The following is a 62159-nucleotide window of genomic DNA, read 5'->3' on the forward strand; positions in this document are numbered from 1 at the left end:
ATCGTTTATTTGGTATTAAGAATAAACTAAAACTGGTTGTTTACAACTAAATTCTAATATCTCATGCTCTCATGAGTTATGAAGACTTAAATCCAATACAGTTTTCCAATCAGGGATCATTTCTCTTTTCTTTTTTTTTTTCGTTTAATATTAATTAAGTTTAATCAGGTCTATCATAATCAATGTTGATAGGTGATCCATCAACCACTTTTTATCATAGTAAATAATAGCATATATTTGTCAAAATAATAATAATAATAACATGTAGAGAATCAGTTAACAAATTAAAATATCATCATTGATACTATCTTATCAAACAAGAAAATCCACACCAACCCCTACTGAGACGGATCCATATTTTAAAACTGAAATTATATCACGTATAGGTCTATCTAGATATTCAATAATTCAATCATAATAACCAACGATAGATTCAGATATTCATGTCACATCGGTCATGTCGACTGACTAATATCAGTTAAAAAAAAAAAAAATCACAAATATTTATACTTAATTTTTTTCAATTCAACAATATTGATTACGTAACTGATTTTTTTTGGAGGGGGAGAATACAATTGTGTAAAAACCAAAAGTATCAGTATTTTAAAAAGGAAAATAATTCATTCAAAATATGATTGATTTCGTATCAAGTATGATATTAATTGACACCAATAATGATTATATTATTATCAGTATCATTATTAGTAAGACTATGGATGCAATCGGGTACCTTTTTTATTTATTTTTTATATAATATGAATATTATCTAGGATCGATTCGTATCAAATATTATATTGATATTAACACCAATAATGATAATAATAGTACTAGTATCAATATTCGTAAGATAACTATGGATGGAAGATGGTGCTTTTTAGTAAGATATCAAAACTAAGACAATGGATGGAAGAGGATACTTTTTTTTTTTTTCAATCTGAATATTATTTGGGATCGATTAGTATCAAAGATGAAATTGACATTGATACCAATAATAGTAATAGTATCAGTACCAATATTAGTAATATAACAATACTAAAACTACAGATGGAAAAGGGATTTTTTTTTTAATCCAAATGTTTTCTAGGATCCATTCGTACTGATATTGACACAAATAATGATAATAATAGTATCAATGCCAATATTAGTAAGATCAATATTAAGACTATGGATCGAAGAGGGTATTTTTTTTTAATCCGAATATTATATAGTATCAATTCGTATCAAATATGATATTGATATTAACAATAATAATGATAATATTAGTAGCAGTACCAATATTAGTAACATATCTAAGACTACGGATGAAAAAGGGTACTTTTTTTTAAACCAAATATTATCTGAACCACTTTATCACTCTTAAAAACCATAAAAAAATAATAATAATAATAATACCTATAAAAGAAAGATTACATTCTAATGACTGATAAATCAGTTCTTTCTTCTTGATTGATGCAACTAAGATCACAAATCGAACTTATTATAGAGTCGCATGCAAAAGTAGCTAACCACTCCGCTGCTTGATTACTTTTCCGAAACAAAAACCAGACATGGGCTCCCAGAGAATCGCAGAGGTTGATTACTTCCTGAAACTATTACCAGCAGCTCAGGAAATTATAGGATCTTTGGGTAACTAGCTTCACAATCAAGGAGGAGTCCAAATTAATATAAAAATAAGAGAGCCCCAATTCTCAGCACAAGCTCAAGCCATCTGTAAAGGCTCTCAACTTAGCCATTGAATTTGAAAACATTCCATAAAAGTTCGAGAATGCAACCAAAACATTCCCATTGTTGTTTCTAATAATGTCTCCCCACCATTAATACTCGGATTTCCCTCTTTCACCACAAGTATACTGGTGGAAGAGGGTACTCTAGCAAGCATGGTTTAGTGTACGATTATTGGTCACCTCGAAAACCATTGACTTTTCAACCAAATTTTTATTTTATTTTATTTTTTTCATTTCTAACCGAAAATATACTCTCATGTGCTTGCACACACTATACTTAATCAGATTAAATGAAAGAACATGATTTTTATGAGCCATATTAATATACACTTACCTTAAATTCCATATCATTGGTTTCCTCCAATGTCTTAGTCTTGACATTTGAAGTCCATTGTCATAATTATTTTCTAAGCAACCAACACCTCGTTTGAGATAGGAAATTAGAAAAACAATGTAAAATGACCACCTTAAGGAAATGAATTCTTATAGATAAATATTATGCAACAATGTGTAATAATATTGTGTATACATTACTCACATTAATTGCATGCATTTCACTAACCGTTTGATATCATTCAGTGAGATTTTTATGTTTTCTGTTAGAAATCATGAAAAAAATAATAATAATGCCTTGTCAGCAAGGAAAGATCCCAAGTCGAAAAGGATTGATTTTTATGTCCAATTGGTGTAAGTGGTCCCAATGATGGTTTCATGGATCAAGAAAGTGGGGTTTAACTAGGCCCATGGGCTTATTTCGTGGGCCTATTTTTCACTTTTTTTTTTTTAATATTTTACTGGGGATTCCAAATTTGGATCCATACAAAATTAGTATTAAAAACTTTCCAAATTTATTGACTTTTTGTGAAATAATTTTTGTTTTTATTTATTCCCATATAATTTCATTTTGCTTTTAAGACTTCTCCTAGGAGATATTTTCCCTTGAAACAAATGAAGCCTCAGGGGCTTCTATGCTGTCCTTGAGCCCTTGACTCCTTTCAAGGCTTCCATGATCTTCAAAACATCTCTCGGCCATGACTGTAGTTTTTCATGTCTCCCTAAGCTTCGCTCAGGTCCAATCCAATTTTAGGTCGGGCTAAGATATTTCAATGTAGGCCGTTCCTACCGGGCTCAATAGCATTCAATTTTGAAATCTCTACCATCTCTTCCTCTTATTTAGAGATCCGTATATTGCTTTCTTTCAAGCTTAAATTTGTAAGGGAATGAGAAGAAGTGCATTCTCCTATTCATTTCTCCTCCCTCATAGCAAAAAAGGAGTTTATCTATTTGTCTCACATTAAATACTTAGGAGACACCCCCTAACATAGTCAAGGCAACGATGATCTACAATTAATTAGCTAATAGTTACTTGGTTGCATAGGCGCTAATGCATGATAGTTTAATTGTTTGGCACACTAGTGTACTCCGGGTTTCTTCACATACTCCCCTTGCATACAATGATGTGTTGGCAAGCCTCTCATTCTAATGAATAGAGAATGTGATGCTTATGAATAGAGTGATTCATCTTAACAATTGTGTTAAGGTTGTGGTCCGTTAAGCCCACTCACTAGGAGGTCTTAAGTATGAGTCTCCTGACTGTTATCTTTTCCCTCCTTACTTCTATCTATAGTTTACTTTTCTAAAAAAAACAAAAGCTACACATCCTAACCCACTTAAAGCTTTTTTGAGTCTTTTATATGTATAATAATTTGTTCAGATAGGGCTGGGTTCAACCTGGGGCCTAAGTGAGGCCCGGACCTAACTCCGGCTTAGAACTCTCAGCCCTGGCCAGCCTTGCGGGTTTAAAAGTCTAGGCCAGGCCCTGCCAGGCTCAGGATGGGCTCAGATTGTCAAGCCAGACTTGCACCCTCATATTAAATCATGCCTTGAATGATAATGGACCTTCGAACATGCAACCAGTTATTTGCGACCAAGGTTTTAGTTCTTGGCATTGGTATCGATTGCCATTGATACCAATATGATCGACTACACTGGCCTGCATCGGATTGATTTCAATACAGAAAATAAAAAAATAAAACCTTTTGATGAAGAAAAAAACTCATGTTTTGAATGTATTGTGCAGTATTGGTATTGGTTACCAATGTAATTTATACATACCAGTCAATGCGATACCAATACCTAAATCCATGGTTTTATCCACAATGGACCGTATCATAGAAATGACCAAATTTTAAACCTAAACAATGCATTTAATTAAGTCAACTTCTCATTAAGTGGTTTGGGTTTGTCTAGTTGGCATGCCACGTATTGGAATCTAGAGGCCACTTCAGTACGAATTGGATCAACATTCTTTTTGTTTGAATAAGTTGATAAAATCATAAAATTAGGGGTGTTCTCTGAGTGTGAGAACACATATGGGGTAATGTTGTTTCTTCATATTAATTAATTAATTTTTTTTCACTTGGAATGATTCTTGTCTCGATAAAATAAAATGGAATAATCGACCAATTTTGACTGTTCCAATTCAATTCGGATCGCAATTGGCTGGGACTGATTCGAACCCGATTCTAATTACTAGAATCTCTGATTCCATGATTTCCATCTGTGCTATGTTGGCAACGGTTACTTTCATATGAAAACCTTCTCTTTACCCCAATAAATAAGTAAATAAAACAAGACAATAACCGTTTAAAGCCCAAACAAACCAACCCAAAAAAATTGAAATTGGCAGACCGAATTTCTATTGGTCTAGTTTTGGTATTGGTTTTATGAAAAATTTTAATATATTATCTGAATTCAATTTTACCTAATTGGAGCAAGAAGAAAAATCAAAATCAGCAACAGAGAAAAAATGAAAAACTTGATAAAAATCGATGAGAGGCAGATATCGTCTGAACCAATAGTGAAATCGGTTATGGTTCGGTTTTAAGAACCGATTAAATTATCAGTCTATTTTGTTTTGGACCAATATTTTATGAGCCTCTAAGGGGCTAGGTCTGCCCTTGAGGGGAACGGTACATGTTTTAAACAGATAAAAACAATGAACGGTACGGTAAAAAAAAAGGGCAAAAAAAAAAGAAAATGGCAAACGGATGAAAACGAATGATATGAGTATTAAACGTGTAGTTTTCAAAAAAACGAAACCAAAAAAAGGGCAATATACTTGATGAGGCAAAAAATGTCCACTTCCTCAGCACGACTGAAGCGTGTATGCAAACCTGAATAGGACTGACCCACTACCTCGGCTCTCCATCAGGCTGTGCTACCACCTCGGCCCTCCATCAGGCCGTGCTGCCGCCTCGGCCCTCCATTAGGTCATGCTACCACCTCGGCCCTCCATCAGTCCGTGTTGCCACCTTGGCCCTCCAACAGGTCATGCTGCCACCTCGGCCCTCCATCAGGCCGTGCTGCCACCTTGGCATCTCATTAGGCCGTGATGTCACCTCAACATCTCATCAGGCCGTGCTGCCACCTCGGCATCTCATCAGGCCGTGATGCCACCTCAGCATCTCATCAGGCCGTGCTGCAACTTCAGCCCTCCATCAGACCGTTCTGCCACCTCGGCCCTCCATCAGGCCGTGCTGCCACCTCGACCCTCCATCAGGCCGTGCTGCCACCTCGGTCCTCCATCAGGCCTTGCTACCGGTCACCTTGGCTCGACCAACCTATCACCTTGGCTAGGCATAGTCAAGTAATGCACCAAAAAACGCGCACACATCCACTCCTACATTCAAGGGACTTGATCCCTGATCATGGGGGCCGGACTCTATCCACTACACATCATCAGAGGCGTCCACCCCTCTCACGACTTGCACCTTCGAGATTAATGGAGAACATTCCCAGAATATGCCCTGGAACCCGAAATATTCTTAGAATCACAATGCCACTCCCCTCAAGGACTCTACGCTTAAACTGGACTCTCCACAAACGTCCCTCCTTCTCTCTCTATCAGCAGCCTATAAATACCAAGGTAAGCTTCCATCATAGGGGGATCGATCAATTATTTCTTTTACTGGAAAAACTCTCTTGAGCATCTGCTATGGAAATATTTGACTTAGGCATCGGAGAGTCCCCTGTCGGGTCAACCCAGCTCTCCCCTGTCATCTCTTCTGTGCAGGTCGGCCAAAGCACCGTGAACTGCAGGAAAGATCATCTGGTCAATTTTTGCCGCATCAAATTGGCGCCGTCTGTGGGAATCAGTTACAAAAAGTCATCTTGGACCAATGCAATTAAGGAGTGAGAATGTCGTTTCTTCTACAACAACACGAGTAAGATCCACCCGCGAGTTACCATTTGGACGTCTCCCTTCACCACCAATGACAGAGCAGGAGAATGTCCCAGCAGAGACCCCTCCACAAGGACCCCAGCAAACCAGGCTTGATGTGCAAGTTGCCCAGGGAGAGGGGGATCAGCGCGAGCAGAACCCTCAGCTATCTCGCCATATCCCATCATCCCGGGTAACTCACCCAAACATGAAAGAGCAGATGCAGAGCCTGCAGCTACAGGTGTTAGCGACAAATGCATTGGTGCAAGACTTCATACGTTAGTTCGGCTCGACACTTCCAGTGCCATAGACTAGCTCAGCTCAGCCGCCTAGGCCAGTTCCGGGCAGACAACTCAACGATGAATCTCCTGACAATAGTGTCACCCCTCAATCAACAGCAAGGAGGGAGTCGGCCAGGATGTCACGTACTGTTCACTCGGTACAACCCCGCTCTCCTACCAAGGGACGTAGGCAAGGTCCCATTCCAGCCCAGAATGGGAGAACCCGTCGTTCCACATGTCACTGGTGCCCAGAGACATATGATGTCCATAGATCCCCACCCCGGGTAGGAAGACGCCAGCTGTCACCTCAAAGACTCACTAGAGGTGTGCGTCCGCACAGAGAAGAACGGCAAGATCAACCCCATGGGGGTCAAACCTCGCCCATCAGGCTGACCAGTGGCACACCACGGCAAGGCCAGAATCGGCCTGGTGGTCACCAAGGTAGAGGAAGAAGCCCTAGAGGAGGTGAAAGGGCACGATGAACCCCGGATCACGGAGCCGAGGTGAGAAGGGACGACCTGAAGAGCCGCATCCAACGCCTCACTGAGCAAGTAGAAGGAATGCAGAGGTAAAGACACCCGACCGACATAACTGTAACTTCGGCCCATAATGCACTATCCGACGAACTGATAGACACCGAGCTGCCTCTAAATTTTGTGATACCCATCTTCAATGGATATGATGACACCACAGATCCCTATGATCATCTACTGTACTACAGCTCGGCTATGACGGTTCATGGTAGGTCAGACGCCATTCTCTGTCGAGCCTTCGCAGCCTCATTAAAAGGAGCTGCACTGGTATGGATGTTGAACTTGCTACCACGGTCCATCCACAGCTATGAAGAGCTGACAAGAGCGTTCTTCACACGTTTCCAAGCAAGTATGAAGCAGAAACAAACTACACAAAACGTGATGAACATGAGACAGGGAGCGAGAGAGACTATAAGAGAGTTCCTTGCCCGATTCACCAAGGCAACACTGGAGGTAAAAAACCTACCGGAAGGAGTGGCGTATAGCATGTTGTGCAATGGGGTAATGCACTCTGATCTGGTCCATTCTCTGGCCCTTGACTTGCCAGAAACAATGCCCGAGCTATTAAGACGATGCAATCAATACACCAACATAGAGGAAATCATGGCCACCAGAGGGATAGGTGATTAGTCGAAGGAGAAGAAAAGGACTCTGAGACTTAGGGACGATTCTAGCGAGCCGAAGAAGAATAGAACATATCGGCCACTTGACACAACTGAACCTGAGGGATATGAACTTGATCGTTCCCAAACAAACCTGCTCTTAGAGATCCAAGATCAGAAGTATTTTCGCTGGCCCAGGCCAATGATAGCTAAACCAGAGGAGAGGAACCTCAACCTTTATTGCCAATACCACCGAGGCCATGGACATAACACTGAAGACTGCAAGTCTCTGAAAAGGGAAATTGATGAGCTCATCAAGGCTGGATACCTCAACAAGTATTTAAAGCAGAAATATGGTGAGAACTGGCCTGAGTTGAGGAGAGATGATGCCAAGCCGAGCCGTCCAAGGAACCAACCATGGACCGAGCTGACGCTTACGATAACTAGCCCTTGGGTCTAGCTATTCTAACAATCATAGGCGAACCCACGACGGAATCAGTTAGAAAAGCCAAAGCCCAAGCGCGGTTCGTATGCATCATGGAACAACCTGTCAAAGCCCTCAGAACGGATCCACTCATTACGTTCTCTGATAGAGATCTGGAAGAGTTGAACTGGCCTCACAACGACGCTGTCGTAGTTCAATTAGTGGTGGCAAACCACCCCTTTCACAGGGTCCTAGTGGACACAAGAGCCTCCGTTGACCTCATGTCCTACGAAGCCTTCACAAAACTAGGGCTTGGCACTGGGACCCTAAAGCCAGCTCCAGGACCCTTGTACGGATTTTCAGGCACACCAGCAGAGCTGGAAGGAGTTGTAGACTTGCCCGTAACCATCGGACAGGGAGCTCAGACAACCACTACCATGGTTTCTTTTATGGTTGCCATGATCACCTCACCCTACAACGCAATCCTTGGCCGACCTGGTCTCAATGGCCTTGGGGCGATTGTGTCCACTAAGCACATGAAAGTCAAATTCCCCGCCAGCAATGGAGTTGGAGAATGCAAGTCCAGTCATAAGGAATCCCAGGAATGCTATGCAAACTTCATAAAATCTGTCAATAAACCATAATCGGGCCTAGCATGTACGGTAAAAATTGTTGATTGCCGAGATGAAAGCCTCTTGACCCGAGCCGAGCTAGTAGAACAGCTGCTTACTGTCTCAATCACTGAGGTCAGTAGACAGTTTTATCAGTAGATTGCATTGAAATCCCATCGATTTGGTGTTAGTCTTATAGATTTTATATTGTCAGCACCTTAGCTTCCATATCTCAGTTATTCGATTTTATTCACCGAGCGGATTATATTCTATTTCGAAGCAATGTATTTGTCCCAAGGGTATACCACACATCAATATACTATGAAGCTTCTCCCAAATATCTGGCTCTTCTAAGGAAATAAAGACCTTAACAATTAAGGCATAAAGACAGGCTACAACTCGGCAACATCTAAGACCGAACTATAGCTTGGCATCATCAAAGACCGAGCTATAGCTCGGCATCATCTAAGACCGAGGTACAAGCTCGACAGCATCTAAGACCGTGCTCAAGCTCAGCACTATTAAGATCAAACCCTAGTTTGGCAATCAAGCCCTTACGCATTAAGGTATGCAAGCCCGAGCCCCAGCTCAGCACCTCAAGCCCTTACTTATTAAGGCATGTAAGCTCGAGCCCTAGCTCGGCACCTCAAGCCCTTATTAAGGCACGCAAGCCCGAGCCCTGGCTTGGCACATCAAGCCCTTACTCATTAAGGCATTCAAGCTTGAGCCCCGGCTCGGCACCTCAAGCCCTTACACACTAAGGCTTGCAAGTTTGAGCCTCGACTCGGCACCTCAAGCCCTTACGCACTAAGGCATGCAAGCACGAGCCCCAGCTCGGCACCTTAAGCCCTTACGCACTAAGGCATGCAAGCCCGAGCCCCGACTCAGCACCTCAAGCCCTTACTAAGGCATGCAAGCCAGAGCCCCAGCTTGACAGTTTAAGTCCTTACACACTAGGGCATGCAAGCCCGAGTCCCAGCTCGGCATCTTAAGCCCTTACGCACTAAGGCATGCAAGTCCGAGCCTCGGTTCGGCACCTCAAGCCATTACACACTAAGGCATGCAAGCCCAAGCCTAGCTCAACACCTCAAGCCCTTACGCACTAAGGCATGCAAGCCCGAGCCGCAGCTCGGCACCTCAAGTCTTTACGCACTAAGGCATGCAAGCTCAAGCCTTGGCTCATCACCTTAAGCCCTTACGCACTAAGGCATGTAAGCCCGAGCCCCAGCTCGACACCTTAAGCCCTTACGCACTAAGGCACGCAAGCTCGAGCCCCAGCTCGGCACCTCAAGCCCTTACGCACTAAGGCATGCAAGCCCGAGCCCATCTCGGCATGCACTAAGGTATGCAGACCAAGCATAGCTCGACACCTCAAGCCCTTACGCACTAAGGCATGCAAGCCCAAGCACGGTTCGACACCTTAAGCCCTTACGCATTAAGGCATGCAAGCCAGAGCACGACTCAACACTTCAAGACCTTACGTATTAATTCATGTAAGCCCAAGCCCCGGCATGGCACTTCAAAACCTTATGCATTAAGGCATGTAAGCCGGAGCATGGCTCAGCACCTCAAGATCTTACGCAATAAAGCATGCAAGCCACAGCCCCGACTCGGCACCACAAAAGACCTTAACGCAAGGCACATTAAAAGATTGAGCCCCAGCTCGGCACCCCTATGGCTAGTCCCGGGCTTGGCACCTCAATAGCTCATAAGCTAGATATGGAAGATCAATTCCGAGCTCAGATAGGGAACGGAGTCACACTCATCCGAGCTCAGATAGGGAACGGAGTCACACTCAGACAGCTATACTGGTCCTTATTCTTCTAAAAGTTACTCATTTCGAGCCAGCTCAAAGTACAAGAAAATAAAGAAAGAAGTACAAGAATGCTGAGAGATGACATCAAAACAATTTTTTCGTTCATCAAAAAAGGGAGAAAAATCCCTCAAAGTACATCACTCCCGAAGGAGACATCTACATAATATATATATACAAGGCTAATCTCAGGGGGCTAATCCATGGGCCTAGCTCTTCACTTGGCTATCCTTCGAGTCGGATCACCTCTTCACCAACGTCGATCGAGCTGCAAAGCTGCACCAAAGTAGCAGGGATGGGAACGCGCTACTCATAGTCTGTCAGGTCGTAGCCTGGCATCTTACTCGGGATGAACCGGATGGCATCGTTCGAGCCAACCTGAAACAAAGCAATATTAATGTCAACCAACTTCTGACAAGCTCGGCCTAGTGTTGCCTTCCCAGTCGCCAACCCTAGCTGCGAGCTTCGCCTCCTTACGAGTGCCCTGAGTCTTGGATAACTCATCCTAGAGAGCATCATTCTCCTTCATCAAGTTGTTGTTAGCATTGAGTTGCTTAGCAACCTCCTATTCCAGCTCTCCAGTTATCAACCCGACATCATTGGCACGAACCTCCTTAGATTGGACCATTTTCTTCTCAACCTCCAACTGACCTGTGATCTTGTGTAGCTCTCCATAAAGGCGCTTTGCCTCCTTCGCCTTTAAACAAACGACAACCACGTCCTCGAACCGTTGAGCAGCCTCGGCTGAGAAAGTGAAGCAGTGCATTTCGCATCGAATTAAATGCTCTAGCAGATCGATTCGAACTGCTAGAACGGGGGGCTAGTGATGAGGCAAAATATGTCTACTTCCTTAGCACGGCTGAAGCGTATATGCAAACCTGAACAGGACTGACCCACTACCTTGGCCCTCAATCAGTCGTGTTGCCACCTCTGCCCTCCATCAGGCCGTGCTACCGCCTTGGCCCTCCATTAGTCCATGCTGCCATCTCGGCCCTCCAAAAGGCCGTGCTACCACCTCGGCCCTCCATCAGTTCGTGCTGCCATCTCGGCATCTCATCAGGTCGTGCTGCCACCTCGGCATCTCATCAGGCCGTGATGCCACCTCGACATCTTGTCAGGTCGTGCTGCCACCTGACCATCCATCAGGCAGTGCTACCAGTCACCTCGGCACGACTAACCTGTCACCCCGGCTCGACACAATCAAGTAATGCACCCAAAAACGTGCACACATCCACTCCTACATTCAAGGGACGTGATCCCTGATCATGGGGGCAAGACTCTATCCACTACACGTCATCAGAGGCGTCTACCCCTCTCATGACTTGTACGTCCAAGATCAATAGAGAATATTTTTAGAATATACCCTGGAACCCTGAATATTCCCAGAATCACAGTGCCACTCTCCTCAAGGACTCTACGCCTAAACTGGACTCTCCACAAACGCCCCTCCTTCTTTTTTTATCAGCAACCTATAAATACCAAGGTAAGCCTCCAACATAGGGGGATCGATCAATCACTTCTTTTACTGAAAAAGTTCTCTTAAGCATCTGCTGTGGAAAGATCTGACTTAGGCATCAGAGAGTCCCCCGTCGGGTCAGCTCGACTCTCCCCTATCATCTCTTCTGTGCAGGTCGGTCAAAGCACCAGAAACTGCAGAGAAGATCATCCGATCAATTTTTGCTGCATCAATATTCATACAATTTGAGAGATTATTACCTCTATACATGCATCTAATATTCCAAAAGTTTTGGAAGTCCCGAGATAAAATAGCCCAATGGACTACAAGAAGATGAGATGTTGCTAGCTTTAGCTTCTCCTTACTCAATGAGCTATAAGAAGATGAGATTTTTTTCCTATAGGTAGTATGGAAGTTAAAACCAAAATCCAAGTACCATATTGTCTTCACTCTTCACTTTAATTAATAGGTTTTTTTTTTTTTAATTAATTATTTGTTTTAATAAAGTTCATATTTTCCCCCTAAAAAACCGATATGCTTTAAAACGGCCATTTAAAATTAGTTTAAAACAGATTCTTTTGTCGTTTCCCTTTTTTTGTTTTCGTATTGTATAATAGCATATGGGAAAATGCGTTTTAAACGGGAAAAAACGGCAACCTCATTTTAAACGTATTTAAAACGCATTTTAACTAACAGTGGGTCTGCCTGACCCAATCAACACTGGTTGGGATTTTGAACTTGCCCCACTGCTGAACTAGCTAGTTTGAGTTCCGAGCATGGATGAAGGAATTGGTATTGGATCAGCATAATCGGCTAGATTGTATCGATATTGGCAGTGGCAGATACTGATTCTTTGCTGATACCATATCTATGAATCAGAGGTAAAAAAAAAAACATTTAAATGAAAGCAAAGACAGATTGGTTTTATAAGCGCTGATGTAAATTAGTATCTGCCGAGATCGATAGTCTATTGAATATCAATTATCAAATCCCAAGTCCCGAGTCTCCAGTTCTGATCCCAAATCCTACCTCCCTTGATAAATAAGGAAGATGATCACATTACCCGCATGCATGGTTCTAAGTATCAGTACCAAATTGGCCATATTGATGGTATCATATCAGTATTTGATCGATCCAAATTGATTATCTGTATCATTTCAGGGATAAAATTGTAAAAAAAATTGTACATTTTTGAAAAGTAAAGACGAAAGTGATGATACATCGATTCATTTCCATTCAGATCCATATTGCTAATACGGATACCGTTCCGATGAGAAAACATTCTCTACAGGGAAGTTGAGATTAGCGGTGAAAATGCAGGGAAGCACCTCCTTGCAACAAGTGTCTGAAAATGATCCTATGGCTATAAAGCCTCACCGGAACGTGTTCCTATGCCCGACCCATTGAACTGGGACGCTTGAAAAACCCACCCACGAAAAGAAGGCGGACGGGAAGGTGTAGTACTCTCTCTCTGTCTGTCTGGATGAGAAGAAACGGAGAAGATTGATTCTTGAAGATTAAAAAAGTCAGGAATTGACGAAAAAAAGTGAGATTAATTTCCTTGAAACATTTCTTTTTTCCTTTAGATACACAAGAAGAAAGCTGTAAGACAAAAAAAGGGCGAAGGGAAATTCTCTCTTTATCCCTTTTTAACTTTGGTATGAGATTTCATTCTACACTTCCAGTTTTTTTTTTTTTTTTTAAATCTTTTTAGGATTTCACGTAAGACTCTAATTGGTTCCTATACACATAACTAGAATAGAATACGATATCAAATAAAAACATGAATGTTTGTATCGAAACATAAATGAATGATTTATATCTTTCACTTAGTATGCTGAAGACGATCGACATTGGTCATTCCTAATGTCCCTCTTTGACTATGAACCTTCTACAGCCCCTTAGAAATATTAGTAAGATATCAATACTTTTTTTTTTTTTTTTTTGTAACAATAAGAAATCAATAATAAGACTATGGATGGAAGAGGGTGCTCTTTTTTTTTTTAATCCAAATATTATCTAGGACCTATTTGTATTAAATATAATATTAACACCAATAATGATAATAATAGTATCAATACCAATATTAGTAAGATATCAATACTAAGAGTGGATGGAAGACACTAGTTATTTATTTTTAATTCGAAAACTAACTTGGACCAATTTGTATCAAATATGATACTGATAGTGATAGGGGAATTATTAACATAACAAAGGTCTGTTATTTATCTAAACATAACAATACATCAACTATCCTCTTAAAAATATAGATGAGACTCAATTGGGAATAGTTTTATAAGGATAATTGAGTAAAATCACATTATTGGTTGGAAATTAAAAAAAAAAAAAGTTTAGTTGTACTTGGCAAAGGGTTTTTATCGTAATTAAACACACCCATTATCCCCAAAACCCTCTCCAGTCTCTCATCCCTCCACACCATATGACGGTCAGAGCTGTTGGACTTTGCAACTGCGTAGCACCATGCAATCGATGCAACCCACCCACTTCCCGCATGATTCACTCTCACAAGGAATCCCCTTCTCTCATTTCAAAAACCCCTGCCAAACTTAGCAATCGTAGTAAGAAAGAGAGAGAATCATGCCTGTGTATATTTCAACCAGTGGATATTCAGTTGTTTCTTCTCAACTAATCAATTCTGTTGCCGTGAATCTTTATGAAAATACCAGCTTAGACCTTTTGATAGTTCTTCGACCCACGGACACAAATTTCTTTGATCAGAATACACTGGAAGCATGAAAGATGTGAACATATTGAGACAAAATAAAGAATTATTCACAATTTCTAATTACAGATATATATATATATATATACAAGGAGGGGAAAATGAAATTTTAACAGAATTCTTATGAACTATATAAAGAGGAAGGAATTGATCAACCCCACATTTCCACCAATAAGGTTCAAATTTTCCCATAATTTTAAGCACTATGCACTTAGTTTCTTCCATCGTGTCTGTCTGCAGCAGGATCAGGAAGGAGGTGACGAATGAATGTTGGTGTCAGGTAGCATTGCTACTGTAACTATGAAATACAACACGCAATTGCGAGGCCATATGGGTTTGACAGGGATACCGCTACTTGATCTACCCCAAGCTCGCCGAACAGGTGGTATCCTTGTAGTTCTCCATTCTACGTGCACGATCTGGCTAATAATGTAACTTGGTTTCTTTAGGAGGTACTTTGTAAACAAGGCAACAGATTCCGTAGACAGATACTCAGATGGTACTTAGAGCAGGTTCGCCCAGCAGAGTTGATGACAAAGGCAGCACATGCAATCTCATGGAATTCAAAACGTCATCAGTGAAGAAAAACTCAACTTGAAGCATCATTTGTTTTTTTGTAAATCCTTAACTTGAACCTCGATTACAAAAGATTGAGGAAGGTAGGTTTAAGAAATAAGATGAAATGACTAAAATGCCTTTACAATTCCAATTGTGGATATATTTTGTGATTTTAATTTATAAAAAGTTAAATGTCTAGTTTAACCCGACTTAATTCATTCTTTACTAAAATTTCTCATAGTAATTTAGTCTTTTTACCCTTTTCTTATTTTACCAAACATAATCAACCCTTGTTATGCTAATAATTTCCCATATTGATACCAATAATGATAAAAATAGTATTTTTTTTTTTTTTTATAAACAATGATAATAATAGTATAAGTAATGATAATAATAGTACAATTAACGATATTAGTAAGATATCAATACTAAGACCATGGATGGAAGAGGCTACTTTTTTTTTTTTTTTTTTTTTTTAATCCAAATATTATCGTGGACCATCAAGTTTCTGATATCCTCACAAAGGGGTTTTTCTAGCTTCCAGTTTCATGGTTTGAAAGACAAGCTCACCGCTAATTCACCCCCTTGATCTTTCTGGGCCTGATAAAGATAAACCACCATAGATTGCCTTTATACACTAAGCCTCTCTTATGTAATAATCAATCATGTACCTAACTGTAAACATCAAGTGGCAGCATATTCCTTTCTTGTTATTTTTTTTAATTTTTTTTTAACAGTACCTATAAAAAAAAATTTTAATTTTTTCATAGAACTTTGGATTCCGTTTTTTGAAGTCTTGGAATCTATATAAGTGTATCATATTATTTATTTATTTATTTTTGATAGGAATTGTATCTTACTGGATATTAGTTGGGAGTGTAGGACCTCGATTCATTGTCCCCACGTTTCATTTTTAAGCTCAGAAGGTAAAAGTTAAGAAGCAATTTAATACCCTCATCTCTTCCCCTTGATCGCATCCCTTCTGAAGATTTTTCCTCTTTCACTTACTTGCAGAGATGGATTTGTTATCTGCAACAGTGAGTGTTGCAATGGCTTTTTTCTACTTTCTTCTCATATGCTTCTGTGCTCTGCTACTGAGAATCTTCACGGGTAAATCACTGAGGCACCCTAAGTACCCTCCTGTAATGGGCACCATCTTCCACCAGCTAATCCATTACAATCGTCTCTACGATTTCCACACCGATGTCGCCCGCAAGTACCGAACCTTCCGTCTCCTTGCTCCCTTCCAAAGCGAGGTCTACACTGCAGACCCTCGAAACGTTGAGCACATACTCAAAACCAACTTTGACAAATACGTTAAGGGACACTACCTGAATGAAATCTCAGGAGACCTCTTTGGTGATGGTATCTTTAATGCTGATGGAGATAAATGGCGTCAACAGAGGAAGATTGCGAGCTTCGAGTTCTCTACCAGGGTCCTTAGGGTTTTCAGTTGCGCTGTCTTCAGAACAAAAGCCGCCAAATTGACTCGGACTATTTTAGGGTTTGCAGCCATGAATAAGTCCTTTGATATCCATGTAAGTATCCCAAATCCCAATTCCCAATAAACCATTGATTCTAATTGATTGAATAGAAGAAATATTGTTGAAAAAATATGGGGTTTTTGTGTAGGATTTGTTAATGAGATGCTCTCTGGATTCCATATTCAAAGTGGGTTTTGGAGTGGACTTGAATTGCTTAGAGGGTTCAAGCGTAGAGGGGAGAAAATTCAGCAAGGCTTTCGATGAGGCAAATCGACTTACATACTTTCGCTATGCCGATCCCTTCTGGAAGCTGAAGAGGATTCTTAATTTGGGATCCGAAGGAGCTCTTAAGAAGAATGTAAAGATCATGGATGATTTTGTGTTGGGCGTTATCAGAAACAAGAGGAAACAGATGTTTGAGCAGCAAAACGATGTGAGTAGATACCAATTTCTGTAGATTCTGATTATATCTTCACACTGGGACTGGGTTTGACTTTCAATCTTACTATTGAATGGTTGAACATTGATTGTTGAATTCAAGAACGACAAGGAGGACATACTTTCAAGGTTTCTGGTGGAGAGCAAGAAAGATCTACAGAGGATGACCGATCAGTATCTCAGAGACATAATTCTGAATTTCATGATTGCTGGCAAAGATACTAGTGCAGGCACACTCGCCTGGTTCATCTACCTCCTGTGCAAGCACCCTCTGATACAAGAAAAAGTTGCAGAAGAGATAAGAGAAGTTATCAATTCTAATGAGAACGAAACTGACATAGATGCTTTCGTGAAGTGTTTAACTGATGAAGCAATAGATAAGATGCATTATCTCCATGCAGGCCTAACAGAGACTTTGAGGCTATACCCTGCTGTCCCCACGGTGACTTGCTTATCTCTTTGGAGTTCTTCATAGGCATTCTTTGTAGTTTCTATATTTACAGTGTTAATGAATTGGTAGTTGATTTTATTGTCTACTAATTGGGCAAATGACAGGATGGGAGGTGTGCAGAAACAGATGATGTTCTCCCTGATGGTTACAGAGTGAAGAAAGGAGATGATGTGTATTACATGGCTTATGCCATGGGCAGGATGACTTACATATGGGGAGAGGATGCAGAGGATTTCCGACCAGAGAGATTTCTCAACAATGGAGTTTTCCGGCCTGATTCATCATTTAAATTTGTGTCATTTCATGTTAGTAACATATGCTCAAACTATCAGTCTATCAAGATACTTGAATTCAAAATCCCCTCCCAAATTCTACTAGGCATTTATCACACTGCACAAAACCAGTAATTCTTATCACACTTCATTTCCCCAAACTTTGCCAAGTTCCTTCTTTGAGACTTTGTTGCTTCATTCCTATTTTGTTATTAATGTGGCTGCAAATCTGAATGGACAATTGTTATACTCTGTTTCTCCTATTTTATATCCATGCTGGCTTGGTGTGCAACATGGGTCAAATTCGAGCTCAACTTCAAATCAAAATTAAGCCATGCGAGGAAGGTTTGGGCTTAGGTTGGTTCAAAATTGATCAATTCCCAACCTAGGCATCCCTAATGTCAGCCATAATCATCATTTTCAAGCAGATCCCATCACCCCTATACTCTCATAGTGTCACAGCATCCTTCTCCCAACCCCACCAGCACAAACATATGGAGGGGGTTTGTCTCCCATAACCAGGATAGGTCTAAGCAGCCAATTAGGCATTGAAGATGGCTTCTTTTCTTCCCATAGTCCCTCGCATCACTTGTCCCTGCCTAACATTGCCTAACATTGCAATATGTTTATAAATTCTACGCAAGAATTTAACATGTCCATTTGTTTCTTTGATTTACAGGCCGGCCCACGAGTCTGTTTGGGGAAGGAATTTGCTTATCGGCAGATGAAGATAGTTGCCATGGTCCTTCTTCACTTCTTTCGGTTCAGATTAGCAGATGAAAAGAAGCAAGTAACATACAAAACCATGTTCACACTTCACATTGATGGTGGCCTCCATATCAATGCAATTCCTAGAGTTGTGTTTGACAAATTCTGATATGTGAAGAATTATTGTGGATAACGAATAAGTTATACAAACAAATCTGCCTATGTCACATGTAAATAGGCAAGGATAAAACCCAAGGTCAATTTCACTTGAAGGAGCTATGGTTATAACCTCGAGCTTGGTTTTCAAGAGAGACCAATTACCATTTGTAGGCATAAACTAGTAAGAAACTTGCAATCATGGTTGACCCAAGCCCAATTCTACTTGTATCACTCTATAAAGTATTGGCCATCTAGTTTTCTCATCTCCCTTCTCCAAATCAATTTGGAAAGGTATCCTTAGAAAGTATTGGTCTTTTTCTAGAGCTATCATTCCTTTTGACAGAGAATGGAGGTGGGTCTTGAAGATTTTCAATGACAAATCCTCTTGTGATATTCTTAGTAAGTTGGCTTTCAGTGTCGTGATCCATCATAAATGGTTGAAAATAAACAAAAGAAGATGGTCTTCCACTTTGCGTACGAATGAGCAAGTCTGGGATACTATCACTTATGAGATTAGAAATAAAATTCTTCACAATTGTTTGGTATGCCTCGACTCAAGCAAAAACCTCTTCTTGGGATCTCCCTCTTATTGCTCTCTCCCCTTAGTTTTCATTTATCATCTTTTTATGTTGTTTCTTTTCTCTCCCTTTGTCTTCATGTACCTCCTTTGATGTTTGTTTTGTTCCTCCCTTGTTTTTGTATGCATCCCCTTTAGATGATTTTTGTTTTAAATTCTTATGTTTTAATATATTTTTAATTCAAAAAAAATGAAAAAATGAAAAAAAAAAAAAATGAAGGTATGAATTGAATATGAATAATTGTTATGGGGTGATATTTCTGGTAATGAAACCATTACTTGGAGTGATGGTTTCCTCCATTGGCTCTATACGAATTCATTCTTAGAGTCTCTCTCCTCCATTTTCATTTCCTTCTGTTTTACTAAGGGCCTATCAGGTAAAGATTCTGTCCTGAGAATGTTGTTCTTCGACAAAATCATCTATTTATGTTACTTCATTAAAAGATGATCTATTGACTCTATTTGGGTGTTTGGTAAAACTTATTTTGGAACCTTTATGGTGAAAGTTCTTGGAGCGAAATTGCGTTTGATAAAAACTTTTCTAGACACATTTATTTTTCATTATTTCAATATTTACACAAGCGCCGTTAATGACCATAATATAGTGAAATTGACATCAACATACATAGTTTCATGATAAAAACAAAAACTAGAAAATATACTATTAAAATATCACCAAAGTTAGAAATGTGTATGAATTCCAAAAAGGTTTTAAGTCCATTATAAACAAACTATGAAGTAACATGGGTGGAGGTGTTACTTGGAACCCACTATTGGGATGAGATTTTGAATCGATTCATTCTTCTGGGCATAAAACAATATGTATTTGAGTAAACATTTTTTTCACCATTTCTGTTCCCAAATGGAATAAAGAATAAGAAAGATCATCTTGAGAGAATTACCAAATGAGCCTTAACTGTGCTCCTGATGCCAAGAAGGGGGAAAAGTGAAAATTGGTTATTTCATTAAAGTGGGACCCATAACCATTAGGTTTTTCATTACATTTTCTTTTCTTCCGTCCCCCCATTATAATGAAGGGAACTAAACACCCAGTGCAAGTGGCCTCAAGGAGGTAAGAGGAGTTGAACTCAGAACCACACGCTTGAGCGAAAGTCCCTGGCTAACTCAACTATCCCCTTAGGGTAAAACGAAATGTATAAAATAAATTATACAACTAATACAAATGCATTAAGCATCACAGAGACACTCAAAACTGACCAAGTAGAAAATTGATCATTATTTTTTTTTGAGTTTAGTTTCCATCATATAAAAGAAAGACCTAATAGAATTGTGTGAAACATTCGGCATCCTTGGGGTCACATGTGTGGTGGTAGATCGTGAACACTTTCTGAGTAAAGCAGGATGCCTGAAACAATATTTCCTCAGAAATGCTGATACATATGGTTGCAAGACAAAGACTCATGATTCCATGAGACTTAACAAAATAACCTTCACTCATTCGAGCAAGACCGATCAAGCGAAGATTCTCCTAGGTGGGAAGAGTATGACATTAACCATATGGTCTCCTCAAGGGTAATCTATAAACATTGTTGGTAACGACTACATACCTTGAAAAAACTAGTCCGCTAAACGGAAGCAGTATTACTCAAGCCAAGAATCCCAATCACAAGATTGCAGACTAAGCCCATGAATTCAGACTTGGGGATACAAAATATGATGGGCTACTTCTGCACTTGATAGGAAACAATCCAAACTTAAACCCATATAAGCAATCCACTATAAAAATCCATACAAATATATCATCACACATATAATAATCATAGACAAAAGTGCTCTCCAAAAATATTTATACGTGTATTATGACATTATCTTATCATATTAATGTTCAATTTTGTCAATTCCAAAAATTTTAGCTTTCCATTAGCACAGTTCATGACTTAAATCAAGATTTGAAGTTGGGTCGATTGTCATTCTAAACTTTATATATAAGGACTATGATTAATTGTTAAAAACATACGAATTTCTATGAACCCCCAAAACAAAACGATAAAACAAATCAAAGTAACCTTTATAAATCAGACTAATAAGAACCGTTATAGATCAGATATTCAAGAATCTGACCAATTAGATAGTTTTCCCATAGGATTCTCCAACGTGGTTGAATGGCTTGCTTGAAACCCCATCTTGCTTAAAAAATGGCAGTTTATTTGGTCACAACTTCTTGATTCTTTTCCATTTCTCTTTAAATAGTTTATTTTTTTCACACCTAGGTATTGAGAATTATATTAGTTTTCAATTTTCAATCTATATTTTTTATAGGTAAAATTACACATTACGTTTGGAGTATTATGTTTCGGTAGTCTTTTCCATATTTTAACTTTGCCAATGCCACCTCCTCTAGAAACTCCTCCCCACAACCACTCATCCTCCAATGGAATCGATGTGGTCTCTCAACGACTACTGCCACTTTTGCTTACAAGGTGTGAAGCATTGCCGCGCCACCCTACTGTATTCCCCAGTGCCAGACTGCCTCCCCTGCATCCCCCTCTCATCCATATGCTCTCTCTCTCTCACACCCAAACCCAAAGAAGGGAGAGGAATAAGTATAAACCTTTTTTTTTTTTTTTTTGACATGCTTGCATGTGCAATCAGATGCCATGGTGATTGATGCAAATGATGTAGCTAGGACCCTTCTAGTTGGAAAATATTTCCCAGCTAATTGTTATTAGGAAGAAAGAAATTTGTCTGGCTAGTATTCCTACAATCACATGACCCTTATTTTCAAGGGGATATAAAAAGACTTCCATGCTCCCTTGAAAACAGAGGTGCGTGTGTGTGTGTGTGTGGGCATGAGAATGCTAGATAGATAAAGTTGCTTCTTGAATATTATTATTTCGAAAACGTTTTTTCAATTAAATATCTATATTATTTTATATTTCTAAGCCACATTATTGAGCCAAGTTAATCGATACATTTTAAGAATAATAGCTAATTTAAAAAAGGGTTGTTAATGTAATGAAAGCATTTTCTTATATTAGGATCAAGTGCCTGATGCATATTTATACTTGAACAGAATTAACAATCGGACTTCTAACACATTGGCATTGCCATGTGACTATAGTAAGTTGGTTACATTATTGTTATATGGGTCTTGATAACATGTGTATGCACCTATGAAAATATCCTACGGTGGTCTATCCCTAACAGTTAATAGGGAGTCAGGTTTATATCATTGAAAATATATTTAGCTTGTTCTAAACATTTTCTCTCTCTACCACCTTACAAATGCTCACATGTACATTTGCGCAGGTGGAAGTTTACTCGTCTAAATACACGCACACGATCAGTGGAGTGTAATTACCAAATTCGAAACCTTTACCTCTATTTTTTTAGAATTCAATGGAGTGATAGTATTGCCCCTAAATTGAAAACACAATTAGCTCATTATAGACATTTTCTCTCTCTACCATCTTACAAATGCTCACATGTGCATCTATGTAGGTGAAAGTTTACTAATGCAAACACACGCTCGTGGGCCATGATGTTTCCTATTTACACTATTGGATAATAATTGATTTCTTTTTTTCTCAAATATTATATTTTATCTTCTCATTTTCAAAATTCAGTGGAGTGTGATATATGTGTAAAGATCTCGCCTATCAGAATATGACATCTGACAAAGAACTAAAGAAAAATACCATCATCTCCTTTGTATAAGTTTGTTTGCCTAATAGTACCAAACAACGTATGAAGGGACTCTCACGAAAACGTACAAGGGAAGAATGTCGTATTGAGGCTGTTAAGACATTATTCTTTATGTAGCAACTAAAGAAAACCTTCTGAAGTATGGAATGCATACTACCGCTCTCTCGATCAATAGAAATAAGGAAACTGACCAAGGTATTGGACAACTCTAACAATTCTTCTCTCTTGGTCTTAGAACTTACATATATTGCTCCACACTGATTTAGGCACCAAAGAGTCCCCCATGAGCATAGCTTCTATAATACCTTGAAATCTGATTAGGGGTATTTTTGTCTTTTGATCATTATAGGGTCAGAGTGACTTAAAATAGGGATACTAGACCATTAAGGATGCATCAATCCTTGGTGAGTTCTAAAACTCATCAATTAGATGTAACTACACTATAAAATAACTGTAGGGTTTTTACCTTAGAAATTATCGTTTTGCCCTTGAACCTTAATTTACTATTTTACCACTAGACCATAATTTTAATTTTTTTTAATTATATGATTTTAATCTCAACCCTAATATTGACCTACTTACTTAAGAATAATATATATATTTGCATATTAACTTATTATCCACATGGATACTTAGATAACAGGTGGATAAGGCCTAATTAAATAACAACACTAACTAACTAATTATTGTTAATTAATAATTAATAAATGAAAGCTTTCCTAATAAATTTAGGATTTCCCTTTTGAATTTTGAACAGACTTGAGCATAAAGTAAGTAAGAGAAAGTAGGATAAATGAGAAAAAGAGTTAGAGATCAATTGGGATTAGAATAGAGAAAGAGAGAGAGTTGGAGATGAAATAGGAGTGATAGAAATAGAGTTGGAGATGATTTGGGAAGGGAAAATAGAAGCCAAAAACATGACCCTAGTGCCTCTCACTTTCTATTTATGAAAAAAAATCAAAAGGAAAAAAAAAAAGCCATTGTGGAGAAGAAAGAGGAGAAGGAAGAAGAAGAAAAAAAAGAAAGAAAAAAGAAATCAAGATTTCCAACTATTTTCAAGGTAAGAGTTCTTAACATAATTTAATTGCTTTATTATATTCTACTTGGAGGATTAATCATGATTTAAAGGTTTGGGATTTTGGATTATGGGTTTAAGGAGAAAGAAAATAAGATTGTGATATATTAATAGTAATTTTTGAGTCGGACAGAACAGTAGTCCGAGATTGTTCATATTATTAAAAATAGTTAATTATTATTTTATAATATAAAATAATTACTGAAAGTATATGAATATGTTTACGGAATCTCATAAAAATTTCATTAAATTTGGAGTTGATCTGACATACCGAATAATTCATATATTCAAATAGGTCACTGTCAGGGGAGTTTTCTATATCCGAGAATGACGGTAGTGATGGAGATATATAAACCTTGAGTTCTTATCTGATATTTTTATCGTAGAAATTTTTATGAGTCTTCTAAATGTTTAAAAGTTTTGGAAGTGATTTGAGTTCAAAAAAATGAGTTAATGAATCTTTCAAATTTGTTGGTCAGAATCTGTTACAGTCTGAAGATCTTTTTGAAGGAGATTGATACCTAACCTAAGGAGAGTTATTTTATGTGATCTTCATATGAGACTTGTATATATGAGTTAGGTTTCAATAAGACCAATTTCAAAATATTTGGAGTTTTAAAGATATTTATTTCCTATTTTTCTATGTCAGTAGGCAGAATAGGTTGAGGCAGAATTTGGGAACGACATCAAAGTGAGTGAAATCTCTACCCTAACTTGCTTATTTTTATAGTATTATCCAAAAGAGAATTTTAAGAATAATAGATCTATTCTAAAATTAGATTTCATGATGTTTTATCATTTAAAAATATGATTTTACAAACCTAATATTATGTACATGAGAGAATAAGGAAACAAATTGGATTTTGTTTCATAATTTGTATTTTATGTACATAACACAATTTTCTAAATAGAACATTGATTACATAATGTTAGTTTTTAATATTATGTGTTAAATTGTGATCATGATTGCATTGAGTAATGTACCATGTGCATTACATAATTCTTATGCCACATGAGTTTTTGTTTGTACATATGTTTTTAAAAACACTAGTTTTCATAGATTTACTATTTTGATATATGAGATGCATTGTTTGTTGTGGTAATGATGTTTTACATTACTGATCATGATTGAGGAGGGATGTGAGACTTCCTTGATCATTGATTCATTATTTGTAATTGTTATTTTTGATGATTTTTACAAAAAAAAAAAAAAAAAAACTGAAATTGATTTCATATTTATATAGGGATTGATGGGGTGCAAGGCATAATCATGATTCATGACAGCAAGGCAATAAATAAGTTCTTCATGCCAATCATTAAAGTTTGATCCATTCAAAAGTGACACGCTATTTGAAATATGGATAGGTATTGAACCTATGAACAAGAGTAAATAATACATGCTTATCAAACATCATACTTTGAGTTTCAATAATAGAATATTAAAATTTCAAAAAAGTAACCTATTATATCATTATAATCTATCATGTGGGATCGAGATGATAACATGCGAGTGGTTCACTTTACATTAGATGAAAGACATCATTAGGATAAAATATTTAAGTCATCAAAATGATTAAATAAGATGTATACTTGTGGATATTCTCATCATATTTAACCGTTAAACTATCACATATAGATTAACGCAGTCAATCAAGAATGTATACCTATGAATATTTTCATTCTATCTTGGCCGTTACATAACGATTATCATAAGACCTTAAAGTTTAAAATTAAAATTGAATGTATGATATAATTATGTTTAGGGTCAACAATAATATTATTGTGATCAAGAAAAATATATACCTATGGATATTTTCATTCAACTCAATCACATAATCATTGATGCCTCAAATTCATTTAAATTTAAAAATTATATACTTTCAATTTAAATTTAACATAAATTATCATCTAGGCATCATAGGTATTCTAAAATAATGCATAAAGACATATAGAACACCTATATCTATCTATTTCTACCATAAATAGTATTCTAAAATTCATAGAAATTCAGTTGATAATAGAAAACATAAGTAAAAATAGATGTAAAATCCATAAAATATGTACACACTTAAGTAGAAAGTACAAAAAAATCATCTCTATTATGAATAGAATCAGAAATAAGGCATAAAGAAAAATATATTTAAAATAGAAATAAATAACCAAGAATAAAAACAATGACAAAAGTGTTTTTGGTTTCTTATTTTTCTTTCTATTTATACATTAACCCCTTAATGGGCTTAAACAAAGAAAATAGATGGATTTTCATAATGGGTTTATAATTTCAATAAATCAAAAGCCCTATAATGAGTTTAAACAAGAAAAGAGATGGGTAAACATAATGGGTTCTTTTTTTTCTTTTCCATGTACAATTATCATAATGGGCTAAACTCAAAGCCCATAACTAAATTTCATTATTAAACCCAGCACAAAATAAGAGAAAACTAAAGAATAGCCCAAACTCTTTTACAATAATAACAAAACCCACGCCCATTACATTATTCATGATGATCTTTAGAAAATGGATCCACTTATACCAACATCTTCACATGGGCATGACCCCACATGAAACAAATAATGAAGAAAAAACAAAAAAAAAAACAAAAAATCAGTATAAAGAAAGAAATTTTCTTCAATTCTTTGTTCATGATTTCTTTCTTCTAATATTATATTATTTTATTATAATAAAATAATATAACATAAAAAATAGATCAAGAGAGTTGGTGAAAAGTGAAAGAAAGACCCACCGCCCCACATTCTTCTCTTTTAATATGATAATATCAATTGATAATGGTGGCTCTAATCGATAATAGCAGTAATAATCAATGATGATCGGACACGCCATTACTAGTAACTGTCAGTCCGATAATTGGTGTAAGTGATTAAAAATGGGAACTCAGTTTTACCAAACTTGATCCCAAACTCCTTAATGCCAATAACCGATCATCATTAAATCGGATAAAGAAAAATATATTGATTGCGACTTAGATCGACGGGTCTAGCATCCCAACTAAAATTGAATCCTTTAATGCTTTTCCATTGAGGGACTCAAAAAACACTGATTGTTCATGTTATACCTAAAATGAAAACATGTAACGACTAGGTATTAAATATCATTATAAAATTTAACAAATTTGATTCAAGAACAAAGGCACAACTTAGACCGTTTTGATACCACTTGAAAGGCGTAATTCCTCCCACATACAATTATATGATCTTACCATTTATTTATAGAATCACAAATTAAACAATAATGAATTAATGATGCATATCGTTCACCATCGACTGTGAAGAATTAACTACCATTATATCCTTCACGTATCTTTATTCCTACAATTCTAAGCACGAACAAAATGGATCCTTTAGGTTTCTTTCACTAACTCCCCTTAATGCTCTCTTGGTGATGGAGTCAATAATGAAATTGCTGTTAAGGTAAAATGAGGACCTAAAATCCTATTTTATAGAGTTTGTGCACCCTCCCATCAAGGTGTGCCAAATAGGGTATGACTCTTTTCCCTAATTAGAAGAGGAGTGAGTTTCCTATTTGAAATCCAATACTAGAGATTGGTATTTGCCAATGTCCTAATTGGTATATGGGATAATAATAAAGAATATTCTTACAAACCAATGTAATAGTCTTCTCTGTCTCTCCTTTGTTCATATCTTTTCTGATCATTTCTGCTATCAGTTACTCACAGAAATGGATTTATTGTCTGCAACACTGAGTACTGCAATGGTTTCATTCTGACTTCTTCTCATATGCTTTTGTGTTATACTACTGAAAATCTTTATGGGTGAAGCACCCTCAGTACCCTCCTATAATGGACACTATCTTCCATCAGCTACTCTATTTCAATCACCTGTACGATTACTACACCGATATGGCTTGCAAGCATCGACCTTTCAATCTCCTCACCTCTGGCCACAGCGACCCCTACACGATAAACCCTCGAAATGTTGAACACATGTTCTAAACCAACTTTGACAAATACATCAAAGGATCTTACCACCATGAAATCTTAGAAGACCTCTTTGGTAATGGTATCTTTAATGCTGATGGTGATGAATGGCGTCAATAGAGGAAGATTGCAAGTATTGAGTTCTCTAACAGTCCTTAGGGATTTCAGCTATGCTGTGTTCAGAACAAAAGCTTCCAAATTGGCTGAGACCATTTTGGGGTTTGCAAATATGAATCAGACATTTGATATCCAAGTGAGTATCCAAAAATGAAAAATCCATTGTTGCCAATTCATTGCATGAAAAAGATGATTTTTTTATATTTGGGTGTAGGACTTGTTAATGAGAAGCTCTCTGGATTCCATATTCAAAGTTGGGTTTGGAGTAGACTTGAATTGTTTGGGTAATTCAAACGAAGAGGGAAGAACATTCATCAAGGCTTTCGATGATTCAAATCCACTTATATTCTGTCGTTATCTTAATCCCTTTTGGAAGCTGAAGAGGATTCTTAATTTGGGGTCTGAAGGTGCTCTTAAGAAGAACTTAAAGTTCATGGATGATTTTGTGTTTGAAGTCATCAGGAAAAAAGAGGAAATTGATGTTTGAGCAACAAAACTATGTGAGTGGATATCAATTACTGTAAATTTTGATTAGTATTCTTCTTTCTGTTCTTCACTGAAAATAGGGGGATTTTAACTTTCAATCTTATATTGTATTCAAGAATGACAAGGAGGATATACTTTCAAGGTTTCAGGTAGAGAGGAAGAAAGACCCACAGAGGATGATTGATCAGTATCTCAAGGACAATTTTGAATTTCATGCTCGCCGGAAAAGTTACTAGTACATGCTCACTCTCTTGGTTCTTCTACATGCTCTGCAAGTACCCTCTGATACAAGAGAAAGTTGCAGAAGAAGTAAGAGAAGTCATCAATTGTAAGGAAAATGAAACTTAAATAGACGCTTTCGTAGAGTGTTTAAATGATGGAACATTAGAGAAGATACATTATCTCCACGCAGCTTTAACAGAGACTTTGAGGCTATACCCTGTCGTCCTTGCAGTAACTTGATTATAACCTCTGTTCTTACATTCAAACTGAGTAAATTGATAGGATGGGAGGAGTGCAGTCACAGATGATGTTCTCCCAGATGGTTTCAGAGTGAAGACAGGAGATCGTGTGTACTATGTGGCTTATGCCATGGGCAGGATGACTGACATATGGGGAGAGAATGCAGAAGATTTTCGGCTAGAGAGATGGCTCGACAATTGCATTTTCTGGCCTGAATCGCCATTCAAATTCGTCTCATTTCATGTTAGTAACATACATTCAAGATTGCAACATGTTCAACAATTAGTAGGAAAGAATTTAACATAATCAGTTGTTTCTTTGATTTACAGGCCGGCCCTCGAATCTGTTTGAGAAAGAATTTGCTTATTGGCAGATGAAGATAGTTGCTATGGTCCTTCGCTTCTTTCGGTTCAGATTTCCAGATGAAACGAAAGAAGTAACATACAAAACTGTTAAGTTTGTCTCGAATTTTTGACCCGTTTTGAAGATTGACCCAATCCGACATATTTTGGTGGCGACCCGAATGGGAAATTTTCTGAGATCTGTGATGGAAGCAGAGGGCTTGGGCCGATAGGCTCAAGCCCGGAGCCCATCACTGATCTCGTATGGGGGTGCGGGGGCTATGCCCCCGCGGTATGGTTCGACCGGATCGACCGCGACCCGATGGGTCGAACCGCGATTTGGAGTATATATATAATGTACTGTTGCTTGTTGAGAAAGTCATTGTATTCTAGGGTTTTCACGAAGCTAGGGTTTCAGGGCGAGTTCTTCCTCGCCGCTGTTAGGGTGTAATCTCTCTTCTGCATAGTGAATCATCTTCTTCTTCGCCCGAGGACGTAGCACACCACCCTGGTGTGTGAACCTCGTTAAATCTCTGTGTCGTACGGATCTATTGTCTCCCTTTATTCGTATTTCTTGGTGTTTGATCTAACAAAAACCATGGTGACACGCCACATTGATAGTGGCCTCCATCATACTGCAATTCCTAGAGTTGTGTTTGACAAATTCTGATCTATGAAGGACAATTGTGATCGAGGAACAAATTATAGACTTATTTCTATTTCAATAATTGTTTGGTATGATTTTTATCCTTTTTACAAGATAAATAAAAATTTGGAAATAACTTATGAGCTTATTATATACATAATACCACAGCAACAACAACTCTGCCTTATCCCAATGAATAAGCTCATTCTATCTGCCTATTTTTATACTCTGTTTTTAACAATCACACTTCTGCCCTATGTCATGTCTGACTAAGGGTGTCAAAACCTAGCCCGAACCGATAAAACCTACAGATAAAATCAGAACCAAACCAAACCGATCCTTATTGGATTGGTTTTGGAGTGAGGTGTATTGGGACCAGCTGAAAATCGGTCCAAACCAAACCGACCAATAACCAAATCGAATGAAACCGATAAAAAAATAAATGATTGTGATATTATAAATTAGTGAATTGACCATCTATTTTTTATAATATGAGTGAGAAATTTCTTTTATTGCAAGGGGAATTGTTACAAATCATTGAATGTTAGGTTATGAATAGAAAAATTGATTTGTAAATTGTAATAATGCTTCCATTGATTTCTTTGTGCACTATAGAAAACTAGTTGGATGGTTAAATGAACAATTGAATAATAATGTTCATTTTGTGATTTCAATATTAGTTATTTTCTTAGTAATTTGTTATCCATTGGTTTCAATATTGGTTATCTTTCCCTTACAATGATAAACCATGATTTAATCATAAATTTAAAGTATTTTTTTCGTCAAATCTTATCACTATAAGTTATGAATATACGATTCATTATGGTTTAAGCCCAATAATAAACTGACCTAATCCGGTATTACCCAATATCAAAAAACCAAAATAAACCGAAATCAAATCGGATCGAAATCAAAACCGACATAAAACCAAAGTTCCTTAAGAGATTGGTTTTGGTCTCCTTCATTCCTAGACTGAAACAGTTTCAATCCGATTGAAACCGAACCGAACCATCCAATTAACACCCCTACGTCTAGGGGTGTCAAACGGTGTGGCATTGGTTATTTTGTTCAGTTCCGATTCGGTTTACATTTTGATTAGGTGAAACCAAAACCGCACTGGATAGGAATAAGATGAAATCATAATCGTTTTCATTCGGTTTTGGTTTTAATGGTTTTTAATCGGTTTTTGTTATTCAGTTCACAATCGGTTTACATGGGGTTGATAGTGTCGTTTTAGAAAATGGTTTGCATCCTACAACTAGTGTGAATCCTATATATATTAAATTTCCTAAAGAATTACGATAATATACATTTATTTTGCCAAGAACAATATACTTTTTATATAAAAGACTACACATATTATAACTGATTAACTATGATCCTAGAAATTAGAAAATCAAGAAGTGTGATTGTTTGAAAGTGAAGATCACTTCTCGGTTATAGTAGGTGCTGGTTAACCATCGGTTTTCTGGTTTAGTTTAAATTTCGAACCAGAATTATGGCCTATAAAACCAAAACCAGATCAATTTACTACGATGCGGCTCGGTTCAGTTATAACTGGTTGGTTTCGGTTCCGATTTCAAAAAACAGTTTCGGTTATATATTGACACCCTTACATACGTCTGACTGTGTTGGTCTCTTGTTAGTTATGAGATGCAAAAAATCATTTTATCCTTAAATCAAAAGAAGATAAATCAGGAGACCATTTTACCCTTTTGTTCTTCTTCAACCTAGACTTCCCGAACCCAAGTACAAATCTTCAAACTCACCACCCCAAAAAATCTTTCCCTGCAACCTCAACCTTAATTAAACACGGACCCATCTCTTGCTTCCCTACACCACCAACTACAGCAACTTAATACAACTTAATGATGTTAGGTTCATAAGGTCAGACATATCTCCCCTCTTATTTTAATTAAAGGGTAGAGAGCTAGGATCTCACCCAATAGGTGGCATTTTGACTATTAAAGCGTTTTATAATAAGTGACATCATCACTTAAAAGATTCAAATCAACATGATCTAATGGATTGGTTCTTATTGTAAGAATCTTTAAAAGTGTAGGGAGGGAATACAATTGCTGAAAACGCTGGTGTAAACATGTAATAAGCCCTTAGTAGAGGGGAAAGGATGTAATTTTCTCTATTTTTTAAAGAAAAATAAGCCAAGAGTGACCACAGTGCTGGAAGGCAGACAAATTCATTATTGAGGATTTCGAAGAAGGATTTTTGCCAGAAAAACCACCTTGCCGGAACTCTCTCTCTCTCTCTCTCTCTCTCTCTCAAAATGATGCTAAATCGAAAGCAAAAGAAAAAAAATCATGCAAATTATATGGCCATGGATGTAGCACATCTTGAAATCAAAAGAAAAATCCCATGCATTGGAGATGGGCACCAAAATAAAAAACTTTTATATTATATTCCTCAGCTTCCGCCGTAGATGCAGCACATCATATTAGTATGTAAACAACATTAAGTCTAGATGTCAACTTTAACATTAAGTCTAGATGTCAACTTTGCTTTAATTTTCTCATTTTCTTCTTGTTTTTTGGTATTTCTCTAACAATGTAAAATAAATTTGTTAAGATTATCTTGACAAAAATTTTTGTTAATTAAAATATAGGAAAAGGCAATACTACCTAGTCCCATGGCCTTTGCACCAACATGGGGGCCAATGAGAGTGCATGTTAGAACATCAACATGGATGGGATTCTTGATTTCATGAGAGGTGGGGTGGTAATTTCGCTGACTCTTGCGTTTGGGCGCAGAAACCACCCGACCAATTAGAGTTCCTTTTCCCTAGTTTAAATTTATGAGACACATTATGAATCCAAGTTAATCCATACATTTTGAAAATCAAAGTTAATTTAAATAAAGGAACTGCACCAAGTTAATCCATACATTCACAATAGTTCTTCATAGAACAGAATTTGTCAAACATAATTCTAGGAACTGCACCAAGATGGAGGCCATCATTTATATGGAGTGTGAGTGTCGGTTTTATCGGTTCGGGCTAGGTTTTGACACCCCTAGTCAGACATGACATAGGGGAGAAGCGTGATTGCTGAAAACAGAGTATAAAAATAGGCAGATAGAATGAGCTCATTCATTGGGATAAGGCAGAGTTGTTGTTGCCGTTGTATTATGTATATAATAAGCTCATAAGTTATTTCCAAATTTTTATTTATCTTGTAAAAAGGATAAAAATCATACCAAACAATTGTTGAAATAGAAATAAGTCTATAATTTGTTCCTTGATCACAATTGTCCTTCATAGATCAGAATTTGTCAAACACAACTCTAGGAATTGTGGTAAGATGGAGGCCACCATCAATGTGAAGTGTGAGCATGGTTTTGTATGTTACTTGTTTCGTTTCATCTGCAAATCTGAACCGAAAGAAGCGAAGAAGGACCATAGCAACTATCTTCATCTGTCGATACGCAAAGTCCTTCCCCAAACAGATTCGAGGGCCGGCCTGTAAATAAAGAAACAAATGAATATGTTAACTTCTTGCTTAGTACTTGTTTCATGATGGACTGATTGTTTGAGAATGTTACTAACATGAAATGCCACAAATTTGAAAGGTGATTCTGGCCGGAAAACTCCATTGTCAAGCCATCTCTCCGGTCGGAAGTCCTCAGCATCCTCACCCCATATGTAAGTCATCCTGCCCATAACATAGGCCAAGTAGAACACACCATCTCCTTTCTTCACTCTGAAACCATCAGGGAGAACATCATCTGTGTCTGCACACCTCCCATCCTATCATTTGCCCAATTAGTACACTATAAATCAGCTTCAATTCAATTAACAATATGAAGTTAGAAAGGAAAAACTGAACAAGTGTGTGAAGAACTCTCAAGAGCTTAGAAAGTTACCCCAGGGAGGGCAGGGTATAGCCTCAAAGTCTCTGTTAGGGCTGCATGGAGATAATGCATTTTCTGTAATGCTGTATCAGTTAACCACTCCACGAAATCGTTGATGTTAGTTCCATTCTCCTTACAATCGATGACTTCTCTTACTTCTTCTGCAACTTTTTCTTGTATCAGAGGGTGCTTGCAGAGCAGGTAGAGGAACCAGGAGAGTGTCCCTGCACTAGTATCTTTTCCGGCGAGCATGAAATTCAGAATTATGTCCTTGAGATACTGATCAGTTATCCTCTGTGGGTCTCTCTTGCTCTCCACCAGAAACCTTGAAAGTATGTCCTCCTTGTCATTCTTGAATTCAACAACCAAAGTTAACCATTCAATAAAAAGTTCAGCTTAAACAACTCCCCTGTTCCCAGTGAAGAACAGAAAGAAGAATAATTATCAAGGTTAACAGTGCTTGATATCCACTCACATAGCTTTGTAGCTCAAACATCTGTTTCCTCCTGTTGCTGATAACTCCAAGCACAAAATCATCCATGATCTTTATGTTCTTCTTAAGAGCACCTTCAGACCCCAAATTAAGAATCCTTCTCAGCTTCCAAAAAGGATCAACAAAGCGCAAGCATAAATGTCGATTTGAATCATCAAAAGCCTTGGTGAATGCTCTCCCCTCTTCACTTGAACCCTCCAAGCAATTCAAGTCCACCCCAAACCCAACTTTGAATATAGAATCCAGAGAGCATCTCATTAACAAGTCCTAAGAAAAAAAAAAAAAAACATCATTTTTCATTAAATTTTCTATCCAATGAATTGGAAACAATGGCGTTTTGGGCTACTCACTTGGATGTCAAATGTCTGATTCATGGCTGCAAATCTCAAAATGGTCTCAGCCAATTTGGCAGCTTTACTTCTGAACACAGCACAGCTAAAATCCCTGAGGACTCTGGTAGAGAACTCGAAACTCGCAATCTTCCTCTGTTCACGCCATTCATCACCATCAACATTAAAGATACCATCACCAAAGAGGTCTTCTAGTATTTCATGGAAGTGGGATCCCTTGCTGTATTTGTTAAAGTTGGTTTTGACGATGTATTCAATGTTTTGAGGGTCCATAGTGTAGAGATTGCTCTGGGTGGGAGCGAGTAGCCGGAAGGTAGGATGCTTACGGGCGATATTGGTGTAGTAATCATAGAGGCGGTTGAAATAGAGTAGCTGGTGGAAGACAGTGCCCATTACAGGAGGGTACTGAGGGTGCTTCAGTGACTTACCCATAAAGATTCTCAGTAGCAGAGCACAGAAGCATATGAGAACAAAGTAGAATGAAGCCATTGAAGCCCTCAGTATTGCAGTTAATAAATCCATCTCTGAAAGTAAACTAATTGAGGAAAATCTGCACAGGGGAAGTGAGTCAGGGAGAGAGAGAATGGAATTGGTAGTAATAGGTTTTATGAGAAACAGAGTTGGTTACAGTATGGACCCAAAAAGAAAAGAAGTTTGGTTACAGTCCACTGAATTCTGATAACAAATGAAGATAGAACATTGGAAGGGAAAATCTGGTTGTCATTGTTACGAAAATAGTGAAAGATATTTTCAATTGCTTAAAATAACGGCAATGACATTATTATTTCTTCTTTTTTGATAAAGAACAAGGACATCATATGATTGGAATAAAAAATAGAAGAAAAAATTATTTCAAAATCAATGAATAAACCCCACATTTTCCCCTGACAACACATATGCATAAACCATTTTAAGAAGTATGTGTTTTGATAATCAAAAGTCTCAATAGTTAGCTCTCAACCTTTCGGCTGAAAATATCATTCGTGTAGAAAAAGGTGGGTTATGTTTGAAAAAATAACAAAATGATGAAAAGATCAATACATAATGAGAAATGAAACATTGGAGATTGAATTAGGTGAGGCAAACTAGAGATTTCATTTTCTTTTATTTGAATCATAACATTTAAAATCTTAATTAAATAAATAAAAACAATCTAAGCTTGTCATTGTTTTTTGATACCTAGGGTATTCGGATCTTTGACCTGATTAGTCCTTTCCTTGGGTTCACTGTGATACCACTTACATTGGACCGGGTCAGTCAAGAAGGAAACTCTTGTGCGGTGGCCTCAAGAAGTTAGGGTCGCGGCAAAGGTTTGATTGCGGGTCTAGCTTCCTAAGGCGAAGTTCCATGTCCCTTCCAAGCCAACTGCACTAACTCTTTGGGGTTATCTAAGCCTGTCATCATCTTTTACAGTTGCCACCCTCTAAATTGCTTACAGGACTCAAATCCTCTGTGGTGAGCGATAGTGAGGCTCCAATGGTTGAGAGGGCCCTCGCATGCATCCTTGCTGTTGGATGCTCACTGCCTCCACATAGGTTTCTTGTGCCTCCAATAAACTCAAATCCTCTGTGTTGAGTGGTGAGTGGCACCCTCTAAATCGCCTATAGGACTCAAATCCTCTGTGGTGAGCGACAATGAGAATCCAACCATTGAGAGAGGTCCTTTCATGCACCCCAGCCGTTGTATGCTCACTGTTGCTCACTGCCTCTCCGCAGATGTTTTTTTGTGCTTACAATGGACTTAAATCCTTTGCTGTGAGCGCCACCCTCTAAATGGCCTATAGGACTCAAATCCTCTGCGTTGAGCGGCAGTGAAAATCCAACGGTTAAAAGGGTCCTAGCTTGCACCCCAACCATTGGATTGGGGAAAAGGGTGATTGGGAGAAGCAAAATAGTTGCAGATGTTAAGGCTTTCAACCAAGTTCAACAGAAAATGGTTGCAGAAAATAATTGGATTTTCTGTGACTTAATTCCATTCCCCATGCCGCCGCCTAACACGCACACACTCTCTCTCTCTCTTCTGACCTGTTTCACAGATCAATTTCACCTCTGGAATGGAGGTCACATGAATTAAATTTTCAAGATAAAGTTTCATGATTCAAGTTTTTCGTTCTTAGATTTCATATTTTACTCAAGTTTTGAGAATCCAAGGTCACAGCGGTTGCAATGGCGGTAGATGCAGCACAAAATGGTGTTGCAGCGCCGGGGCTGAGGAGTGGTATTGTGATTAGGGAAGGAGAGTAGTCTGTTCGGTAATCCCCGTGGCGATAAAGAAGAAGGAAGAGTAGTTGAAATAGATTATCTTATTTATTGTGGGCCACAATTATTGACTTTCCATTCTTTCATTTCCACCTTTTTCTGCTGCATCACGGTGGTTGAGAGCACGGTATCGGTTATCCCTAAAACTATTATGGTATCACAATAGATTGATATTGGATTATTGTATGGAACATAAATATCCCTGTTTTATTTTAAAAAAAGAATTTTTTTTTAACCCTTAGTTCATACTATTCAATTGATATGATATCAACCAAGTATCAAGATCGAACATTTACCACACTTATACAGTCGATCCGATATCAATACTTAGAAGTTAGAACCATGGTTATCCCACAACATATGCTATTATGCTGTCCACAAATTTATCTTTCTAACCTATGCGGGCTCCGTTTGATTGCAAGTAAAGGGAGGTATGGGAAGCAAAGGAGAGGGAAGTGAAGCTAATTTATTTAAAAAAAAAAAAAAAAAAAACTTTAATATTTATATAATTTTCTTAATTTGAGAAATTGATTGGAAAGTAGTTCATTTGGAGCTTGGTCCAATGGTAACTTACAAATGTTGTGATTTCATCATTAAGTTTTGAAACATTCTCGAGGTAAGACTGTATAATTCTCGCCTCCTTGGACCTCACACATGTTGGAGCCTCATCTAGTAGGTCCGCCCCTTTTTTTTTTCATTTGGAACTAGTTATATAATAATGTCAAGTAACAACTACAAAAGTTTTGTTTTCAGGTTTGAAAAATCACTTCTCTACGCTTTAATTTTCCTTCCAACTAGATGAAGACTTTAAGGAAGAAAAAAAAACTGATTACAAGCTTCTTAATAGCATATACCTACAAGGTTAATTGCCTTTCTTTACACCAAACATAAGGTTATGTCCACAGCTCCTTTGGGTCTTAATTTGTCTTGGGTGCTTCTACTATGATTCATATTATCTAGTTCGTTGAAATTTCTTAGAATTAAAACAAAAAAAAAGGGGTAGCCCAAAATAAAATTGTTCGGTTGTTTTTTTTTTTTTAAATTAAATTCGGAATAAAAAATTTTAAAAAATATATTTTTTTGAGAAAAATAAAAAATTTCCATGGAAATTGTAGAACACTTGTTTTTACATAACATATAAAAAATCTAAATATTTTTAACCATTGAGCATGAGTAGATCTAAGAAATTTGAAAAAAATTGAAACCCTCATTTTCTCTTGAAAAAAGTTTGTAAATCCTTATAAATACAATGATTTCATGTAATAATGATACACAAAATGTGATTCTAAGTATGATGAACCTTAAATTTATAAAAAAAACTTGAAAATCTAAGGTTAAAATTGAAAAAAGTGAGTCAAGATTCAAAAACTTACTATTCAAATGTTTCAACTTTCAAGTTCAAGCCTTCAAGGTTCTTCTTGGACTATGTTTATCTCCTTCTTTGAACCATTCACTTCCACAATGTTTCTTTCAATCTACCATTTGAGTCTCCAAAAAGGTGTGTGAATCAAAGGGGAAGAAAGAAGCAAAATATAGAAAATTGTTGGTGAGAGTGTGAAGTATTTGTTTCAAACAACAAAAAATTCACACTTAAGTAGCCGTATCGTACCGTACTCGATACCTTCGATACGGTACCGATACGTATCGATACTCTCGAGAATTTTCAGATTTTCAAAAGTTCGTATCGTAGAGTATCGTACGTATCGGTACCGATACGATATGGCATGATACGATACGTACGATACACCGATACACAAAAAGAGGCCCAAAATTCTCCGTAGCGTATCGGTATATATCTTGCTGATGCCTATCGATATGGATACGTATCAGCCGATATGGCACGATACGCACCGATACTTAAAACCATGATCATAATTAATGAAACATTTATGGTGACGTTATGGTGTAAGGTGCTTGACCAAGTCAAATATAGGTCTATCCTGTATTTCAAAAAATCTTATCAAAATTTCAAAATGTTCTTTAATGATTTCAAAAGCTTTCAGGGTCTAATTGTATAATTTATTTTATTTTATTTTATTTTTTTAATTTGAAAGAGTAATAAATATTAAGAAGGAAACGAAGTTACAATCTAAGGGAAAAAGACGCCCTAATAATCTTAGAACTTTAACCATGATTTAGATCGTGATATTCAAGGGGTGGGGTGTCCATGACTCACAAAATGTTGAGATTGAGAAGATGAAATGACAAATAGTGGGTTCAAATGTTTAAGAATTAAGATCATGTGTGATAAACTAAGGCTACATTGGGTATGATTTCTTAGAATACATTATTGACCCAAAATGCATACCAAATACAAATATAGTTTCACAACTACAAGGTGCAATTGTAGATGAAACATAATAAAATGTCTATGGCAACATAGGCTCAGTCATATAGAAGATCCCCATATTGGTTTGGACTTCATAGATCAAAATAATTCCACAAGTAAGCAAAAAGTAAGCTAGAATTCTTTTGACTTTCAGTTGGGCCACGGCGGGGCACTACTCAAGAACTTTGGTCTCTACCCAGACCCAATGAAAAAAATTGGATCACTTCTTGTGGATTAATGAAATAGTCCTCCAAGTATAATATTTATGTACTATGTGGTACACAAAATATAGTATTTGAAACATGAAGCACCCTAGATGTTGTTTCTCCAAATGTTTAAGTACATGGTTTTAATACGTAGTATTGGAATGAGTATTAGCCATCCCTAAAACTGTTATGGTATCAGAACGGATTGGTATCATTTAAATAATACAGTATCAAGATCTTTGGATTTTTTTTTTACCCCTAATCTGTACCATTCAAACAATACAGTATCTGGATCGGAGACTTACCAAATCAATACGGGTGATTCAATACCAATGCTTAGAACCATGGTTTATTACCACACATGCAATATATATTTTTCCTTTTAAAATTGATTTCGCCTCTCTTTGCCTCCTTCCAACCACGTGGAACCAATTCTCAATTCCAATCATTTTCTTTGTCTTTTTAGTTGCACCCAATTCCCAATTCCCAATTCCAAGACCGATCCCATTTTTTTACCCCCAATTATTGTTAGAGTAGGCTGGGTTAGACCGATTCTGGCCCATTTCAACCCTAATTCCGGTTATTTAAAACCTTAGTATCAGAGGGTTTGGGTGTAGTGCAAGGACAGAGGGGGCTGTGAGAAATGGCAACATAGCTGATTGGTTGTTGTTGGGGGACGGAAACAAGATTGGAATTGCGATGGAGTTGTTGTAACCGTCCCTACTCCCCATCAGTGACACAACTTGAAAAGTAAACAACAATTGTTTAGCGTAGTCAATGAGCTATATTGAGCAAAAGCACATGCTCATCATGAGATATCGAGTTTGAATCTCTTAGTTGTAATCTACTTCTTTCGTACGTTAAAAAAAAAAAAAAAAAAAAAACCAATTAAAAAAGAAAAAAAACTACTCTACAAGTATGAGTATTTGTACTCTACATGTATCCTTATGTCCGCCCAACTGTCTGATGAAAGGCATGTGTAGGAGGAAACCATCAGTCCATACAAAAGTTTCAAGTAGATTTGGACATGGGTAGACCATAATTGCAAGTTTCTTACTAATATATGCCTTCAATGTTAATGGCCTCTCTTGAAACCAAGTAGGAGCTGGTCATATCTGCAGCTCCTTCTAGTGAAACTGATCTTCTGTTTTAGTCTTGCTTGTTTACATTTGACATAAGCATGCATACTTGTACCATATGTTCCTTATTCACAAAATAGCAACAACTACAACAACAACCATAACCTTATCCCTACAATGGGGTAGGCTACATGGATCAAACATAGAAAAAAAGAATAAAAGATGCAACCTAGAGAAAAATTAACTACTGTTATTTCACAATAGTTCATAAATCAAAATTTGTCAAACACAACTCTAGGAGTTGCACTAAGATGGAGGCCACCATCGATGTGGAGTGTGAACATGCTTATGTATGCTACATGTTTCTTTTCATCTGCTAATCTGAACCGAAAGAAGTGAAGAACGACCATAGCAACTATCTTCATTTGCCGATAAGCAAATTCCTTCCCCAAACAGATCCGAGGGCCAGCCTGTAAAATCAAAGAAACAAATTGATATGGTAAATCCTTGCTTAGTACTTGTGGAATCTATGTTAATGTAGATAGTGTGGATGGGATGCAAGGTACAATAGAAAGAAAGAAGCCATCTTCAAAGCCTAATTGGTTGCTTAGACCAATACTGGCCATAGAAGACAACCTTTTGTGTGTATGTGTGTTGAGTGCGTGTGTGTGTGTGGAGAGTGGGTAGGGGAGGATGTTGTGTGACACTCTGGTGAGCATTGGGGTAATGGGATTTACTTGAAAATGATGAATGGGGCTGGCATTAGGGGTGCCCGGGCCAGCCACTTGCTGAAACTTGCTAGATTTTGAACCAAATTAAGCTCGAACCTGCCCGGCACATAGCATGGACATAAACTTGGGAGAAACAAAGTATTGTGATCAATCCAGGTTTGCAGCACAAATTTGAAAAGACCAACTATCTCAAAAAAGAAACTTAGCAAGTGAAGTGGCTTAATGCAGTGTGACCACGCCTAGTAGAATTTGGGAGGGGATTTGTTTTCTAGTATCATGATGGACTGATTGTATGAGAGTATATTACTAACATGAAATGACACAAATTTGAATTGTGATTCAGGCTGGAAGACTCCATTGTTGAGCCATCTCTCTGGTCGAAATTCCTCGGCGTCCTCTCCCCATATGTGAGTCATCCTGCCCATGGCATAGGCCAAGTAGAACACAACATCTCCTCTCTTCACTCTGAAACCATCTGGGAGAACATCATCTGTGTCTACAGATCTACCATCCTATCATTTTTCTCAGTTAGTACACTATAAAATCATTTCCAATTCATTAATGGTATGAATTTAAATTGGAACAAGGTTGCATATGAAGAATTCTCAGAGGTTAGCGAGTTACTATGGGGACGGCCGGGTATAGCCTCAAAGTCTCTGTTAAAGCTGCGTGGAGATAATGCATCTGCTCTACTGCTACATCAGTTAAACACTCCTTAAAAGCATCGATGTTATTTTCATTCTCCTTACAATTGATGACTTCTCTAACTTCTTCTATAACTTTCTCTTGTATAAGAGGGTGCTTGCAGAGGAGGTAGAAGAACCAGGAGAGTGTGCCTGCAGTAGTATCTTTCCCAGCAATCATGAAATTCAAGATTACGTCCCTGAGATACAGATCTGTTATCCTCTGTGGATCTTTCTTGCTTTCCACCAGAAACCTTGAAAGTATGTCCTTCTTCTTATTCTTGAATTCAATAAACAACATTCAAAATTTAAATATAAGATTGAACGTCGAAACCTTTCAATTCCCTAGATTGAAGAACAAGGAGAAAAATAATAATCAAAATTAGCAGTCATTGATATCCACTCACATGGTTTTGTTGCTCAAACATCAGTTTCCTCTTGTTGCTGATTACTCCAAACACAAAATCATCCATGATCTTTATGTTCTTCTTGAGAGAACCTTCAGACCCCAAATTAAGAATCTTCTTCAGTTTCCAAAAGGGATCGGCATTGCGCCAAAATATAAGTCGATTTGAATCATCGAAAGCCTTGATGAATGCTCTCCCTTCTTCGCTTGAACCCTCCAAGCAATCCAAGTCTACCCCAAACCCAACTTTGAATATGGAATCTAGAGAACTTCTCATAAACAAGTCCTACAACACACATGTACACATCTTTTTTTTTTTTTTATTAGAGCAAACACCAACTAATATGAAGAAAAAATAGAAACACAAATTCACACAACACAGATTTAAGGAGATTCACACACCAATGTGATATGCTAGGCCCACGGGTGAAGAGAATGTATCACTATGATTGAAGAAAAATTATAATGGAGATCTAAAGAGCTCCCAAATCATGGCGAGAAAACTAGCCCAAAAATCTTAACACGAAAAACCCCCAAATTTCAATACTTGCTCATCAAGATGATATAGAACATTATATACTCCTCCAAGTCAAGTCAATCTATTGCTAACATCATAGATCTCCAAAAAAAAAATCAAGTCACGACCAAAATATGTCCAACGTATCATTCTTCAAAATAGATCAAGAATACGAGACAAACTCAACAATTTTTCATCAATTTTTTTTCTATTCAATGAATTGGGCAACAATGGGTTTTTGGGTACTCACTTGGATGTCAAATGTCTGATTCATAGCTTCAAAACCCAAAATGGTCTCAGCCAATTTGGCAGCTTTTCTTCTGAACACAACGCAGCTGAAATCATTGAGGACTCTAGTAGAGAACTCGGAACTCGCAATCTTCCTCTGTTGACGCCATTTATCACCATCAGCATTAAAGATTCCATTACCGAAGAGGTCTTCGTTTTCATCGTTGAAGGATCCCTTGATGTATATGTCGAATTTGGTTTTGAGTATGTGTTCAACGTTTTGAGGGTCTATGGTGTAGAGCTGGCTCCTGGTGGGAGCGAGAAGACGGAAGGTTCGATGCTTACGGGCGACATCGGTGAAGTAATCGTTGAGGCGGTTGTAATGGAGTAGCTGATGGAAGGTGGTGCCCATTACAGGAGGGTACTGAGGGTGCTTCAGTGACTTACCCATGAAGATTCGCAGGAGCAGAACACAGAAGAAGATTAAAACAAGGCAGAATGGAGCCATTGCAGCACTTAATGTTGCAGATAACAAATCCATCTCTGCAAGTAATTCACAGCGGAAAATCATCAGACAGGTTGTGAGCAAAGGAGAGACAGAGTACTATATATCTGATTGGTCTTACTTCGAGACGAACCACCCTCCCTCTCTCTCTCTCTCTCTCTCTCTCTCTCTCTCTCTCTCTCACCCGAGTACCATCCCCTCTGCCACTGCAATGTCCCACTTTTCTTCGTCGGTTGCTTCTGCATTCATTATAGCTGTTGGAAAAAAAATTATGGGAGTTTTAATTAAAATAAACAGTGTGGGTGAATAAAATAAACAATGGTGGGAGATGAAATAAAAAAAAAATCATGAGTGAAGGAACAGGGTCTTGTAGAGTTGAATAAAAAAGATAAAAAATTCAAGTGAGAAAGAGGATGTAACCGGTCTTCAGGTTGCATATCAGCCTCTGAAAACGTACATCCAGAGGATTTTTAGTTATTAGAAAATAAACAAATTGTAGAAACGAGAAGATTAATATTAATAAAAAAAAATCAAATTCTAACCTCGTGGTGGGTAGGGAAGGCATATCTATATACATATTATGTATATAGTTAGTATTAAGTTTAAAAAAAAAAAACTTCAAATGCTAACCTCATGATAGGTAAGATATATATTATAATACAAGTTAATATAAAAGATAAAAAAAAAATCAAAATTCAAACCTCGTGGATAGAGAAGATATATATATATATATATATATATGCACACATTAAGAAAAAAGATTCGAGAACCATGTGGGTCGTTTTTTCACGTGGTGTTACATATACATAGTTAATATTAAATATTCAAAAAAAATCAAATTCTAATCTCGTGGGTAGGGAATATATTTATATATATACATATATATATATACACGAAAAAAGATTTCGGAACTATGTGGGTTGTTTTTTCACGTGATGTTACATTCTACCCATATGTCGAAGGTTCTAACACACGAGAACGGTCATGGAATCGATCAAGGTCAAAACCATTGTGATGCCATTTTGTATCGATTTGGATCGGAACATATAGGATACATTTAGCCCTTTCTTTCTTTTTTAAATCAGTTTATTTGGATTTTACCTTTGGATCATACAAGTGAATTTGGATCGGAATAGTTAGAATCAGAAATCGATCAAATTGGATACCATTCTGATCTGGCCAATACTGACCGTTACATTCTATTCCAATTTTTACAACCATGGCATGAGCTCCATACTTACACAACATGGGCTCTATATTTATACCCTCGTTCCTCCCTGATCTTGTGGGTTCAGTTGTTGATGTAACACTTGTTTAACAAGACAATAGTACATATATATATATATATATATATATATACATATATTCCTCCTAGTTGGGTCGATCCTATCAGCCCAACCCCTTTGCTACCATCACAGACCTCAGATTAAATTTCATTCACGTTGCCACAAAAATATGTCGAAGCGAGTCAATCTTTGAAATGGGTCAAGAATTTGAAAGAAACATAACAAACTACGTATCAGGATGTGTTCAAGAAGGGAAAGCAAGGGGACCCTGACAAGGGTTGCAAGGTGCAATGGAAATGGGATGCAAGAATGTAGAAGTTTGGACAAAGTTTTAAAAAATCCGATTAGATCGATTGAATTTGTATGAATTGGATTGGCATCAGGTGAGTCCCGAGTCTTGACTGATCCAATACCAATCCACCGATGATCTAAAAAACTTTTTTTTTATCAAAAAAAAAAGAGTAAATCCATCCTATTCAATCTGATATCGATCGATATCGACTGAGACCAATCCCATATGTTACCTTGGTTTGGACCAATTATAAAGTCCTGATGGAATGGATGGACCAGCAACATAGAACATCAAGGACAAGATAATTGTCTTATCATTTCAATAGTATTTCCAAAAATAAAAACTTTATTCATTTCATAAATTTGTAATTAAACAAATAAATGAATAAAATAAATAAAAACCTATACAGTGGTAAATCCAAGTAGAATTGGGCTTGGGTAAACTATAATTCCAAGCTTCTTACTAGTATAAGCCTGCAATGTTAAAGGCCTATCTTTGAAACCAAGAAGGAGGTTATATCTGCAGCTCCTTCAAGTGAAACTGACCTTGGTTTTTTGAGCCTTGCCTATTTAAATGTGACATAGGCAGATTTATTTGTACAATTTGTTCCTTCGGGAGTATCATGCACTTGGAATGTCTTTTTATGTTCATTATTCACAATAGTTCTTCATAGATTAGAATTTGTCAAACATAATTCTAGGAACTGCACCAAGATGGAGGCCACCATCAATGTGTAGTGTGAGCTTAGTTTTTTATGGTACTTGTTTCCTTTCATCTGCAAATCTGAACCGTAAGAAGCGAAGAAGGACCATGCCAACTATCTACCTTTGTCGGTATGCAAATTCCTTCTCCAAAAAGTGAAAGAGAGCTTAAAATAACAGCAATGACATTATCTGATTGGCATAAAAAATAGAAAAAAAAAATTATTTCAAAATCAATGAATAAACTCCACATTTTCCCTTTTTAACAAAAAAAAAAAAATGGTTGCTATTTATGTAGCCCTGGCAACAAACATTCATGAACCATTTAATGAAGTATGTGTTCTGATAGCCCAAAGTCTCAATAGTTAGCTTCCAATGTTTCAGCCGAAAATAACATCCATGGAGAAAAGGTGGATTATGTTTGAAAAAATAACAAAATGGTGAAAAAATGAATACATGATGAGCAATGAAACATTAGAGATTCAATTAGGTGGCGCAAACTAGACATTTCATTTTCTTTTATCAGAATCATAACATTTAAAAAAAAAAAATTAAAATCTAAGCCTATAATCATCTTCTATAGTCACCACCCTCTAAATCGCTTATAAGACTCAAATCCTCAGCGGTGAGCAACATTGAGGATCCAATGGTTGAGAGGGCCCTGGCATGCATCTCAGCCATTAGATGCTCACTGCCGCTCATTGCCTCCCCTCAGAGGTTTTTTGTGCCTATAATAGACTCAAATCCTCTGTGGTGAGCGGTGGTGAGGATCCAACAGTTTAGAGGGCCCAGGCATGCACCCCAGCCGTTGTATGCTCACTGTAGCTCATTGCCTCTCCACAGAGGTTTTGTGCACCCACAACAGACTCAAATCCTCTACGGTGAGCAACACCCTCTAAATCGCCTATAGGACTCAAATCCTCAACGGTGAGCCAAAATGAGGATCCAACGGTTGAGAAGGTCCTAGCATGCACCTTAACCGTTGGATGCTCATTGCTGCTCATTGTTACTCACTGCCTTCCGGCAAAGGTTTTTTATGCCTACAACAAACTCAAATCCTCCATGGTGAGTGGTGAGCTGCAGTGAAGAAGATCCACCGGCTGAGAGTGTCCTAGCATGCACCCCAACCGTTTGCCCCTCACTACCTAGCCACAGAGGATTTTTGTACCTACAACCATTGAATTTTTCTCTCTTCTTGATCAACATCATCCTTTCGACTTTTTCTCTCATCTTGCACAACCCATAGACGAGAGCAGCAGGCGTTGTCTTCGTGAGCATATAACCCCTTCTCCCAAGTGCTTCTCTATTTCTTCTCTAATCTGAAACCTAATTGTCCTCTATGATGCCCTAATCGCAGAGTAATGCTCCCCCTAAGGGTGTTAGAAGGAAGAGGCGAGGTGGTACAAAGAACAGGGGAGGGAGGGAGGGAGGGGTTTCGGAAAAAGTGTGAGTGGGAGCAGGAAAATGGTTGCAGATGTTACGACTTTCAACTAAGTTCAGCAGAAAACATTGCAGAAAATAATTGGATTTTCTGTGCTTAATTCCATTCCTCAGGCCGCCGCCTAACACTCTCTCTCTCTCTCTCTCTCTCTCTCTCTCTCTCTCTCTCTCTCTCTCTCTCTCTCTGTGACCTGATTCATAGTTCAATTTCACATCTGGAATGGAGGTTCTATGAATTAAATTTCGGGATAAAGTTTCATTTCAAAATTTTCGTTCTTAGATTTCATATTTTATTGAAGTTTTGAAAATCGAAGGTCACAACGGTTGCAGCGGCGGTGGATGCAACACAAAATGGTGTTGTAGCGGCGAGGCTTAGGAGTGGTATTGCGATTAGGGAAGAAGCATTGTCTCGTCGGTTATTTCTGTGGCGACGAAGAAAACAGAAGAAAGAGTAGTTGAAATAGAATTTCTTATTTATTGTGGGCCACAATTATTGACTTTCCATTCTTTCATTTCCTTCTTTTATCTACTATGTCACGATGATTGAGAGCATGGTATTGGTCAATCCCTAAAACTGTTATTGAATCAGAATAGATTGGTATCAGATCATCGTATGGAATAGAGATATCTCTGTTTCTGTTTCTTCTTTTCTTTTCTTTTCTATTATTTCCTCTTTTTTTTTTTTTTTTTTTTTTTCAGAAATCGAGATTGAACACTTGCCAAACCTATACAAGCAATCCAATACCAATACTTAGAAGTTAGAACCATGGTTACCCCACATGTGCTATTGTACTGCCCATAATTTTATCTTTCTATCCTATTTTTTCCCCAAACAAACGGGGCAAGCTATGTTTGATTGCAAGTAAAGGGAGGGAAGTGAAGCTAATTAAAAAAATATATATCATAACATTTGTAATATTTATTTTATTTTTTAAATTTAAGGGATTGATTACAAAGTAGTTCATTTGGAGCTAAAGGGCGTGCTTGGTCCAATGGTAAATTATGAATGTTGCGGCTTGATGGTTAAGTGGTCAAAATAATCTCTCGACATTCTCGAGGTAAGACTGTATAATTCTCGCCTCGTCGGACCTTGTACATGCGGGAGACTCGTCTACTCAATCCTCCCCTTTTTTTCATTTGGAGCTAGTTATACAATAATGTCAAGTAACAACTACAAGGGTTTTGTTTTTAGGTTTGAAAAATCACTTCTCTACCCTTTAGTTTCCTTCCAACCACATGAAGATTTAAAGAAAAACAATTTTGATTACAAGCTTCTTACTATACCTACAATGTTAATCGCCTTTCTTTACACTAAGGCTCTGTACTGTAACATTCTAAAAAATCAATTCTATTGTTTTTTTATTTTTTTGGAACAGAAATAGAGTAAAAGTTGTATGGTGAGTCCGGTTCAATTTCTTGTTTTTTTGTAATGAACCGGCACTTTTTAAGTTTTAGAATTCATTTTTTGAAGCAAGAAAACCAAGCTTCTCACGATCAGAATCTATTCTGATCAAAAGGCGCTGAATGAAAAGTCCGACTTAAGTACGAAAGGGCAAAATCGAAATTTGCCCTTAAAACATAAAAAGCACTTAAAACTTCAGTCGACCGAACCCTAAACTCATTCTCTTTCTTGGAATACCAGAAGAGAGACACAAGAGAAACCCCTTTCTTCATCCTCCTTCCTCCTTCCTCCTTCCTCCTTCGTCCTTCGCCTAACAGTCACTTCCCTCTTCCTCCCTCATCTCTTCATTCTCCTTCGCCCGAAACCCATCCCTAACCTCCCTCACTGGAAACGAAAATCGGTGATTCTTCATCATCCCTAACCTCCTCGACCAGCGGCGGACACTCCAAGCTCTCCTCGACCAGCGGCGGACACTCCAAGCTCTCCTCGACCAGCGGCGGACACTCCAAGCTCCTGCAAAAATAGGTTAGAAACAGAGAAACCCCTGCTTACCTGCTTTGATGTTGTACAGATGGAAGAGCATTTTCATCTCTTTTCAGTGATGATCTCTTCTTACATTTTCCTTTCATTTAGTTAGTGAGATGCTGAAAGGAAAAGACTGCCCTTTTTCGTTTTTGATTTTCTCTTTTAGGGCCCTATTTTCTCCAGCAGAGATAGCCTAGAAGTTTGCTTCTTCCTTCTTCCTCCAAGCTTCTGCTCTCTCTCTCTGCCTGTACTTCAATTTTGTTTCTCAATGAAATCCCATTCCTTTTTCTTGCTTGTCTTACAATTATTGAAGCATTTTTGTAGTTCTTAAGCTGAACTGGTAAAAATCAGGGAAATTTTAAGTGTGGGGGCTTTATTTGTGAGAGAGGAGACTCATAGAGATCATATCGTCGTTGCCTTTCATTATTGAATGAAATGCAGATAACTACTACCTCTTTGATTTCACTGTAGAAAGGGGTATTGGGTTTCATAGTTTGGTTCGATTTTGATTTTTGGTCTCCCAGAGGGGACAATATAGGGCCTCGAGATCGGGATCTGTCCACTTCTTTCCCTTGATCCTTTTCCTTTTTATCTGGGGAAATACCAGGCCGGTAGAATCTGTAATATCATGTAGCTTAGTTTTGTAGATTTCTTTCCTTTTGGAAGAACGTGAATTCCCTTTCTAGTTTACTGTTCAACTTATTTTTTGGTCCTTACATTTTCTGTGTTTGTGTTAATGATACTTTCTGGCATTCCTGCATTAGTCAACGGAGAGATGCTGTCACTTACAACCATAGATTTTCTTTTCCTTTCAGATCTTTCTGTTGTGCATTCTCTCGAGAGATTTTGTAAATGGAATTTTATTTCTACAACGATTACTCTCTCATTTTATTGTTTTTTCTTTTTAAAGTGTTATGCGAGTTTTGATTTCTCTCTTTAACTTTTGATGTCTGATGTCGGATCATTTTTCATTCATAATAGTTGGACTCCTCTGGTTTTTCCTATTTACCTCTCTATTATTAACTGTTCTATATTATTGTTGTTGTTTCCCAGTTGAGGGTTCCCTTCTCATGCTTTGATTCCCTGGTTTATTGCTATTTTATCTGATGAATAGCTGCCGTTTCATATTTCATATTTAGGAGAAGAATAAAAGAGTCAAATAAGACACAAGAGAAACCTCTCTCCTTATTGTAGTGTAAATCCATTGCATTGTCTGTAACTCTTTATCCCTTGACAATGAATATTTTTTGTATTTTGCAACCTTTGTTTATGTAATTTTGGATGCAGTCTGTGAATCCCTTCTGACACCAATGAAAGATAGAGGGTTGACACTTTCAATTGTTCTCATGGGGCTTCATTGTATCCTTATACCTTCTAGAACCTATCATAGATTAAGGGTTAGGGTGCCTTGGTGAAAATCAGTGTTTTCAATTTGGATTTTAAATTCATGTTTTTTTTTTTTTTTTGGTAAAATAGTGAGAAAATGTCAACTTCAAAACAAGCAGTTAATGAGACTGCAAAATGGAGCCAAGTAAATGTAGACACCCTTATTGTTCTGATGGTAGAGGAAGTTAAGAAAGGAAATAGGACTACTTCGACTTTTAATAAAGCTGGTTGGAACAACATTGCCAATAACTTCAAAGAAAAAACTGGGGTCAACTATGCCATTGTACAGTTGAAGAACAAAGTGAACAAACTGAGGCAGGATTATAGTCAGTTTAAGAAGCTATTGGAGACAACTGGTTTTGGTTGGGATACTGCTTCAAGAACTTGTACTGTTGATGATGAATCCATCTGGGAATCGCATATTAAGGTATGCTCAATTTGTATTTAATTTGAGTATTTTGAAATGCCAGGATATATCAATTCAAGTATTTGATTATGCGTATTTTTTATTTATTAGGATAACCCTACTTGGGCACGATTTAAGAAGCACGGACTACCACAATGGCCAGAACTATGTATGGTATTTGGTGATACATATGCAGACGGCGAAGGAAGTGGGACTCAAACAACCGTGTTGGAAACTTTGGGGGCCAATGATGCTAGGAATATGATTGAGTCTTGTGATGAGTCAAGATCCGCTGATGAAGTTACTCCATTAGGTGACACTCAAACTGAAGCAGTGGAAAAAAGGCCAGCTACTAAGCATAGGCATGATAGGACTCCAAATGCGAAAAGGAGGAGGAGCAAGTCTAATGATTGGTCAATGGCATTCAAGGCAATTCAAGATATGAGTAAATCAAGGGTAGAATGAGATGCGAGCATGTCCACTGCTTCAACCCAAAATGCGGAACAGATGTATGGGATTACTAGGGCCATGGAGGTGCTTGAGTCAGGATATGAGTTAGATGAAGCACTATACGAGAAAGCACTTCGGAAGTTAATGGCTGACCCGCAATGGAGAGAAGCATTAATTTCCTGCCCTCCTCATCGGAAGTCAATACTCCTTCGTACCCTTCAGTAGTTTGCTTCTTGAAAAGTTCTTTTAATTAGATAGATTGATAACTCTACTTGGATTGTGCCTTGACCCTACTTTTAACTTTGATGGTTTGCTATGTTTTCCTTCACTTTTTAAGATGTTATGGATGACTGTGTCTTGACTTTTTTTTATAACTGTAGTATTTGATGTCCTGAATATTTGATCATTGTACCTTGACACTACTTTTAACTTTGATGGTTTGCTATGTTTTCCTTCATTTTTTTTAAGGTGTCTTGGATATTTGTTCAAAATTATGGTTTGATGTGTTTGCATATTTCTAATTTTATATTATAGGAATGGATCAAAGAATGATCGCATCTAGGGAACACATTGAACAAATGGAAAGGGATGACACTGATGCAGAAATCATGATGTGTATAATGTCGTTGATGAAAACACATGATTCATTATACACTAGAGAGCCCATACGAGATAGTAAATTGACAGGACCAGAGCGAGTGAGTGAGGTTCTAAATGGACATGTAGACAGATGCTATGAACAGTATAAAATGGAACGCCATGTCTTCCTCAACCTTGAAGCGTTAATGCGACAACGTGGTTGGTTGGAAGATAGTCGATATTTAAGAGTGGATGAGCAGTTGGCAATGTTTATATCTATCGTTGGTCACAATGATAGGTATAGAGACATAGCAGAACACTTTCAGCGTTCTCTTAACACTATAGGTGAACACTTAAAGAAAGTGTTACGTGCTTTCATACTACTGGGACAAGAGAAAATCAAACCTCCAAACTTCAGTCGTTGCCCTAAACAGATTCTTGAAAAACCAAAGCTCAATCCTTTCTTCAAGGTATGTTGTTTATGATTAAAACAATAATTATGTTGTTTTGTGGTTATACGTGGTTTGATTTGATGAATATCCATGTATTGGTACTAGGACTGCATTGGCGCGATTGATGGCACTCATGTTAGTGCTTCTGTACCTCTATCCAAACAAATACCGTACAGAGGAAGGAAAGGAGATACGACCTGGAATGTTATGTGTGCATGTGATTTTGACATGAAATTCACTTTTGTGTACGCTGGTTGGGAGGGTTCGGCAAATGATTGTCGAGTATTCAATGAGGCATTGAATAACCCTAAATTTGAATTTCCTCATCCTCCACCTGGTACGTTCTAAATCTTGACCTCAACAGTTGATTATGCTCTATTTTACATATTGTGTTGATTCATTATTTTTCACTTTACGTGCTAGGTAAATATTATGTGGTTGATTCTGGTTATCCATCTACTACTGGATTCTTGACGCCGTTCAAAGGACAAAGATACCATCTAAATGATTATAGGAATAGACGTCCAAGGACAGCAGTAGAGCTATTTAATAATAGACACTCTTCTGTTAGGAATGTTATAGAGCGCAGTTTTGGTTCTTTGAAGAAGCGCTTCCCAATTCTGAGCAAAATGCCATGTTTTCCATTGAACACCCAAACATGCATCGTCATTGCTTGTTGTGCACTTCACAACTTCATTCGGGAGGAAGAAATTGCAGACAAGAATTTTAAGGAGTATGGTGAAAATTGGTGGAATGAGGAACCTGAAGAAATTCAAGATTATGTACTACCGGCTCACATTAGTATAAGCTTAGCAGAAAGAAGAAGACAGATGGATGATCTTAGGAAAAAGATTGCAAATGAGTTAGCTGTTAAAGCCGGAATGGCTCAAATTACATGATTACATTTTGATGATTGGATTTAAACTTTGAAGTAGTGGGACATGTTTTGCAGTTAAGAATTAAATTGGAAGACCTAATTTATGCCCTTAAGTTCATAATTAGATACTTTAAGAATTATGTCAATACTTGCATTTATTCTTGTTCATACTTTTATGTTATTATGATAGATCATATTTTTGTTGAAATATTTCTTATTTCATATGGCTAGGAAACACGGCCAAATATTTCATATTTGAAGTGAACACCATGTTGTTGATATGGAGATATTCTTATTTGTCTCATTCGACTTAAGTTATTTGGGTAATCATGGTTTTCATAACTTAGAATTTATTAAAAAACCATTGACTATCCTTAGATTTTATTTAAAAATCACAACTTTGACACCCATGGTGAAGATGGCACTTTATGTAAATATTGGTTTCTAACAGAAACGATTCTGTTAAGTACGAACCATACATGTTTCTGTTTCTTTCAGATTATAAAATCAATTTTTTTTGGCGATTACCATACAACATTTAAGATGCAGAATCACTCCAAAAAAATAGAAATGCAAAAAAGTGCGCTAGACCCAAAATCATGTTAAAAAAACAGAATCGTTACAGTACAGAGCCTAAGGCACCGTTTAATAACGTTTTGTTTCATTCATTTCTGCGTTTTTTTGTTCCCAGAAATAGAGAAACAACCTAAAAAGCATTTGATAAAATTGTTCCGTTTCTCTTATTTTTAGAAATATAAGGTTGTGTTTGGCAGTCATTCAGTTCTAGAAATGACGTTTCGTGTAAAAAACTAAAATGCCATTTTAAAACAAAAAAATAATGTTTGGTGAACTAGTTTTTTTAGGAATGATTACCCTAGTTGTTCACTTTTTTGTATTTGGAATGAAACTGAAATGACGGAACAATGTTTTGTTGTTCCATCATTTTGCTTTTCTAGTATTTTTTATTTTTCCTTTTTTTGTTCTAGAAAAAATTCTAAAAAAAACCAAAAAACACCAAGTTGACTCCAAATACTTTATTCCGTTTTTTTGTTCCCATAGAAAGGAAAATGTCAGAAACGTTTTTCTGGATGAGTGCCAAACACAGCCTAAATCAAAATTATGACATGTGCCATAATTTCCAACCCCACCAACAATATGATTGGGTGGATAGTTTATTTTCTCTCTAAAGTAAAGTGTCCCCGACTAAAGACAGATTACTTGTTGACAGGAAATATAATTGAAGAATGTGCAAGGGTTGTACTAATTGAGGCACAACATGCATTGTAGTAGAAATAGGAGGTAAAGGAAGTTTGGAACAATTAAGAGACCCTTCTTAACTTATATTTTGACATAATTACTACCTAAGGGCCCCCTTTTTTTGGATGTGCACAAAGCTATGCAAAACCTTATTTTATGTCTTACGCCTACTAATGAGGTAGTTGTTTTTTTAACCAACCTAGCTCATAGGACAATGGCAAGCAAAAACTTGAGCCCCGTTCGATAATGTTTCTGCCATTTCTGTTTCAAGAAACGATAGAAACATCAATTTTCGCTTCTAAAAACAGAAACAGAATTAAAACGTTTGATTTTTTCGCCTGATAAAAAAAATTTATGTGAACTTATCATCCTAAAAACGCATGTGACTGTTTCACCATTTCTGGAAACGAATGAACCTTGAAAATAGGCCTTGCCCCGGATGAAAATAACCCCCGACTTGTTACACCTCATAAGAGGCAAACCCAAAACTAACGCAGAAGCAGAGGTCGACCTCCATAAGAACCTCGTTTTCACTCCTGTTCATCCAAAGATCTGCATCTCCCTTCTCCATCTTCGTCTCCAGTTGACGGTGCGGGAACTGCAAACGGAAATCCAGCTACTGCAACTCTCCTTCGCTGTGCACAGAGCGATCTCTGCAAACGATCTTGACTACCAGGCGAGCTCCTTCGGTGTAGTGAACAAATTTCAGAGTTCGTCTCCCACATTCGAAGCTTCTCATGGAATTCTCGCTGCCATTACTGAAACCCCTAGGTAAGCATTGAGATAACTTCAATTTCTGAAAACCCTAGGGCTTCGGTATTGTTTTTCCAAAGTGCAATGTACAGTAGGTCTTCGATTTGGATTTTACAAACCCTTGCAGCTCTCTAAGGCTGAAAGGATTGAAAAAGAAAAGGCAGAATTGCTATCCTTTTGCTTTCTCTTTCTCCGTTACCCAATTTAAAGTGCTACCTACCCTTTGTATTGCTCACACTCCTCTATTGTTGCCACTCTTGCATTTAGAGTCCCAGAACATTGAATTTTTTGTTTTATGCCACTGTTTTCAGTATTTGCTGCTCAATTTAGGTTGTTCAGGATTTGATGGATGTTAATAAACCAAACCAACTTTACAAATGGTTCCGAAGTGTCCAATCTGTTAGTAAAAAACAATGAGATTTCTTCTTGTTGGGATGTAACGTATTATTTTCATGTGAATAGATAGACCCTGTTGTCATATAGCTTATAATTGTCATGAGAACAACTTGATTTTGTCTGTCGAGGACTTTCATGGGCTTTAATTACTTCTTTTGTTGTTGGATATCTGTTGCATCCTCTATGGCTGCTCTTGCTCTTTTCTAGTAATGTTGGGTTTCTCCCCCTCCCACTGCCAATCTTAGCAGTACTGGGCCAGTAGGAATAGGATTGGTCTTCAGGAATTAAAATGAGATTTACTATCACTGCAGAGCTGAAGGTGGAAATTGATGGTTCAGAGACTTCTCGGTAGATGCTATTCTAGATGTTTGATGTGGTTCACCCTATTCGTAAATTGTTGTACTGCATTCGAGGTGGTTTTTGGAGATGCATGCATCTCATTAGAAGTATATAGTCTCATTAATATGGGTGGGAATGGGTGGCTGTTGTCCTTTTTCTTATACTTTATGTCTGTGCAAGAATTGATCTTGAGAAACAGATTTTTCAAACATCAAGAATTTCGTTTCTGAAAACAAAAACGTGAAAAATTGTTTCTGTTGTTTCTAGACATAGAAACAGCAGAAACGTTATCAAACGGTGCCCAAATATAAGGTTATGTCCACAGCTCCTTTGGGTCTTAATTTTTCTTGGGTGCTTTTGGTATGATTCATATTATCTAGTTCGTCAAAATTTCCTAGAAATAAAAATACATATTAAATGTGTAGCCCAAAATAAAATTGTTCAGTTGCTATGGTGTACAATTTATTAGAAAATGAAAACAGGTTTGGCATTCTGTGGATCTGTGGTGAGAGAGAGAGAGAGAGAGAGAAAGAGAACTGCCTCATTTACTTTTACCAATGATGTGGAGTGTGATCATGTTTTGTATATTACTTGCTTCTTTTCATCTGCTAATCTAAACTGAAAGAAGCGAAGAAGGATCATGGCTACTCTCTTCATCTATCGATAATTCCTTCCCCAAACAGATTCGAGGGCCACCCTTTAAATCAAAGTAACAAATGGATATGTTAAATTCCTTCTTAGTACTTACTGAACATATATAGCAATGTTGGGAGGATGGATGTAATGGAAAAAGAAGCCATCTTCAATGCCTAATTGGGCACTTAGTCCTATCCCGGCTATGGAAGACAAAAGCTTGGGAGAAACAGAGTATGGTGATCAATAAAGGTTTGCTGCCATACCAATAACAAATTTGGTAGAGTTGTGGCCCTACACCCCATCAGTTACACAACTCTAAAAATAAACAACAATTGTTTAGTGCAGTTGGTGAACTGTGGTGCGCACAAAGCCATAGATGAAATGAGAGGTTGGAATGAATTGAATTCATTTATCATGATGGACTGATAGTTTGAGAGTATTATTATTAACATTATATGACACAAATTTGAATGGTGATTCAGGCTGCAAAACTCTATTGTTGAGCCATCTTTCCGGTCGGAATTCCTCGGCGTCCTCTCCCCTATGTAATTCATCCAGCCCATGGCAGGAGCCACGTAGTTTACACTCTCCTTTCTTTACTCTGAAACCATCCGGAGAACATCATCTGTTTCTGCACACCTCTCATCCTATCAATTGCTCAATTAGTACACTATAAACTCTAAACTTAACTCATCGACAGTATGAAGAGGTTAGCAAATCACCATGGGGACGGCAGGGTATAGCCTCAAGGTCTCTGTTAGGGCAGTTTGGAGATAAATGCTGCATCAGTTAAACACACCACGAAAGCGTCTATGTTTTGTTCTCTTTACATTTGATGACTTCTCTTACTTCTTCTGCAACTTTTTCTTGTATCAGAGGATGCTTGCAGAGGAGGTAGAAGGACTAGGAGAGTGTGCCTGCACTAGTATCTTTGCTGGCGATCATGAAATTCAGAATTATGTCCTTGAGATATCAGTCATCCTCTGTTTATCTTTCTTGCTCTCCATCAGAAACCTTGAAAGTATGTCCTCCTTGTCATTCTTGAATTCAATATTAGATTTAAGTTAACCCCCTCCCCCCCCCCCCCCCCCCCCCTATTTCCAATGAAGAACAGAATAATTAATAACCAAAATTAAGATCCACTCACATAGTTATGTTGCTCTAGCATCTGTTTCCTCTTGTGGCTGATTACTCCAAGCACAAAATAGAGTTGCTGGTGGAAGACAGTACCCATTACAGGAGGGTACTGAGGATGATTCAGTGACTTACCCATGAAGGTTTTTAGTAGCGAACACAGAAGCATATGAGAACAAGGCAGAATGAAACCATTGCAGCACTCACAATTCCAGATAATTAATCCATCACTTCAAGTAACTGATGGTGGGAAATCATCAGAGAGATTGTGAGCAAAGGAGACGGACACAGAGTGTTAAATTGGTTCTTTCTAGCTATTAAAAAGAAACAGTTTATTTACTTCTCTCTCATTCTCTGCCAAAACTTGAACCTGTAACCATAGATGTATTTTATGAAGCATCTTCTTAACTTAATGCAGAGAAATCTTGATGTGGGACATAATAGATATATTTTATGAAGCATCATCTTGACGAATGCAGAGGGAAATCTTCTCCAATATTGACAAACAATGTCAGGAGATAACATAATAAAATAGCAAAACCTCTTGGATTCAGATTGGCCAACAAGGGAAAGACAAAGGAAATGGGAAATTTTCATTGATCTAATAGATGTCAAAGATAAGAAAACTTGGATGACTGTTCGTAGGAAAAGGATTATAAAGATCATAATTCAAGAGACATTTATGGTAAGAATATGAATTTGTAACCGAAACTGTTTACCGAAACCAAACCGATCCGTTTACATCAAAATTGCAAAACCGTTTAGTAAATGGTGCGGTTATGGTTTCAAGTTTCAAGCCGATTAGTTATATGGGTTGGGTCGGTTTTAACCGCGGAACCCGTTGGTTTCAAACCGAATTGAAACCGTTTAAATCGAACAGTTTAAAACTGTTTAAACTGATCCGATTAATCTGTATAACAATTAACAATTAAATTAAGTGTCCATCCTACTTTGGTATGATTTATTACAATTCAGTTCAAGTTTAGGCTTTAGATCATTAACTTATAATCCATTTATGTTACTATGTTATTATGTTATCATAGCGTGTTTTGGCTGAACCACCTGTCATTTTAATATTTTATGCTGTAGAAGGTTGGATTTGAATGTTGTATGATATTAGTTCTAAATGTTGGAGAATGGCTATGCAAAGAAATAGCACTAGATTATCAAATTAAGACATACCATCGTTAATATAGAATCTCTTACTTGTGGTTGCTAATTATTTTTTGATAAGTACATGATCTTCAGTTTAGAGATGGTTGCAAGTTATAACAAATCGATTGTGAACCGTTTAACAAATCGTATGGAATAAATCGAAACCGAAACCGTTTAAAACCGTGAAACCGACACCGTTTAAAAACCGTGGAAACCAAAACCGTTTACTAAACGGTCACTGTTTCAGAAAGTGGAACCGTTTAGTAAATGGTGCGGTTATGATTTTAGTCAAATAAATGTGAACCGAATTGATCCGCACCGTTAAACCGAAATCGAATCGATTAACACCCTTAGTTTATGGTGACGCTATGGTAGAAGGTGCTTGACCAAGTCAAAAGTTGGTGGATAATGTATTCTTATCAAATTTTTAAAATGTTCTATAAAGATTTCAAACGTTTTCGAAGTATAATTGTATAGTTTATTTTGAAATTTAACCATGATTTAGATTGTGATATTCGAGGGGTGGGTGTCCGGGATTCACAACATGTTGAGATTGAAAAGGTGAATGATAAATATACGTGAGATAAATAGTGGGGTCAGACGATTAGAATTAAGATCATGTGTGGAAAACTTATGTTACATTTAGTAAGATTTCTTGGAATGCATTATTGACTCAAAACACATACCAATCACAGATATAGTTTCACAACCATAAGGTGCAGTTGTAAATGAAACCCAATAAAATGTCTATGGCAACATAGGCTCAGTCACATAGAAGATTCCCACATTTGATTGATAGATCAAATAATTCCTAACAAGTATGCAAGAAAAAACGATACCTTGTGTTGCAAATGTTTTGTTTTTTTCTTTTAGGGGTGGGGGAAGGGGTTCTTCTAGGTGGCCAGCCTTGGGGAGCATTGCAATGGTCTATTTCAAATAGACAAAAGCTCGTCTAAGGTATTATAGTTAATTATCAAACTCTCCCTCTCTCATATAAAAAGGAAAGGCACCCAAACATAAAATTTATGAAATGTGAAGTATCCCAAGCATAATATTTATCAACGGTATGTACCCAAAACATAGTATTTGAAACATGAAGTACCCTAGAAGGTGCCCAAACATAACATTTATGAAATGTGAAGTACTCCTAGCATAATATCTATGAACCTTGTGATACCCAAAACATAGTATTCGACATAGGAAGTATCCTCAGACATAGTTTCTCTAAACCTTAGGTACCTCAAATGTAATTTATCTTTTTTCCTTTTAAACTGATTTCACCTCTCATTGCCTCCTTTTTCTTGCAACCAAATGGAATCAGTTCCCAGTTTCAGTCATTATCTTTGTATTTTCAAATGAATCGGACTCATTCCTCAGCCAATTTCCAATCCCCAATTCCCAATTCTAAGGCCGATCCCATTTTTTCACCTCTCCCCCCAATTATGTTTAGAATAGGCTGGATAAGGTTCTCGTTCCCATGAATCTTCATCTGCCTCCTGGCATTGATAGCGATTGATTGAATTCCTACTCTAGTTTGAGAAGTTTTTCATTTCCTTATCTCTCGTGCCTTTGAACTACCATGAAAAGAATTCGAAATATGCATTTCTTTTACTAAAAAAACCGCCTTCACTGGTCAACCCCTATGTCTTGGTACTCTACCCAGTGACGGGCTTATGGGTGGGGCTTAACATGTTTAATAGAAGGCCAGCCTAGCCAAGCTAGTAGTCAGAGAGCTTACCACGGGAGAACCAACTACACTAAGAAAAAAAGACCCAAGGTGGGGTTCGTTGAAGAAACTCGATGGTCGCATTCTTATCTTTTAGTGGTCTCTGCAAAATATAGCATTGGATGGGAATCCTGGAGGATATCAGACCGATTCAAGCCAATTTCAACCATAATTTTGGTTTTTTAAAACCTTAGTATCAGAGAATTTGGGTGTGGTGCAAGGAGAAAGGGATTGTGAGGAATGGTAACATAGCTGATTGGTTGTTATTGGGGGCTAGAAACAAGATGGAATTACATTGGAGTTATTGTTATCGTCCCTACTCCCCATCAGTAACAGAACTCTAAAAATAAACAACAATTACTTAGCACAGTTGGTTAGCCATGGTGTGCATAAAACCCATGCTCACCATGAGATCTTGAGTTTGAGCCTCTTGGATATTATCTACTTCCTCCCTAGCTTTAAAAGAAAAAAACGTCACCATGTTGCTAGCATAGACAATGCTTCCGAAGCACAACCAATTGGGTGGGGTGTTGGGTGGAGGGTGTAGAGCACATATGGTAAAATTGGGGGCAAAAGAAAAGGGAAGAGAAAGAAAGAGTGGGAGGAAATTCAGGACATCCGAATTCTCGCCAACGAGCATCGGATGCCTGGGAGGACCTGGACATGTACCTCCAGGCCCTCCCAGCCGTCTGGTGAAAGGTCGAGTATCAGTTTAGAGCCAATGTGTAGGAGGAAACCATCAGTCCATCCAACAATTTCTTTTCCAGAAAATTCACCCCAAAACATCATAGTCAGTTCATACCTATAAAGTGATACAAGTAGAATTGGGCTTGGGTAGACAATGATTGCAAGTTTCTTACTAATATATGCCTTCAATGTTAAAGACCTCTCTTGAAGCCAAGTAGGAGCTGGCTATATCTGCAGCTCCTTCAGGTGAAACTGACCTTGTGTTTTAGTGTTGCTTGTTTGACATTTGACATAAGCATACATACTTGTACCATTTGTTCCTTATTCACAATACAACAACAACAACAACCATAACCTTATCCCAACAATAGGGTAGGCTACATGGATCCGACATAGAAAAAAGAATAAAAAGATGCAACCTAGAGAAAAATTAATTATTGTTTTATTTCACAATAGTTCATAAATCAAAAATTTTCAAACACAACTCTAGGAGTTGCACTAAGATGGAGGCCACCATCGATGTGGAGTGTGAACATGCTTATGTATGCTACTTGTTTCTTTTCATCTGTTAATCTGAACTGAAAGAAGTGAAGAAGGACCATAGCAACTATCTTCATCCGCCGATAAGCAAATTCCTTCCCCAAACAGATCCGAGGGCCAGCCTGTAAAATTAGATAAATAAATTGATATGGTAAATCCTTGCTTTTTACTTGTTGAACCTATGTTAATGTAGGACAAGGTGGATGGGATGCAAGGTACAGTAGAAAGGAAAGAAGCCATCTTCAAAGCCTAATTGGCTGCTTAGACCAATACTGATCATGGAAGA

General features: G+C 37.5%; 4 protein-coding genes, 1 long non-coding RNA gene and 1 pseudogene across 7 annotated transcripts; 4 read left to right on the forward strand and 2 right to left on the reverse strand.

Annotated features, from left to right (window-relative positions):
- The first annotated feature begins 15864 nt into the window (after positions 1-15864).
- LOC122060552 (cytochrome P450 704C1-like) lies at positions 15865-18882 on the forward strand. The gene is made up of 5 exons (XM_042623681.1): positions 15865-16505; positions 16600-16884; positions 16993-17331; positions 17445-17645; positions 18292-18882. The coding sequence occupies exons 1-5, from the start codon at positions 15984-15986 to the stop codon at positions 18487-18489; spliced, it is 1545 nt and encodes a 514-aa protein (XP_042479615.1). The 5' UTR covers positions 15865-15983; the 3' UTR covers positions 18490-18882.
- Positions 18883-27584: 8702 nt separating this feature from the next.
- Positions 27585-29262, forward strand: LOC122060548 (annotated as a pseudogene).
- Positions 29263-33022: 3760 nt separating this feature from the next.
- On the reverse strand, positions 33023-35184 carry LOC122062006 (cytochrome P450 704C1-like). The gene is made up of 5 exons (XM_042625628.1): positions 34513-35184; positions 34145-34429; positions 33682-34020; positions 33365-33565; positions 33023-33278 (listed from the first exon to the last, which is right to left on the reverse strand). The coding sequence occupies exons 1-5, from the start codon at positions 35032-35034 to the stop codon at positions 33081-33083; spliced, it is 1545 nt and encodes a 514-aa protein (XP_042481562.1). The 5' UTR covers positions 35035-35184; the 3' UTR covers positions 33023-33080.
- A 5306-nt stretch (positions 35185-40490) lies between these two features.
- LOC122061008 (cytochrome P450 704C1-like) lies at positions 40491-43919 on the reverse strand. Of its 3 annotated transcripts, XR_006134529.1 has the most exons (7): positions 43576-43919; positions 42972-43492; positions 42206-42490; positions 41740-42078; positions 41427-41627; positions 41122-41211; positions 40721-40854 (listed from the first exon to the last, which is right to left on the reverse strand). XR_006134529.1 is itself a non-coding variant. In XM_042624154.1 (6 exons), the coding sequence occupies exons 1-6, from the start codon at positions 43697-43699 to the stop codon at positions 40657-40659; spliced, it is 1668 nt and encodes a 555-aa protein (XP_042480088.1). In that variant the 5' UTR covers positions 43700-43915; the 3' UTR covers positions 40491-40656. The 3 variants fall into 3 exon arrangements, 2 of the variants coding, with proteins under 2 accessions (XP_042480088.1, XP_042480089.1); XM_042624154.1 differs by lacking the exon at positions 41122-41211 and having other exon boundaries at positions 40491-40854; positions 43576-43915; XM_042624155.1 differs by lacking the exon at positions 41122-41211 and having other exon boundaries at positions 40491-40854; positions 42972-43915.
- Positions 43920-49927: 6008 nt separating this feature from the next.
- On the forward strand, positions 49928-51357 carry LOC122060825 (uncharacterized protein At2g29880-like). The gene is made up of 2 exons (XM_042623917.1): positions 49928-50913; positions 51004-51357. Exons 1-2 carry the CDS (start codon positions 50584-50586, stop codon positions 51355-51357), a joined length of 684 nt encoding a protein of 227 aa, XP_042479851.1. The 5' UTR covers positions 49928-50583.
- A 3548-nt stretch (positions 51358-54905) lies between these two features.
- On the forward strand, positions 54906-58243 carry LOC122061002. The gene is made up of 3 exons (XR_006134528.1): positions 54906-55278; positions 57508-57652; positions 57797-58243. It is a non-coding gene; the product is annotated as an uncharacterized LOC122061002 (long non-coding RNA).
- The last annotated feature ends 3916 nt before the right edge of the window (positions 58244-62159 follow it).

The sequence above is a fragment of the Macadamia integrifolia genome, chromosome 14, assembly GCF_013358625.1.
Source record: "Macadamia integrifolia cultivar HAES 741 chromosome 14, SCU_Mint_v3, whole genome shotgun sequence".
NCBI classification, from domain to species: domain Eukaryota; kingdom Viridiplantae; phylum Streptophyta; class Magnoliopsida; order Proteales; family Proteaceae; genus Macadamia; species Macadamia integrifolia.

Excerpts from the sequence above, each read along its gene's own strand:
- LOC122061008 (XM_042624154.1), bottom strand. The coding sequence starts at position 43,699 with ATGCAGAAGCAACCGACGAAGAAAAGTGGGACATTGCAGTGGCAGAGG. Across the intron at positions 43,493-43,575 it reads GGAGGGTGGTTCGTCTCGAA|AGATGGATTTGTTATCTGCA; the intron begins GTAAGACCAATC and ends AATTACTTGCAG. Across the intron at positions 41,628-41,739 it reads TATACCCGGCCGTCCCCATA|GATGGTAGATCTGTAGACAC; the intron begins GTAACTCGCTAA and ends GAAAAATGATAG.
- LOC122060825 (XM_042623917.1), top strand. The coding sequence starts at position 50,584 with ATGTCAACTTCAAAACAAGCAGTTAATGAGACTGCAAAATGGAGCCAA. Across the intron at positions 50,914-51,003 it reads TCTGGGAATCGCATATTAAG|GATAACCCTACTTGGGCACG; the intron begins GTATGCTCAATT and ends TTTATTTATTAG.
- LOC122060552 (XM_042623681.1), top strand. The coding sequence starts at position 15,984 with ATGGATTTGTTATCTGCAACAGTGAGTGTTGCAATGGCTTTTTTCTAC. Across the intron at positions 16,885-16,992 it reads TGTTTGAGCAGCAAAACGAT|AACGACAAGGAGGACATACT; the intron begins GTGAGTAGATAC and ends GTTGAATTCAAG. Across the intron at positions 17,332-17,444 it reads TATACCCTGCTGTCCCCACG|GATGGGAGGTGTGCAGAAAC; the intron begins GTGACTTGCTTA and ends GGCAAATGACAG.
- LOC122062006 (XM_042625628.1), bottom strand. The coding sequence starts at position 35,034 with ATGGATTTATTAACTGCAATACTGAGGGCTTCAATGGCTTCATTCTAC. Across the intron at positions 34,430-34,512 it reads ATCAGACATTTGACATCCAA|GACTTGTTAATGAGATGCTC; the intron begins GTGAGTAGCCCA and ends TTTTTTTCTTAG. Across the intron at positions 33,566-33,681 it reads TATACCCTGCCCTCCCTGGG|GATGGGAGGTGTGCAGACAC; the intron begins GTAACTTTCTAA and ends GGCAAATGATAG.